This window comes from Phoenix dactylifera, chromosome 5 (genome assembly GCF_009389715.1).
Source record: "Phoenix dactylifera cultivar Barhee BC4 chromosome 5, palm_55x_up_171113_PBpolish2nd_filt_p, whole genome shotgun sequence".
NCBI classification, from domain to species: domain Eukaryota; kingdom Viridiplantae; phylum Streptophyta; class Magnoliopsida; order Arecales; family Arecaceae; genus Phoenix; species Phoenix dactylifera.
This window is the reverse complement of record NC_052396.1, coordinates 6,220,894-6,278,710: the sequence shown is the minus strand read 5'-3', so window position 1 is coordinate 6,278,710 and position 57,817 is coordinate 6,220,894. Positions and strand designations below refer to the sequence as shown.

Genomic DNA, 57,817 nt, shown 5'->3' with positions numbered 1-57,817 from the left:
GACTTAGTTAGTGGTCTTGGGCAGGTTAGACCAGGCTCAATTGATTCAAACAAAGTTCACGCTCTGTCATGCCCGTAGGAACATGTGTCATATTTTGTTCTCTATGGAACTATGTTCAGGTGAGGCTGGGTTGAGAGTCTTCTTGTAAACTTTGATCAGCTTCGCCTTGGTTTCGGCCCAAGAATTAGTGAATGGCCCAACACTTATCCAAAATATGGCCCAGGACAAGGCTGGGCTGGGATCAGCTTCCCCTTGGTTTCGGCCTTTGCGGATTCCTCCTGCAGGCCTTCTTCCAAGAATACCAAATTAGGGTTTAGTGCGAGGTTCGAATCTCCGTTCCTCTTTAACTCCTAGTCTCTTACCCTTTCCCTTCTGCTCCCTCCTCTAGATCGAGCAATTCGAAGAAGACATGCGTCTCACTCTCGAGTTCGGGTTATCTCTCTCTCTCTCTCCTCTCTCTCGCTCTCTCGCTCTCTTTATTCCATGCATATTGTCTGTTTCCTTACTTTGTTATTCCGATCAATTCCAAGCACTATTCTGCTATTCTTGTAAAAATGTCATCTTTTATCCCACTTTCTGATGTAGCGGCGGCCTCGACCTTCTTTGCAACTCTGTAAAGATCCATCACGTCGATGTCGACCCAAAGACAGGAGAAGACAAGGTATATTTCATCAATTCTGTCCAGCTAATCGACCTACAGAGCCTTTTCTTGCCCCTTCTTTAATGCATGATTTTGATGAGTTGATTGGTTGTACAATCCTTTTAATCGCATTACTAGTTATCGATGAGGGACCTACTGTCTTGGATCAAATCCAATTTGATCAAGGAAAGGCCGGAGATGTTCGTGAAAGGAGATTCTGTGTAGGTTTTCGATCCTTTATGTATAAATATCAAGGAAAAGTCTGATTATGATTTGGATAATTGTTTAAAAGTTTGGCTTTTGGCTTCACGGTTTCTTGATGGTGTGATACCTCTGGTTTTTTGTTGAGCAGGAGACCGGGCGTTCTAGTGCTTATAAATGACTGTGACTGGGAACTGTGTGGTAGTCTCGATGCGGTGCTGGAAGAGAAGGATATGGTAGTATTTATATCTACCTTGCATGGTGGGTAGTATCTATTTGAAGAGTGATGTCTATTAGCAATGCTCATGTTAGGCCGAGCTATGATGAGGTTGGAACTTTTCACATCATTATTGTACTGGATCGGAATATTTATTAGAGTTACAAATTTGAGATCATGGTGTTTGTTTATGGTAACAATACTGCTTGTCCATCACAACTTGTTGTTTTCAACCCCAAGCTTGTTACGTGCAAGAGATTGAGCGCATAGATTTCTTATACATTAGTTCTGTGTCCTTCAAACATCATGTTTTTGATATTAGTGTATACACTTTTTTTTTTGGCTCCTAGATAAGGCTAATTGCAGATAGAGCATTTTGTCCTCTGATGAATTATGCCAAGAATGTATGCATTTTTCTTGAAAATGGCCATCATTTCTGTTCACTAATTGTGCTACAACAAAAATGTAGTATATATGCAAAAATTCTCGTGTATGTGCTGAGACATTCTTGTAACATTTCATAAAGATCTATTAGAAGGTGATTCTTCTCATGCTTCTTAGAAAATGCATAATATTCGTAGCTGATTGAGGCAAATATTTTTCCGCTTTCATGGCCTAGATGATCAATACACAAACTTTTCCTTTTCTATCTGAAAAGATATGAAAAATTCTTTATTGATGATCAAACTATCTTAACAAAGCTGATTATTTTCGCTCTATGCGTAGGTATTGTAATCTTTGTTGATTTTCATGATGATTCTAGGTTCTTACTACAAGATTGACTATGCCCTATCAATACTTTTTGGGGAATTGAGATCAGTTGTTGCCTGGAACGTTTGCATGGTGCATTTTGGTCTCACAATCCATGCAGAGCCTGAGTTATGGTTTTTTGCTGCCAAACTGTAAGGTTTTTTTTGTCTATGATTCATTCAGTATGGAACTATGGATTGATACATCTGTTTCTGCAGTACCTTAGTAATGTACCCATGAATTTGGTAAGGAAGTAGGTAGTGAATGGGCCTAGTACACACAGAAATCAGCTTTTAATTATAGTCCATTACCATCACCTGTTTTGGTCCCAGAAAATAAGTGGCATGAATTGCTGATGATGCAGAGGGACACGTAATTCACGAGTATGACTTTGTCAGTTAATCTGGATATGTCTTTGAATAATGATTTATTTCATGCGGCAACCATCCTGAGTCATGAATCTACTACGCCACAAACTAAATAATGTGGAAAATCCTAGTAATATACTAACATGAGATCTCTTTATGCTTTTTTTTCTTTGTGCCGTTTGATGTACATGTAGTTGCTACTATTAGTACTTAATGAAGAAGACTGGATGGTCAAGGGCTGTCAACTATCTGGTTTGAACTGGAGAGAAGCACATCCATGTAATTGGATGTCAGATCATTTCTTTTTTATACTTTTTCATAATGCAAGCCTGAATGCATAAATTGCTAGTTATTCACATAGCCAATGATGGTCATTGATTTCATCCTGGAGCTTTGTTATAGATTCTCATGGTGCTTATGTTGTCCCTGATGCAGGGACCGCGTAACTAGCTTTTTCTTTATAATTGTTTCTTTATTATTAAATTTGAGCAGTGAAAGGCTAAATGGATGATTATGCTTTCTAGAGAAGACATTTGCATATGCAATGTTAGCTTTATCAGCTTATCTTCTGTTTCATGACAATTGACCGGCTGTTTGATTCGATAATCTCATCTATCCAGTTGAAGTTCTAAAGCTGTAAGACTTGCTTGCATGAGTCACTTAAAAATTTGAACTACAACGGGTCTATCATCAAAAACAGAACTTTTAAGGTATATGTTTCTAGGGCTTCTGATGGAGGGTGGTTGGTTGTAAAGGTAATTTACCCTTGATTGCTCTCGAGTATCAGAACTTACGGATTACGAGTACTCCTATGCGTTATCTTGGCGAGCCACAACATTTGGAACGCTTTTAACACCAAATCCCTTTCTGTACGTCAGATATGAATTCCTAAAGAAAGAAGAGCCATTTATTAGAGAAAGAAGAGAGTTCCACGAAGAAGAGAGTCTACATCCTGACGAGAAGAGACAAACAGTGTTTGTAAACATCACCTGCAGGCAACTTCGTCCTCACAGCTTCCCATGCTTTAGTGTGGGTCCTCTATTTTTCCAAATGGGACCTCCGTGGGCGCTCGCTTTGCATGCTCTTAAACTATTCTCTGTCACTACAAATAACCCAGACCCTGTCTCAACAGTATCCGACATTATCGACTTCCAGAGGAGGACAATACAAACTTGGTCTAACATTACCATCCTTTTCTGGCACACCAGCAGGATCGATTTGCATTGAAACTTTAGTCCAACACTAATGATTAGTTTCCAGGGTTTTAGTTTTGCTCTACTAATGAACAGTTTTCAGGGTTTTAATTTTGCTCTACGGAGATGGATCGTGCCTGGATTGGAATTCCCCATTTAAAACAATTATTGATATCTCAATTCATAAAAACCACAAGCCTTAAATGATATGGAATCCACCGTTTGATCATCAGCTCCTCGGTTTGAGATTTGTATAGGTGGATAGATGGTGGAGTTCGGAGCGTTGGTTTCGTGTGAACAAAAGTGAATTTTTTTTTTTAAAAAAAAACCATGCAGAAAATAATCTGGACAGTTTCAGAAATACCACGACAACAAGAGGCCAGCTTTCTTAGAGAACATGGCAGCTGATGAACCACATAAAGCTCAATATATTGGATGCGGATCAGTTAATAAACTTGGTTTATTACTGCACAACCATATACAACAGAGAGCAAGATTCATGGATATATTGTGAGAACTGGAAATAGCATGGATTATCAATATAGAGTGTTGTATGTAAGGAAGGTAGCGACAATGGAGGCTAGACAGATCAAGAGAGAAGGTAGCAAGGTGACATTTAGGAGCTGGTCTTCACCCAAGTAGCCAGCCAATGTGATCGTGCCATCAGCAACCACCCGAGCCAAGGTGCCAGCCTCAGTTGACAGCAATCCACCATTGTAGGTTCCACGGGCAAGCCGGGATGACATTACTCGAGAGAGAAGGGATAGATTGACCCCTGTAATAGACAATCAAACATGCTCGTGAGACAATGGGGCTAAAAGCAAAATACAACAGACAGCAATAAGATTTCATACTTAAAAACTAGTTGTGATTCCAATAATGTTAAAGTGAAGTGCCACGTGAAAGCTAATTTATAATCCAATTTATAATGTTCATGGTGATGCTCGACTAAAGCTCATTAGTTATGCCATATGCAGCATTGACACAAACGGTAAGGAGGAAGCTTTCCATGTGGTCAATGAATGTACCAATTCATTATGGGTGCCTTAGCAGCTGCACAGTATAACAAATACAACTTCCTACGGGACAAACTCTCTAAGAGGCACGGATTCAACAAGTATACCACACAAGCAACGGCTACGAACAATGAGCTTCGTATAAAGAGTGACCGCTTCATAGTTGATGGAGCTCCTAATCCGAATCATGAAGCGCAACAGGTGTAAAAAGTCGCGAGTAGAAACGATCCAAGAGATTCATTACCTGCAAGACCCTAATCGATTCGGGGTCGGTTGTTGTTGCCAATAAAAGAGATCCGTCGTTGCTGCTGGTCTTTCCACCAATGAGCACTTGCTTGAGACCCCTTCACACTACAACCAAAGACCCCGCTTCGCTTGGTAAGAACCGAGACCCTTCGGCAACATGCTGGGGATTCCCAGATCCATGGCTACTTAGGCGAACCCACAATTTCGAACATCGCTCTATTAAAATATCCTGATTTTCTTCTCCTATTGCTACTGCTATTGATACTGGTACCTGACCTTCGAATTATTGCACATTTTCCAGTTTCATGGTATGAGACAGAATAGGGCGCTTTCTTTTATCTCAATGGTGCAAAGTCGAGGGACTACAATCATATGTTGCTAAAATTGAACTAGAATTATTCTTTATGGATCGTATGAGAACTACAGACGTAATAAAAATTATGGCGGACTGTACTTTTCAAAGCAGAAGACCATTTTTTTTCTTGTAAAACAATGAAACGAGGTATATGATAGTTTCTTTACAATAGCATATACCTATATAAAAATAAGAAAGTGGTGTTATTACCTATTTAAAAATTAGAAAATGTATTCGAATGTCTCGCAGGTAAATATGTTGTTCATATTTATCAATAGTTTGAACACAAATTAATCCTATTTACACAGAGCCGTATCTGTAATCTTTGAAAAAATCAACCGAAAATGAACTAACTCGGGCACCATAGAACTATAAGCAAATGAATAGATCAGAGTTCTAATCTTCTGTAACTGTCCGAAAGACAGAAATAGATTTACAAGGCATGCGGTGAGATACATATGTAAATATAGAACAAGAAAACAAACTGAACAAAAAAACAAATAAAATCAGTTAAAACAGCACCTAATGGACTTAAATAAACAAAATTTGAGTTAAATCTGAACTCTGACTCCTGTTTTTCTCGTTTGAATGTTTATGGAATATATTATAAACATATCTGTCTTTATCTTGAAATTCAAAACTTCAATAATACTTTGAGTCGACCAGACCAAGTGAAGAAACAATTCAAATTTTTCGTAGTTGTATTTTTTTATTGTTGCTGGAAATTGGACCCGGCGGCGGCCGTCGGCTGGAGAAGAGGAGCTCCGCTGCCTGGGTGGCGGCGCGTCGGCGGGCGGCGTCCTCCTGGAGACCTGCAAGAAGCCGGTGGTCGGGCTCTCCGGCGCCGGCCCTCCGATGGTTAAGTTAGTCAGGGGTCTGTATGGGGAAAGAAAAAGTGAGACGGAAAGAAACCCCCGCCCCTAAGTGGAGGAATTCCCCTTTTATAGGGAGGATCGGGCTACCTGTGACGTGACAGAGCAAATTGTTGTCGTGCAATTGGTCATTAATGCTTGATCATGTAAGTCAATGCTATCATGGTAGGAGATTAGGCCGGAGTCTGTCATCACGGAGTCGCCATCATTTGTAGGCATGTGGATTTGCCGTGAGAGACTCGATGTCCGTAGGCGACGGAAACCATACGCTTTAATTGTTGAGTAAGCCCAGGGGCCTGCAAGGGCCATGCGTTTTGACTGTTGAGTGAACCGGGTGTCTGCACGACCCTTACACATTAATTGTCTGCACGACCGTGCTGCGGGTGGACGTAATCTCAGTGTGCAACTTAGGCGTCCTTAGGTTGGTAAGACTGAGTATCCCCAAGCCGGAGGAGGTCTACTCGGCTGGCCCCTGCTCGGAGGGGTCTGCTCGGCTGGTCCCTGCTCGGAGGGGTCTGCTCGGTCGGCCCCTGCTCGGCTGGCCCCTGCTTGGAGGGGTTCGCTCGGTTGGCCCCTGCTCGGAGGGGTCCGCTTACTAAAGCGTGGCGACACTTTTCCCCCCAACATTTATAATATAAAAAGATGAAGAGAAAAGTAATAGATACAAAGGGGGTCGTTGTGGACTCAAGCGGGAAGCCCAGCCTGTGTCGTTGTGGACTCGCCTAGGAAACACATATGGGGATAGGATGTTCCACTAAAGATCACACGTCCGTTCCTTCATTTTTCCAAATTAAAGTGAACCGAGCCAGGTTTGCTTTGTTGAATCACGGGCGTGAGCCAAGGCCCTAAACTGAAAGAGAGAGGAAGGGTGAGGACGGGAAGGAGAGGAACGACGTCGCGCGACACCTAGATCAGGGATTTTGACGATCAAGATCGGGTTGCTCGACACTGGAAGACTCGTAATCAGGGGATTGGGCCCTTTTTTGCCGCCATTAATTTGACCGAATTTAAGAAAAACGAAAATTATGATACCAATTTTTCTGTTTCATATGAAATTATGATATGTTGTAGAGTAAAGATCAAGCTACAAGGCTATAATTTTTATTTCCAATATATATTTAACTATTTATAAAATCATTTTAAAATAAATTAATTATTAAAATAATAAAAAAGAATTTTGGAAAAATATAGTACCTCATTATTATTATTATTATTATTATTATTATTATTATTATTATTATTATGCACATGCCGCTTAACTTTTTCATGTTTTGTATAACTTTCGAGTGCATTTAAGAGCACCCAAACATGTACCAAAATATGAACATTTTAAAACTTTATCCTAAAGAAAATGCTATATTTATGTTGGGGTGACATGCCTGGTACCCTATTAGGGGTGTCTAACAAAGCCCTTAAGCAAATTTATTTTTTAGAATTTCTGGTGATTTAATTTAGTTGTTAAAAACAATTATTTAAAAGTTATAGAAAATTATATTAGATGCAAAACTGCAAAAGAAAGTTGAAACATGTGCAGACAAATTAAAGTTAATTTGTATAGCTTATCATGTATTTTAGCAATTATCTAAATAATCATATTAAATTATAATTCTTAATTAAATAATTGATTAAAATTTTAAAAATAATGAATGTAACATTGAGGAAAATCAAGATACATCTACATGTAATTTAGATGCCTCAATCATGCTAACAAGTATATTGAAGATTACTATCAAAAATTTAACAACAAAATCAATAAAGACGAAACAAAAATAAATACAAGTAGATTTACACTATTCTAATCTTAGAGTACACTAAATAGGGTCAATTTATTATAAGATATTATTTTAAGTCTTAATATATTTTAAAATAAATAACATAAGTGAACTTTTAAAAAATAAAAAATAAAAACATAAAAATATAAAAGGGCATCTCAAGAAAGTACAAGAATATCCCATCATCTTGAATGTCAGGGCAGATAAGACGTAGCGCATCCCGTTCTATAGAAAAATTGAGATGGCCCTATCTCATGCAATTTGAACCTTGCATGAGATGGCGTCTAGTATTTGAACTCATCCAAAACAATGAATCCACTCTCAACATCTCTCCAATGGCCTAGAATATTATATATATATATATATTATTTTATATATATATATATATATATATATATATATATATATATATATATATATATATATATATAAAGTATGTTGTTTTCTAATGTCTTCCTATTTGTGTCCCTCTTTTTGCTGTACTGTTACGGGTTTCTAGCAGTAATATAGTGATCAGAGTAATGTCACTTCTTAACTATAAAGATGGAGTACCCTCTGGATTATTTGTATTTTCAAATCATCCAGAACATTTCTACATAACCTACCAATGGTACTGAAATTGAAAAGAACCAAATTAAGCTTGGCTAGTAATTATAAATTACCTTCAAGCACTTCGGCAGAGACGAAAGTGATGAGTGCTGAGCAGACATATTGTGGCACAGAGTACAGTCTTGCGACACGGAAGCTTAGAATTATGCCTACCAACACTACAATTTCAGATGCCAACAGGATTTGCCTACAAAATGTCAACCACAGAGAGAGTAAATAAGTATGATATCCTGTAAATACAGCAAATACAGCAAAACTTAAGCAGTATACTTTATCAGAAAGCAATATTAGAACATTAACCAATAATTCAAGTAACTGGCTACATATGCCTATACAAATAATAAAATACAATAATAAATCATATCACCAATAAAATGGCAAAACAATGTCCCCTTTATTGTTAATCGCACTTAAATGATCGGTATGACATATCATTTATTTACCTGTCCTCAAACATGTTGGTAAGGTAGCTTCCAACAATGGCATTTACTGGAAGAACCGTCAGTCCAAGGATTGCTAGAAAAATGGCCACTGTGCTAGTGGACCAGCTAAAGTATAATGTGGTAATGACACTTGATTCAGAAAGTAAAATCTCCATTGCATATTTAAGCATGAAATAGATCAACAACTGGACCTGTAAAAACGTAAAAAAAATAATTCCTTCAACTTCTTTGTATGAATATTAAAACAACACATGCTGAAAGTACCAAGGTTGTTAGGCATCCTGAAAAATGGCAAAGTATCTTAAAAATTGGACCAACATAATGAAGTGCATGTGAAATTTTTAGATAGTTGGCAGTCTTTTATAATTAAAAATGAAAACAATTATAAGAAATAACTGCAAAACAATATAACCCAAGGCCCAATCTGAGAAATCTGACCATATGGGACTCCAAGAAGATTTATAAGCTCTTAATACTTCTCACTGCTACATCAAGCACCTTCAAATGCCAGCTCCTCCATCATGACCCCCGTGACATGGCACTGTCATTTGAGCTGATCAATGAAGAAAAATAATTGAAAGTCTAGCTAAACATCATATTTCTCTGTTTGAATTTGTTTGATATTCCTTCATGGTTAACTCATAAAAAGAATTTTTACTTCCTACTTTGGCACTTCATCGTGCATTTTCTGGGACACAATAAATTTAAAGCAACCATGTCAAGTGACTTGAAGAAGAACCATCCTCTTATTCCATCGTTGTTGGAGTGTAAGATTCTAGAAAAACACTTACAGTCTCTTCATCAAAGTTTATTGTCACAAATACACCCAAAAAGGGGTTCTGGCACTTGGAGCTATTAACCATCTACCATGCCTGGCACCTGCATCTGTACTTGTCTCCAAGCCTACCCATCAGATGGCACCATTTCTTCATATTATACAAAACCACATTCATCCTCTTAATTGGATCCATATTGATCATAAATCTTTTTTACCTGCCATTCTACTTTGATTCATTGCACCACCCTAGGATAGAATTGATCAATTAGCACAAGCTAAGATCTTTTATGTTTCAAATTTGTCCAATGAACTTAGTATGTATAGTAAGTTCCATGATTTTGACATTGCAAGAGTCTTCCATAGGAAACAATATTGGAAGGCCTAGTGCAGTTTGGCATGTGTAAGTGTGTTAAGAAGGGGCTGGTCTACAACCTCTCACTTATACAAGCTCCAACTAATTGCATCTCTCATGTCATTTATATATTTACATGCCATCAATGTGTTATTAGTTACTGCATCATCTTCTCACTATGTGATTTTCCTAAACCCAGGCTTTGCTGCAGCATAAAGTTTACCAAAACATCATCATATATGTCCAATTGTTACCATGTCTCTTATGACTTCATCAACATGGTTTACACCCCAGATAAGATAAACGTTAAAAAAAATTCATCCAAATGAAACTTGCCAACATCTCACTTAAATAGTCTTCAAGAATTATATCCTCATAGGTTCCCCTTTTAAAGAATCATGAGCTAAAACTCACAAGAAGGATGTGGTTTGGTGAAATACAATATCCTATGAAAGTGGACTTTTTATCTTCACATCCACACCTTGGCCGTTCTAGCTACAATGAAGGATCTCTCCCACATCCTTTCTTCTTACATAGCGGTTGCCTTCAAGCAGCGTCATTCACAATCTTTGCCAATGAACATCCTCCAAACATTAAGTGTACTCTCCAAGCCCAAAGGCATGCTTGGTGTGGTCTCCTTGAATGCAATGCTGAAACAGGATCTGATTGCTTGATGCCTTTGATGTTCTTGGTTTGTTAACATACAAAAATTACTTTACTATGCAAAATTCTGTGCCTATGGCTTCATATATGTTTCAAATCCACCTAGTCCAATCTCTTTTTTTCCCTCCCCGAACAGTTCTCATGTCTCAAGTACCTTCTGTTATTCATCCTACAAAGTTGGTTGCGAACAAGATTTTGTCTAGATGCCTTCAGTCAAGCCCTTCTGTTGTTTTAACTAAGTTTGTTTGGGAATAAGTGGTCTTTAATTGGAGAGTTACTCATAGAAGCCTGCCCATCTTCCTTTGACATAAATAACGTTACTACTTTCAAGACAACTCTATCAACAAGCTCGGTCCACCATGCCAATATGGTATACTTCTTTCTCATAAAGGCTTGCCCCCTACTATCTGGATACGAATTTCCTCTGAGGAACACTTCAGTCCTCGCCTCTGCATCAGACATATTTTGATCAAAGATGTCAGGCACAGATTTAGCTTCGTTTAAATTTCCTCTGAGGAACACTTCAGTCCTCGTTTGGAATTCTTCACAATTTAAATTTCCCTAGCAATATGCACAGGCCATGGAGCAACTGATTATTACAGTTTCCCCTTAACTGACGCATATTATTCAAATTTTTCTTTGTCTGCGTACATGGAACACTTCATTTAAAATCTAAGATAATTGCAATAACACCCAAAACAATGATTACCTATAAGTACTTATACCCAAGAAGATGTAGGTTCTGCAGGAGCCAAATAGGGTCCTTATTCCAATAGACTGCAAATACAGAATCAAGACAATCTTTCTCAACAAAAAAACCACAGTACTCCTAGCAAATTATGGTTGGCATCCATATGGGATGACATGATAATTCGTTCCACCACTATAAAATATTTATGATAGTCTTGCACTTCATTCCTATTTCAAGGGTTGTGCGATTCTTATTCTTAATGTTAGTCCACCGAGAATGTCGCAATTATTAGTCTTCCACTTAATGTTCCTCTTGTGGCATTATGATCCTTTACTTTTTGTAGATTGCCTGATCGATTCTCAATGCATCCATGGTCACTCATCTGAAGTAACATCTCCACGTTAAGTATGAAATAAAGGCTGATTTCTGATGTTTTATCTATATATCAGATCTCAGGATGCCTTGCTTTGCAAGGGTATTTGCATACCTAGAAGCACACCAATACAACTGGTTTATCATGCCTCTTTGACTTCCATGCCATTATTTCTTTTGATAATTCTTCATGAAAACTCCTCTAGGACCCAAATAAATATCATTAGTTGATTGGTGATTTCTGTCTACCTATTTTTGAGGGGAAAAACAACTAGTACTGCAATATTGTACTTGTTATATATACACAAATGCATGTGTGGCATATGTGTCACGTATGTTGTTAAATTATATGTCATGGTATTAAGTGTGAGTACACAGCTGTTGACTTGAAGCACCACCAATCTAGTAATGTTCCGAGCAAAAAGGTCAAACCTTCACTGATGGTGTAAGTAGTCTATATGCTGAAGCAATCGAAGTTGCAGGTCTGCGGGACTCTTCAGAAGCTTCTTCACTGTCATCAAAATCCTGATCTCCATCTTCATCTTGCTTCTCTTTTGAACTTAGGAGCAGAGGTTGCAGAGGACCATTTTCCAGTCTCTCATTATTCATGCATCCTGTTTTGCAAAATTCGGATCAACTTAATAAATATCAAACACTACTAAGGAATTGAATAAATATTGTTTTCTTTCTTTTATCAAAGGCTTGGATGCTTCACTCATATCAATTCATGGTCAGCATTGTCAACTAACTAATATTTGCACACTTAAATTCCAGGTGACACATCTTTTTGACCACTGAGATTATATCAAAACAACTTACCAAATAAATTAAAATCACTCAATAAATGAAACAAGATATGCCCCTTTCCATGGGTAAGCATTCCAACAAAAATATAATGCTTCATCATTTATAAGATTTTAATAAATCAGATGCAATGCCATCTTATGATAATGCTCATGAAAAAGATACAAACTTGTTCATCGACAATGTTTGTCACACGTCCAAATTCCAACTATAAATATTACAGCAAGACATGATGTGAAGAAAAGAAAAAAATATAAAAAGAAAAGCATGAATTGGCTCAAATATAGCAAATGAAGCCACATAAAAGAACAAAGGTCATGCACTAGGAGGGGCAAGAATTGTTGCAAGCAGAAGTACTAATTTTTTAATAATAAAGATCGAGGTAAGCTTCCACCAAGGATAACGAAACTTCATTCCAATCCATCTATGAGAGCTTTCTAACACAATAGTATGCTTCTACTGTTACTTTTCTATTCTCATGCTCATACACACCGCATCCAGGCTTCTGCCTAATTGCAAATAAGAAGCCTCACTAGATACCATATTATACTACCAGTATAATTGCTACATATACTAGCTTCTTAGCTCTCCCTAGGAGACATTATGCTCTACTTATGTTTAGAATTAGAGTGCTGCAGTTGCTTTCAGTGATGCTTAGCATATCCCCCTGTTTCTAATAGAAACCAGCAAATGCTCAAGCAAGTTGACTGACTGAAGCAGTTGATCAAGCACCCCTATCTATCCTTAGCCACAGCTCCTGCCTCCATTACTACCTCAATTACCAGGTCAAGTTGTCAACCATGTCTACTATCATGGTAATTCTGGTTCCACCTGACTTATTGATTTACAAGCATCCCATCAAAATACTTCTATTGTAAATCACATTCACTCACCAAGCTACATTGACAAGTTCATATGAAATTATTATCATTGATACTGCACAATGCTCTTACACACAATTCTGACAGCCAATAATTGCACAATTTCATCTGACCCTTCTTATTATGTGCACATAATTCGTAAAAGTAAACTAAACCCCAGATGTCACTTTTTGGGCTTTTAAATGGACTGTCTTTAGATTCATTGTGACTCCACCTGTATGGGAGTAATTCATATTTCTTCAACCTTTGGCAATACCGAACTGGTCTATAGTCTAGTTCAAGACTTTCCCTCCAACTCGAGCAACAGAATCTCCATTTCACCTTCCGACTTGATTCACAAGACGGATATACTCCTCTTTTTCCTACAAGCACAAAGGTTACTAATCATATTTGCTGATGACTTTTGCTTTGCCATAACTTTTGAATCAAAAGTTACGTATATACTAGAGTTATAGAGAACTTACATCATATTCAGTATCGTATGTTATAAGGTGCTTTGCACTAATACTGGTGGAAAAATACGTCTAATGATGACCACTTCTATTTATTCACAAGGGACCTACCTTAACTCATCTCTTTGTATTTGTTAGAACAATATGTCATGAAGTGCGAACATTGTTGCAGCAACTTACTGTTTTAGCCTCTATTGATATCCATCTTGAGGGAACGCTCATCTAAATACAATGGGGGAAGCTTAGTTATATCTTCAGCTCTCTTCAAACTTCAAAGCCTTCCATGTTCAGAAATTTACCATTTTGTTTTTCCAACATCACCAGCTTGATTTTCAGCAAATCCATTTTCTCCAAACCATTTGAAGTAACCAACTTCTTCCTAATATTTTCTTTTTTGTCACATTATCATGCAATGAAGTAACCATTTGAAGTAACCAAATTCTGCCTAGTAAAAATTATCTTTTTTTTTTTTGTCACATTATCATGCAATGAGGCCTTTCGATGGCCAATCTTGATGCTCCAAATGTGGCATACACTTGGTTTTGTATGAAAAAACTTTGGCAGCAGAAGCAATGATCAAGGATTCAAATATGAAGGATTGACAATGTATCTAACACAGCGGAAAAAGGAAGAATGGGTGATTTGATCAATGAGATTATGCTTTAAAGATCAACACATAAAAAAAAAACTAGAATGAAGAATTTTTCACTTGGTGAAAAAAATTCTCTTGAAAAGAATTTTATTAATATCTTAAAGGCTGCCCCTTCCAATGTATTATGCGCATATTTATAGGACATGACACTCTAACCCTAATTCGAGCATTAAATCTAATACAAAATTATACTCAAAATAGGACTCAATAATAAAAAAATATACTAGAATTATTCTATTACAATATGAAAATCTGGCTAAAATTTGATATTGTCCTTAATAGAAAATTTATAAGAAAATCTGCCAAAAACCTTGGATAATGGAAATAAATTAAATATTTGTTTACCACCATTTTTGCTTGCAAATTTACTGGTTCCTTTAACACTTGGCATGGTCTAGTTGGTCATAGTACATGTTGGTTGCACCCGATGCTACAGCAATTTCAAAGGCTCGTTGGTATGGTATGTGATACTTGATACATGGAATTATGTTTTGATGTGTCTCGATCATCGTTCGTTGTACTGGCCCGAACTAGACAGTACAGGATGTATCGTACTGTATCAGTTCGGTACCGAAATCTGCTATGGATGACGTATCGACACTCGGTATACCGAAAAGACTTCATACCATACGACACCGACCCAGTACTAGTATGGTACCAGTATAGTGTCCAATACTGAAACGGCGAATTTTGGTCTTAGCATACATCTTGGTAAAAATAAACAAAAAAAGGAGGCCATCAAGCATTATGGTGGCATTTGGTGACCCAAATGGGATTGATCCTTAGTTTGAGATAATTTGATTCTCGATGATTTAAGATCACCGTATTTGGTATATTATGTTTTAGTGATTAAGGATTCTCAGGTATCCACGAGCAATCTGTTCGGTATTTTATGAAAATCTAAGATCACTCACCATATTATACCAAAATTTTTCCTAATATATTCTATAAAAAATATTTATTAATCATATAAAATATATTATAATAAGATATTAATATATTTATCTGCATACTAATTATTAATATATTTCATAAAATATATTTATTAGTTCTATAAATTATTAATCTTATAAAGCTATATTAATTTTTATTATAGAATTAATATTTTTATTTATACTTACAATATATTATTTTAATACTAATAATTATTTTAATTAGAAAAATAAAGCAAATAGAAGTAATATATTAAATACTTTCATTGTATAAATATAAGTACACTAATGTATTTCTACTGCAATTTAAAATTGTCATTGAATAGTAATATGACAATAATATGATTAATAACATATTATAATATAATATATATAATATCAATATTATATTATATTATATATAATATTGATATAATATACTAATGGCATATTGATGTATCAATTTTTTTTATTGGATTGAGGGGCATTTTTGTCCTCAACTTTCAGCCCAAGATCACTATCTTGGGGTGATCTTAGATTTTCGACTTCAAGGATGGGCATTCCATCACTGAGCTGGGTGGTGATTTGAGAGATAAGGATGATTTAGGATCACTACCATGTAGAATCACCGTAGTGCAACCAAATACGGTGATCTCATCACCTCCACCCATATCACTCTTGATTTTGGGATGATCACCCCATACCAAATGCCCCCTACATATTCAATGTCTCGATATGGCATGACATAGGCATGGTTCACCTAATAAGGGTGCTTACCAGTCCCTATCATAATGAGCAGTATGAGGCCAATTTGCACAAGATTTCATCCCATGGTCATGACATTCTTAAGAAATTTTCATAAATAAATCTTTTCTCAGAAGTAAAATCTGGATTTTTTTTCGCTCGCTTCTTCTTCTAACTTGAGATCTTGTCACAACTATCAAAAATTTCTGTTTAGATCCACTTTTCTGGACCTTCCATAGTCCATACAGATCTATGATGCTATCCTATCAGGGACTCCTTTAGATTTTATTAAATAAGGCCATGCCATCTCTATAATTTATCTAAGAATTTCAACATGATTATAGAAGACGAAAGCTATTTAAGATTGTAATCTTTCTTTAAGAAATACAAAATATATAGTGCGGTGGTGACAGCCAAATTTAACTTACCAGCATCAGCATCCTGTGGTGCATGGCCCTCCTCAGTGTCATGCACTGGCTCTCTAAATGAAATCCACAACCAAAATAAATACATGAGCCAAACCAGAGCCATAACCCATCCTGGTAAGGTGTTTTGATTGAATGTCAGCAAGTAAATCTTGAAATTTGTTTGAAGCAAGCCAGCAAGGGCAGGACCACAAGCCATTCCAAGAGCACTGGCACTAACAAAACCTGCAGAAGCTTGCAGGCGAATTTTAAGAGGTACACAATCACTAATGTAGCGCCGGTTTACAGCCCTAGCAGAACCTAACCTGCAATTGAGGTGAAGTACAATACAACATAAATTGCTGGATCACATGCAAAAGAAGTCCAAGGAAATCAGTGCATTCATACTCGTAGTTAAAAAATCACAAAGTATATAGTGCATGTGGAATATCAGAATGAAATGCTTTTGTACAGAACAGACATTCGCAAAAGCAGATGCATTGAAATTTCAGTCAATAAATTGCAGGACTTATAATTTGCATTTCCATGTTCACAGAAGAGAGATGAGCAGAGTTGGTGATCTCTGCAATTGGCAGAATATGCTACAGAAGCTGGCAGTGCCTTGTTATTGAGAAGCAAATGTATGCAAAGTGCACTTTCTTTTAATCCAGTTCATAACTATATTAATAATACGTTAATGCCAAATGCATGGTGTGACACATATTTTAGACAGCCAAAGCATTTCAAATCATTTAAACCAAAAAAAAATAAGCATATCTGACATATCATTTGGTAAGAAAAGTTTGAATGTTTTCTTCTAGTTACTTTTAGGCTTTCTCCCAATACTGGTTGAAAAGAGGGGGAAGGCATGTAAGATAAGTAGTTTTCTCTGTTTCCATAGGATACTTGGCAGGGCACGCCAATAGTGACAGGGATGTTCTTATTCCGTGCACTTGCCACTTAGTCTTGTTTGTAATTTTATACAGAGACACACACATATTCTATCTAGTTCTGTACCTTCTGTATCAAGCACCAATGTCTGAGCAAAGAAAAATCTATAGAACCACATGTGAGGCTATGGGAGGAAATAGGTTATATATACTCCTTATCTGGTCATACTTGCTTTCTGTTCTCTCTTTGCAGAAAGAGAGAATTAAAAATGTAAATCAACTATAAGTGAGGGTACATATATCAACTCAAAGTAACAAAAAACTGTATCTACCAGTTGATTGGTTCATAGTACCCATATAATCCTTTCTCTTGATAGGCCACATGAATTGCACAAGCCAGGTTCTAGCTGTGCATGGAATATGATGTTCAAGCTATCTGGGCTACATAGTACGTCAGTCTTAAATATTCCAAGTTAACAATGCATAGGAACATAAAGGACTCATGCAGCTGTGGAAGCAAAAGCATAAGACTACCTAAATAGTTCAGAAAAGAATGGAATTCATATAATATCAATTGTTTCCAAAGAGGAAAATGAGAACTGCCTACCCACATAAGAGGCGACCAATAAGAAGAACAGCAATTGAGTTAAGATCATAAGCCAATGCATACAACATATTTCCCATAAAGAGCATGATGCTGCTAAATACCAGAGGTCTGAAGTATGACTTATTTGACCATGCACTAAAATAGACTGAAGAGAACACTTGTGCAACAGCCATTGACCCAATAATTACACCACAAACTGTTGCCGCAGCTCCAAGGCTCAATGAGTAGTCATCTGCAGTTGGGACAATAATGTATGTGTTGACCATATAAAGGAAAGTGTTTGCCAAGTTCAGGAGAAGAGATATAAAATGGTATCTTTGGTCATCAACATGATCCTCTGCTGCACTAGGTATATCTTCTTGAGCAATAAGTGCGTGCTGCCCTATGAATTGAAGGAAATTTGTTGAACGTGTGAGCCTGTCTACTGATGCATTTATTTGATCTATGACAGGGTCCTGCATTAAATACAAATAGATACTGCTATATTGAGGTCCTTGAAGACAAAATAAAACTATTTATGGGCTAAATAAGAAATATCTAGCTGATAAAACCTTGAGAGGTATAGATGGCTGATCATAAATGGATAAACAGCTTCCTTGATGATCCTCAAGATCTGCAAGGTTACGAGACAAGGCACCTACAACAGCCCCTATTCCCTGTTTATTGAGAAAAAAAAAGCTTTACGAAAGAATTATGTGCCTGATCAGCGAGACAATACTCCCACTTAGTGCAAGAAGTTATGGAGTTGCCGAAAAAGATAGATTAGCACACCAGTAGCAAAATGAAATAAACAAAAGGGAAGATAACACTAAATCATTACATATCTATATTCATGTAAAAATTCAGAACTGGAAATATTACCACATGCTTGAAGACCTGTTGCAACTGAGAAAAAGGATGATTTGCCCGAGTAGTAACATAGTAATCAGTGAATCTATAGCCAAAGCGTTTGTCAAATTTTTTTAATATCTTCCGAATACCGGTAGCATTCATATCGACAAACCAAAGAAGCTTCAGTAGATCTTGTCCTACTTCTCTGTATGCTTCTCGTAGTTGACATATTTGAGACATATCTGGTTGCTCTAAAAGAATTTTACGCTGCTCTCCCAGTTTCTGAAGTCTGCCTGCGAGATGACCTTGTTGTTCCAACAGAAAAAGGACAATCTTTTCAATCTGGAGAAAAACAAACAAGAAAAGAAATGGAAGATATCCTCAAAGTTAACTTTAACTCAATGCTGATAACAGAATATCCATTTTCTATTGATACAGACTTTAGTCCAGATCACATATTAAAAAGTGAAAATATCAATTAAATATATATTTCTAATCATAGAGTTGATTGATTATCTTATGGGAAAGACAGAAAGCAAACCACATAATATTTTTCGCCCACGAATCCTTAAATTTTTCATAGAAATTTCAAGGATTTTAATGGTTATCAAGTACACATGAGTATATTGAGGCCTACAATTACTATCCAAGATGCTGAGAAGTCCGCATGTCCTTTTCTCAGGCAAGACCAGCATTCAGGCAAGCATACATTATTTGAGAGATAATGTTTTCCACATTGTTTATGACAATATTAAAACAAACACCAAATTTTAAACCTGTATCTGTCCTCCAAAACAATGTTAAATTGTGTCATGTATAACAGCTACCATCATCATTTTTTAGGTCATTTATTCCCCTGATATCTACAACTTGAAATCAAAGGAAGGCTGACTTCAGCCTCCCTCAGGAGTTTAGTTGGACTTGGACCAGTACTATTATTGTTCAAAATGGCAACGGAAAGAAGAGCGCACTAAAAAATTTCTCAATTAATTGTTAATACCAACTAAGTAGGCATTCCTGTAGAAAGCAAAGTTGCATCACCCTTTAAATGAACAAAACTCAAGGAAAAGGAAATATAGCTTAGGTATTAATAGAGATCTTTTAGATAGTCCTTACTGATTAAAGCTACAAATAATAGATATCTTATTACCGAACAAAAAGGGCTTTACTATCTAATCAATAGTCTTATTACCAAAACAGATCTTCACAAATATATTCCAGAAAAAGGATAGGGTCACTCAAAATCAATGAATATAGGGGTAAATCAGCAAGCCCTAGAAATCCTAGATCCAAGATGGACCATGGTCCAACATGAATGTTAAAAATGAGGAAGCAAAAAAAAAAAGAACTGGTATTTTCTAGTTGATCTTTTTCAATCTCCTTCTTGATGATGTAAATGCAAACACAAAATATTCTAGACCTCATCAAATCATTAGTTTGGATAAACTATGATAGAATACTTGACGAAAGGATATTAACACTTGACTAAAGTACGGACACATATATAAACACATCTCAGCCCTCCAAAATTACATTTTAAATCTGCGAAAGACAACAGAATCAAGTTAGGGGCTCAAAAGTTATAGCTGTGGTTCGAGATGAAGACATTAAATATTATGGCCTTTAAATCCTAAACTCGAGACCCATTTAGGATCAAGTTACATCAATTTCCTTTTCTTGCATCAATCTTGCTCCTATCTCTATCTCAGAAACTTTATATCTTCTTCAGGTTGTTAATTCTTCAAGATCTTATGGGGAAGACCAATTCTGAAACTTCAAGATCTTCATTATGGTAGCCTTTATACCACTTTTAAATGTATCATTTAAAACCTGTACTCGATCATGATCGCTGGTTAAATGGATCTTAAAAGGATTTATTATTTCATTTATTGATCAGATCATCCACAACTGATTCAACAGTCAGATTGTAGTAAAGGGATCACTATTCATCCAATTTTAAATGATGGCTCCAATGATTGTTCCAGAAATCATCTGGTTTATATTTGGCTTTTGACATGAATCATATTTTAAAGAGTAAGAATAATTCACGGAACCAACAGATCACTTCAGCCAACTCTATTGTGATATCCCAGGTATCGTCTCATTAATCCATGATTAGTCTTCATCTGGCAAGGATTAAAGTGCCATCCATGCTAGTCAACATCACATAGCATAACAGTCTGTTACCGGCACTTGATGCAGCTATGTATCAATGCATGTATGCCAACCCTTGCCAAGCATGGCATGCACATACTGCACCAGAGGCAGGCCAGCACATCACATGGCACTTAAAACCTCACCAACTAGATCTACTTATTTCGCATGTCATTGGATCTTGTAGTAACATTTCATTTCCTCACCATGTTTTATGACAAAATCGACTTCTTATAGCAATTATCTGATCTCTCACACTTTGATCTAGCTTTCACAAGATTAATACTTGAAGTTCATACCAACTTATAGTGTAGATCCAACCATTTTAATAGATAATGAAAGATCAGTCAATCCAGTGATCACAGGACCATGTTTCAGAACTCAATCAAGTTCTTACAGCAATTATCTTATCTCTTGCACTTGATACCACTTTGAATAAGATTAACATTTGATGCTAATCTTATGATAGCAGGAGCAACTTCACATGCCAAAGTTCTCCTAGATCACAAATTGGAGTCTATGTTCCAGCCTTAGTGAGAAAAATGAAATGACAAAAAAAGTAACTAAAATATCATTTATCTTAATCAATCTCCATATAGATGACCCTAAACCTACACTTATGGGCTATAATAACTTCAAATCCTAATATAGACTTAATCTAAACCACTAACCACAAATTAATCTTAAGTTAAAAGGAAAGTGAAAGCCACATCCCCTTCCGCCAGAATACTCGCATGACATAGCTTGGTAAATAAACATATCTGTGTTCACACTTCCAAAAAACGACGTGTCAAGATTCCCCAATTTCAAATATAATAAATATGAGATGCACTTAAAGGCCTCAAGAAATTGATCTTAGATGTTTTGGTTGTAATTAGATCTAGAAATGGTTAAATTTAGATCCATTTACATTTTAAACAACATTCTCGTATAAAACCTTGAAACTGTAGCATCCAGTTATAGTCAAAAATTCCACAGTTGGATCCTGACACTAAAAGAAAGAACCTAGTGTACGCCCAAATGTTCTTATAGTTGGGTCCTGACAGTAACATGCTCAAGAAGCACTTATTTTCCAATGCATGTACAAATGTTTTCATGCGTCTGTATGCATCTCCATATGCATAAATGCATGCCTGTGCATGTGCCCACACGCATGAGAGAGAGAGAGAGAGAGAGAGAGAGAGAGAGAGAGTCCCAATAGAATTTGAGCCTAAAATCTTCTGGTGCAGGAATAAATGTTGGATTCTATGCAGGCATGCCACATATACATGTGCTCTCAATCCACCCATGTTGCTGCACAAGGTATACATATCCTCACCCAGTCACAAATAAATGAGTACACCTTCTATCCACCTCCACTGCCCAACTAATAAGAAAAACATACACACAGAAATTCATAATTTAGAATGTTAGGCCCGTGCAACACTGACACAGATACAAATTCATATTCAGAATGTTATATCCATGATAAGCAAATACAAATGTAATTTCACATACCTGGTCATCTAACATCCTTGAGAACTCTTGAAGAACCTGGCAATTATCTTGTCCACCTGCCTGAGTCTGGTGAACATACTGCTTTACCTTTTTCTTCATTAACTTGTAGTTAATGTAGTATCTAGAAACAGTAAAATAATAAAATGAAACAAACTCATGTTTGACCAACAAAAATATTGAAATAATTGGATTCTGCACAAAAGTGCATTTGCAATTAATCAGTTAACTTTAAACCCAGGATTGCCGAACCGGTACTCGGTGCCGTACCGGTCAGCGCCCAGTTCGGTTCGGTACCGGTTCAAACCAGACGGAATCGTCCGGTTTCGTCCGATTCTATCTAGTACCGGTCGGTGTTACTGTGATTCTGGCTCCGTAGAGGCCGAAACCATTTTCCATAAGCAAACCGACCCGGTCAGAGATCGGGTCGACTCGGTTTGGCCCAAATCGGACGGTATGGCCTGGTTTGGCCCGAATCATGCGGTATGGCCCGAATCCATACTTAAACCATATAAAGTAATTGAAAACAAAGCATCATCCATGCTACAAGAAGAAAAGTACAAAATAATAATTCAAAGAAAATTCATGATAATATATAATAGAACTTCGAAAATGATAGAGTGATGAGGAGTTAATTACAACCACTAAAAATGAATTAAATATTTCCTACATTAACTTTTCTTCATCTAAGGGTCTCTAAAATGGAACATTCAAATATTCTGAACATTTTATTTGCTTTCAGACTGTCTCATAATAAACGATCCAAAATGCAATTGCGTATATATAAGTCCCATACAAACAAAAAAGTGGCAGATAAGCACAGACAAGAATGATGTAATTTGATAGTGCGAAGGATAATGCAATAGGTACTGTTAAACTGCATTTGTGTGTGTCTATATATATATATACATTAATTGAACTAAGATGTTACACTAACGATTTAGCCTACTGCAGGTGATATGTCTGAAGAACCAGACACCAGGCAGCACAGGACATATTGTACCGAACCCATGAAGAACCAATATGATAACCAGGTGGGTACCTGATTCCTAGGCAAAGTAAGGAGAACCAGTCCGTACTACCAGGTGCAAGTATCAATTGGAATTGAGTGGTACAAACTGTCACTTGCTGACTACACACTGATGTTGGACTACCGGCTGATACCGAGTGAAAAGGTTAGCAAATCCTTCCTTCCCATTTTTTTCCTGATATTCTTCATCCAAAACAGGTAGAGAGGAAGATTGTGGGGGGAACTGACTGTAGAAGATCCATTTTCTCCATATCTGATTGCTAAGTGATGCATTCAAAGCCGTGAATCACTTCTACAATGGTATTCTACCATTCTCTCCCCCCCCCCCCCCCCCACCTTGTTATTTGGCTAGAGAATGCTAAAGATATTAAAAGGAAAAAGAAGGTGGTGGTGGGGGGGGGGGGGGTGTGGGTGGGGTGGTGGTGTGTGCTTTGCTAGGAATTATGTCAAAATTTATTCTTTTCACATGGTTTCATTATATGTTGTAGATCTAGGATGGATCTACATGTTGACATTTTTTAAAAAAATATTTTTATTTTTTAAATATGTCAACTTTTGGATTCAAAATAATTTAAAAATAAAATAAAAAAGTTATACTAGAAAACATAGTAGCATGTTAGTGCTGAAGATATGCATGTGTTACCCTTTTTTTTTGGCAGATATTGCACTAATTTCAAGCCTAGAAACTTAAATCTTGAGGTTTTTTTATACGTTCTAGGACCTAGAACCTAAAAAGAATCTGAATAAACAATACTAAAAACCTATGAAACATTAAAAGAAACAAAAAAAAATATTTGTCATTGTAATGGCATCAACCTATAAGATTCAGAGTAAAACTATGGTACTTTGTAGTTGGTTCGCCGTATCGGCCCAAATCAGATAATACGGAATGTACCGTACCATACCAATTCGGTACTAGTATCCGGTACAGATGGCGTACCGACATTCGGTATGATCAAAAAACTCTGTATTGTACCGTACCGACACTGTATAGCGTGGCACTGATACAAGGTCTAGAAACGAGACGGCGAACTTACCAACCTGTACCTGATCGATACGGATTTGAAAATAGTACTTAAAACATTCATATATATAGCATAGCTTTCTCCAGTAATGAATCATATTACAATTACAATTGTTCCAATACTTGTTCCTCAATATTTCATTACATCAACCTCCCCAACCTTGCACTACCAACGCATGCGACATATAATGCAAGATCCCCACCTCCAAAGACATGTCCCCAATGAACATATTCTTGACAACCTTTCTAGAATTACTGAACTAGATAATCACTAGTTTCTGGTGATTTACAGCCGTCAAAAGCATTATAGCATAATCTGGAACCATAGTGTTTTTGGTTTTTAGCATCAAAAGACTTGAAACTAGTTGATTGCTTGTAAAATGTCAAAGGACTAATAGAGTTGAAGATTACATGTCTGATGCTTTCAAGCTGACAGATTTGTAATTGCCCCCTTTCCTTTACATCCTGTTTCTGAAGAGAAACTAACATGATTGTGGAGTCACCTATGCTAGTTAGCAATATTAATGACTCTAGTGAGTCATGAAGCCCACTCCAGGTCCAGAACTACTAATTCTCAGTCTCGAAGTTGTTGTTGTTGTTATTGGCCTAGCACTTAAGTAGCTCTGAAAATGTAGTGTTGAACCTAATGGAATTCAACGCATGCAGTAGTAACATTTAAGTGGCTTTGAAATGTAGTGTTAAACCTAACGGCATTCAATTCATGCAGTAGTAACCACAAAAAAGCGGGAATGAACAAGACCAAAGGGGAAGGAGACAATTGCAGAATTCAACATTAAAAGAAATAAAAATGATACTTGCAGTAAGTGTTGATCAAAATAGACATATAAAACATTAACTATGAGACCTCATAGCCATTTTCCACTTCAAATAAGTCACATGAGAAAATTGCAGGCATGCAGAAACAAGGATAATTATAAAGGACTATGATGAGCCCCCTTTTTTCCTTCGCTTAGCTATAAGCTGGGGGGATAAGAAAGGTAGATTTAGGTCAGCATATTTTTCTGTGCTATCAGGGCAATTATTCTTCCTATGCAACTTAGATTAAAACTAAAAAGTGAACTTATGAAATTTTTTAAGGAAAAAACGTAACAAGGGACATGAGCATACCCCTTCCATTCTTGAATTTGATCTGCCACTAATCTCTTTCCAAAGTTAACCATCTTGATGTCAAATCTTTGAACCTATGCCCAAAAGAATTATGGACACAAGATCAAAGGAAAATCATTGAAATAAATAAACTTTCTGAACTAAAACAGTCTATGAGATATGAGTTACACAATCTTCTTTAATCCACATAAAAACTAAATAAACTAATATCATTGTTTCATTACTCTTTACTTTTTTTAAGAGCACTAACAAATCTTCAAAAAACAAAAAATGAGTGCAACAACAGCTAAAATAAATGCAATTTATCAAATGTAAGAACATTGCTAAAATCTTAACTTTATAGCCTTGAAAAGAAAAGCAAAATGATTTTTTTATGCTGCGATCTGTACTAAAAATTTATGTTATATGATAATCAAACAAGAATATGATGAGGGAAAAAAATAGCAAAGAAGTCGAATTGCTGAACTATGAAGATAAGAGTGTCAGATACTATTGTGCTTATGCCGTTGCTTTTTATAATTCATTATTTCCTTGAAAACATTGTGGAAGAACTAATTGATAAAGTATGATAAAAAGATAAAAAATTCCAGTCCTTAGATAATAATGAAATCAATTTTTTTTATCAAATATCAGCAAAGGCTTAAAAAAAATTGAGATATGAAACTACTCCTATTGTTACTAATAGAATATACTGGCTTTTCTGTATTATGGAAAGAGGTCAAATTACCATGGTTACTCAAACAGAGCATGCCAGCAAGAATTAAGATGTGACAGAGCAAAAAAATTTTAAAATTATTCAAGTAAATTTACTAAATCAATCCTCATCAAGAACCTCAGATACTCTATGGGTCGGTAGTCTTGTAAGGTCTGGTGTGTTGATTATTTTCAGCTGCCCAACCATTTTCTTTCACCACCATTTTCTATACTTACCTGATTCAATGAATACTATTCTCTTCCATGATAAGTCATGCAGTGAGCTTAGAGGACAATTTTTCATAACCATGCTCGTTCCTATAAGTTTAGGGACGGCCAGAGTTCATCTAACAAAAAGGTTTTGGTTCTACATCATAGTCCTATTGTTCTTGAAAATCCAGTTCATTCCAGAAGGGAGAAACTAGTTATTTTTCACTATCATCTTCTTTGTTTATTAAAAACAACTGATTTTCACTTCTGGCTACAGATTTTCACTCCTTACTAGGAGAATGACAATTTCAATATCCTCTCCTCACATCAAATTTTACCTCTTATTGATTTCACTCCGTGCAGTTTTTCATTCAAAGCCAGTTTAAATTCCATTTTTTTTTCCCCAGTTATAGTTTAAACATCTGATAAACCTTAAACAAGTCCACTTTCTCTGAAGACTTTACTTTGGTTGTCACGACGACCATTTATAAGAATGGATTTATTTCATTCCACCTGTTTGATCTATACATAACAAAATATCTAGGTGAGCATATATATTAGAAATGAACAACAATAGGTTACTTGAGTGTTCTCAAAACCAGAAATCTACCATTCCAGTACAAATCTTCCAAGTAGATAATTTTTGTATGCATTTCTCAAGGCGCTAGCTAAATGGAGCATTGGACAGTTTGCTTATTTTGTTTCCCCAGAATCATGGATTAGCTTGCTAGATAGATGCTTCCAAAATGTAAATTTGTCCTCTTCTTGATTTATATGAATGCTTCCTTGAACATTTGTACACTCCTAAGTATGACTATCAACACCATATCTTTCCGATTGGACTTTCATTAATTTTACTGAATAATTCTAGATTCAAAAATTCTATACAAAGATTAATATAATGAATAATGATTGCGGAACCGAGCCGAACCGGCCGGTTCGGCTTGAACCGGACCTATCCGGTCTCCAACGGGGTTAATTCTCCAATAGAAAACGGTTCCAGCCCCTAGGAGGGCGGAACCTGATTGGATGTGGCCGAAACCGGCCGGAAATTGATGGAACCAGACGGTTCCGTCCAGTTCGAACTAGTACCAAATCATACCGGTCACCGACCTGTATGGGTCTCAGTACCGGTTCGACGAACCTTGGTAATGAAGTGGTGGATATGATTGAGTTGATCTTCATGTTATTTCCTAAGCATTATGATCCGGTATCTGCATTAATACTTAATCTGATAGCACTTACGGACAAAAGATATGCATGGCCAGCAAACAATAGGTATGCTGAAATTAAAATAAATGCAAGGCAATTCGGTGAGCAGTCAAGGATTGCTACACTACAGTGATTAGATCAGACATAAATAGGTTGTCCAGTGGATCTCCAATAGAAGCATTTTTCCATGAGATCTGTATGTATTTGAAGTTATGAATGTGATTCTTGATGAGTTGATGAATGGAAATCATAGTCTGCCTTTTTCAAGCAAAAAACACCTTTCTTGTGTAGTAAATGGAGCAGCAGTCTTCCTTCAGGTTATCAATATCCGAACAGTGAGAAGCTCCTTACCCAAACTGTACTACTTCAGATTTGATGTAGAGCAATGACAAAGAGAGAACTGGTTTGTCACATTGATATGGTCACCAGAAGAATGATTTTGTTGTATAGGTATTAGCAAGCAGATATTCTTGATTCAGGTGTCTTTTGATTAATTTATATTGACAAAGAGAATTGGTTGCCCTATTATAATATGTTGCTGTGATAAAGAAAGAGAGGTCCACGGCAAACCCCAATTAGCCTAGAAAACATAAATGAAATTTAAATAATACCAATGGTTGAGGGGGTGATAGATTTCTAGAATGAAGCTTATAACATGATACCAATGTAAGCTGTTTTTCCTTACTTGATGATCAGCCAGAATGGTGAGACCAAATTCAAATCTTTTTCACATGTATAATAGGCCATCTAGATACAAAAAAAATACCAACTATGTCAATTTAATTGACATTTTTTGCACTTTCCATTTAGTTTACTTGAATTGTAGAAAAGATCTGTTACATTATAGGTTTTATCTTTTTCTACTGATCAGCTAGCTAGGTGCTTCTAACCTTGAGTGCTTAAGAACAGTACGAGTGTGTTAAAGCCACTCACAAGTTCTGCACGAAACCAAGTTGATAGTTACTGAAGCCTACTGGCAAGGGGATGACCTTCATTATGATTTTTTACACTTAAACATAAATCACAAACCTTATTAAAATAACTCTTCCGAGCTCTCAGGTTATCATAAGGAAGCAAAGTTTCCTCAACATACAATTAGCTTAAGAAACTTGGGTAAATGATGTGATGACCCTGTGACAAGCATAGTGGACATCTAAGGGAGAAGAAAAAGGCAAACTGACGCAAAGGAGATCTAGAGAGAGTAAAAAAAAACAAAGAAAGAGACACTAATAGTGCTCTGAGGAATGGCATGGAGATGCTGCAAACAGGGAGAGTAAAGAGAATGCAGAATAAGTCAATATAGCATATTCAACTTCAATGAATATTATTTTGATCTTTTTAAGAACTTTCTTGTATGGTAGCACATGCTCCAAGCCAACTTTCATGTTCAAAAACTCACTGCTAGTACCAAATAATTGATTAAAATATAGTAATGGCAGCAGTTCACTCATGTTTTATTTTATGAATAGAAAGATGACTTTTTTTATTCAGAATAAGACCATTAGTTCAAACACTACTAAGAAAAGCTCTCATTACTTTGATCCAGTGAAACTATGCTACTATCCTTCCCCAAAAAATTCCAGATTGTTAGTAGTAAATTCTTTTTCTTTTCTTTCTTGAGCCAAAAGTATGAACAGCTCCATATTCTCCGGAACCCAGTGCCATAGCCAAAAAGAAAACTAGAAGAAAGCAAAATACGGCCCTCGAAAGTGGCATAGCCTTAGGATCCAGGACCTCACTAGCATCACGAAAAACTCTTCTCCCCCAAACTGCTTCTAATTTACCATAAACTACCATCCAATGAATCAAGAAAGCACCAACTAATCCGTTTAATAACCTCTGTTTTCTCTAGCAAACCAAGAACGATACGTGACTTCTTCTTGATTTTTTTTTTTGAGCGAAAACTTCTTCTTGATTCATTTTTCACCCATTCCAATTCACAGACTACTCTAGATTGGCCTACAGAAATCCTAATCTAACAATATCATCACCCATAAAGCGAGAAGAACTTAAGAAAAATTAATTTTTTTTTTCAAGAACTTTCTTGGGGCGCGAAACATTGGCAAAAATAAGAGAAAATTCTTATAGGTAGAAATATCAAGCAAGAAATGGCATTACCAGGAAGCTAACCGAGTCCTCTGTTACAATGCTTCTCAACTCTACTGAAAGATGCTTAGATGATCATCAACAAACCCAGAGGCCGAGACGGCAATGGCTTCTATCACCAAGAAGTGAACTAACCCATAAAAGGGAAAAAATCAAGATTTGGAATTTACATGACCTAAAAGATGCATACTTTATAACGAATAAGAAAGAAAAAAAAAAAAAAAAACAACAACCAGAGTCGTTCGCGAACCCTGTGACCAACTCTCGCAAAGTATGCGACAGGGAAGCGAGCAGAAGAATTTGTGACACGAGCGTAAGAGAAAATATGCGAGCGTTTTTTCACGAGGCCGTACAAGCGAATCGGCAGCTCTCTCCCGATCCGACACGGGAAAGTGGAACCTGTGAGCGCGGGCTGATCGGAGACAGAGCTGCATCCCTATTTAGAGGCCCCCCACGGCGCTTCTCGCAGGAGTTGGCGACCGTGACGTATCGGTCTTGATGCGATTTCGACGCATCGGACGTGACACCAACTTTTCCTTTGATTCTCTTCACTGACTGTCCGTACAAAGATGCCTATGCGAACATGTGATCTGGCGCTCTTTTATAGTTTTTAAGTTGTATAATCTGTACATAACCATCGCTTACCGCACGCGTGGCTTAGTGGACGGTGGAGGCGCGTGGTCGCATATATGTTACAGTACGGGGCTATGGGGAGGACTTCCAGCAGAAAAGGGAAGGCCCGGAACGTATGCGGAATATATTGGAGAATATTCGGTGGGCGCTACAAAGCGTCCTATCTTTCGGCCGGTCGGACCCAGATCTCCGGAGACCGTGAGATCACGCCGGATATTCGCCGCTTGGGTGCGGGAGGGGCCACTATTATCACATGACAAGAACCTGTGATCGAGTTGATGATCATGATCCAGTACACAAGGATGAGGACATCTGCACGTAATGGTATCTTTAGACACTGTTGTTATTTCCTATAATAAAATAAAAAGTTAATGCTGTAACCATGTTTGCTGCATGTAATTATCATATATCCTTGTTTTAAGCAAGGCATTGTGATATCGGCTGCTGGTTGGAGGGCATCTCGATCATTCTATCCCTTTGCCGTAAGAAAATAGGTTTGAGATTGGGTTAGAACTCTGAAATGCACCCATATAAAGAGAGGAAAAGAAAGTAGAGAGAAAAAAAAATTGAAAAAAAAGAAAAAAATAATAAGCAGAAGAAGAAAGAGAAATAAAAAAAATAAAAAAATAGAAAAATAGTAACCAGCCACGTATACTTATCATATATCAAAAGACCCTCCATAATTATTATAAAACCGTTATAAATTAACATTAGCAGTTATTTTACAATTTCGAAAAGGAGAAATTAAAATTTCAATAAAGCTATAATTTTTGCTAAACAATGATTTTTTTTTTTTCAAAAACCTCTATTCATCGTTATGATGCCCCCATTGAATGCTATTTAATAGGCTTTTTGCTTTTGATATAGCAGGTTGTGCTCATGTTAGAACAGCATGAGCTGCCGATGAAAAAAAAAAAAAAAAAAAAAAGGAAAGCGCTATTTAGTAGTCTAGCCAGCTTTTGAGTTAACTTAGTATAATATAATAACTACAAAAATGACCACGACTGTCATAATATAAAAAATATATTTTTTACCGATGATAGGGAATGTGCAGTGAATATATATAAACAATAAAGTTAAAATAAAAATTGTCACCTCTGTAATCATAATAGCCGTTACAATAAAACAACGACGAAATGGTGGTCGTTTAATTTTTTCCATCATCCACCGATGTACGATGCAGCGGAAGGCCTGGGAGAGCGGGGAAGAAGGGAACGGGGCCCGGTGAGGTGCCTGTCCCGTCGGGAATCGGGATGGACGGCCACAACGAAAAGGTGGCGTCTCGAGAGCGAGAGCCATGGAATCATTAGCCGAATATGCTTGTGAGGTCCATAGAAAGAGAGGATTTGACAGCGGACTGCGCGGACCACCACCGTGCGAGTGGGTCCCGCATAATATCATAACTTCTGACGAAGAAAGTTGGCTTGAACAATAAAAGTAAGTGTGGTGCTTATGGACACGTTTGTGATGTCCATGTCTCAACTTAATATGTTAACTCTTATGTCAATTATTTTCTCTGCACTGACACTGATAAATATAAATAAGTTTATGTATGTATGTATGTGTGTATGTATATATATATATAATAGAATTTAAAAGTTGCCATCTAATTTTTGCGGAATCATGCGTGTTCCAAATCTAAAAGCTGGCATTTACTGGGCTTCAGGATGAGAAATAAACATTATGCTGCAAGAGGTGCAAACCTGTAACTAATACGAGTAAAGAAGGCAAGTATGATGGTTAGTAACATGGCAAAGGAAAATGAAAATGGCTTCGTGATTCCCACAAAATGACAAGTTTCATTGGTAAACAAGATGTTTGCTGGTTACACCACTAAAATTTGTCCGTGTTTAAAGAGGATATAACATCTTTGATCCAATCCTTTAAGGTTCAGAAGCTGGGTCAGCATCTTTGAGTTAATTCCACATGTAGACAATGTTCTTATCTGGTGAACCAATTCCTTTGCACCTTGTATTGTTAAATTTTCAAATGGCAACATGTTGCCATGCGTGTTCTTTTCAGAAACAAGCTGTGAAGTGGATAACATCACCAGTCTACTTGGAAACAATGGCCGAAGGCCAGAGGAGGTGGGACTTGGCCTAAACTAACCCAGGGCAGTGGGAGAAGAGAGGAGGAAATGAACATGGGTCCCGGATTGGGTATCGTACGTGTGGGCTCTACCTTGAACAAGGTGGTGGGTCCTTTTCTTTAGAAAATATATGCAATTCACATTTGCGATTTTTTTGAGAATTTTTTTTGATAATGCTAAGCAGCGCACCTTCTGTATGCAGTAAAATCGCTTGGCCCTGATGGATTTCAGCTATCATTTCATATAACTTTTTGGCACATAATCAAGAATGATGTTGTTGTAGCCATATATTAAAGTTGATGCATTTTCCCAAAAAATTTAGAATATATTAAATACATGATTGTTTGTATCTTATCATGTACCTAGACTATACATTTAATTATTAGTCTACCTAGGAAGATGTGGAGACATCTTACGAAAATGTGGAGACACCCTAGAAAGAGGTGGAGATTAATATATGTTCATGAATGGGTTTTCTAGATTCATGTAAAATCCACCTATAAATATCCATTCTTGGTGGTGTCTCTCATCTCAAAAAAAAAAAAAAGCAATCTATTTTACAAGAAAAAAAAACAATCTATTTTACAAGAAACTGGAGAGAAGTGCTCCAAGAAAAAAAATCTTCTCTAGTTTTCTTCTTATTTCTCAAACACTATCCCCACTAAAATACCTTCTAGTTTTCTTACAACTACAATTTTCCGACCCTTAATTCATTCTCTAACACCATAGCAGAAGGATTGGAAATCTCCATATATTATGCTCACTCCTGAAAAAGATAATGCATTGGTGCTTAAAGATTTCAGACTTATTAATCTATGTAATACAATGTATCTGATTATGGAAAAAGTATTGGTTAATAGAATGAAGGATTGTATAGCATTGTTAGTTTTAGAGGAACAAGGAGCCTTTGTCCCAGGCAGTCATATGTCGACTGATAATATTTTGATTGCTCAAGAGATAATGCACTCCCTCGAGATAGTTTCAAAGAGAAACACGCTTATGGTTATTAAAGCAGATATCGAGAGGACGTATGATAGAATCAAATAGAACTATTTGTTCTAAGTACTTGCTCATTTCGGGTTCCATCTTTGATTTATTGCTTGGATAGGTGGGTGTGTTTGTGACCCGATGTTTTCTATATATTCTAGTAAATCGATCACCATCATCGTGGTTTACTCCAAGTCTCCAAGTTTGGGATTGCGTTAAAGTTGCACCCTATCGCCATTTTTGTTTGTTTTATGCCCAGACATGCTGTCAAAAGCTCTTTAGATAGCTGTGACTGGAAGGGACAGCATTGCATTTCAGCCAGGAAGAGATTTTATTCAGCCCAAAATTGAAGTTAGAGTTAAAGCAAGATATTTGTTCTCTACTATCAATCAGAGTTAAAAACGGGACCAAAATTAGTTCATCAAATGATGCCTGGCTTAACAATACCTCTCTCAACAGAAGGCCTATCCCAATGAAAGCAGATATATCCTTGGAGGACTGGTGTGTATCTAACCTTATTACTCAACCGAGGTCATGGAATGTCTAGCTGTTGCATGAAATTTTTGTTGTAGAGGTGGAAAACTCTAGGAATGATCAAATATTCTATCAGATTGCTACGAATCCGGCTTGAATTGCTGAACAAGCTTTCAGATGGGCTCTTGAGTTTATTGAGGCATCCTGATGCACTCAAATCACTAATTTCTGGGATATCTGCAGGTCTAGAAGCTCTCTTTTGAATTCTTCTATGCAGGTTCCCCTCCCCTTGGATTGGTCATGAAATTTAATTTTGATGCATCTCTGAAAGATGGCCTATGTGGTGCTGGATTCGTGATCAGAAATTGTTCGGGTAGGGTTATTCTTGCTAGCTCAAGATGCTTCCCAGCAATATCAGTTCCATGTTCAGAGTTAAAGGCAGCATGGGAAGGTTTAATGGCAACTATTTTAACGTTAAATTGTTCCAAAATTTTTGCTCGAGGGAGACTCTAACGTTGTCATAAATTGGATCAAAGATAACTCCTATGCTAAGGCTTGCAACCCTTTACTCATGGACATTCATCATATTATTCCAAATTTAGAATTCTTCCGGGCTGATCAGTATTTAGGGAGGCAACTTACGCTGTTGATTGGTTGGTAGGATGAAAGACTAATTTTGATCTCCCATTGGGGTCGTTGATTCCTTTAGCTGAATATGGATGAAGCAAAAAAGCATTACCTGGGTTTCTATGTCCAGCAATTGGCACCGCAAGGCTCTTTTCTTAAAAGATTAAAAAAAAAAGAACGTTGGTATTGCATTGTATGACTTCCTCCTTTATCTTGTTCCTTAAATGCTATGGTTTTTAGTATAAGGTCTGAAATTGTCTTAAATGATGTAAGTATTAGGGACAGTTAGTGTGTTCCCTATTTCTTGATTTTCTTACTCTTTAATAACGAGTTAGTTTATTTAAATTTTTCACTTGTTTATAGTTTTATATATATGTGCTTTTATTTTCTCTCTTTTGGAGATAATTTATCGTAGTATGTTCATGATGCCTTCAATAAACTTTTTGTTGACCTCAAACAGGCTCCTATAATATGTGGATAGCTTAGGATATATTGTATTTTAATCTTGATGCCGCTATCTGTTGATTAAATCTTTTATGCACGTACACATATGTTTTTATTCTTTAAAGTGCATGCAGCTTAGGGTTTTTTTTTTTTGGATTTAGACCTGAGAAATAGAACCGTACCATTTAAGACCAACTTCAACCGTACTGGTGACATTTCCGCCACATTATTTTTTGCGTTCCAAACTCCAGTCATATATGACGGTGATGAAACTCCGAAACGTAGATGCTAAACGAAAGTAGAGCTTTAGGGAGAAAGGAGCATGATTGAAGTATTACAAGTTCTCTGAGTGGAAACTACGGGCTCGTTTGGCTCGCAGGAAGTATTTTTCATTTTAGGAATATGATTTCTAAGAAGTAGATTCCCAAGAAAAGGATGTCTAAGAAAATACTTTTGGCATGTTTGGTTGACCATGGAAAAATGACAAATTTCTAAAGTACTTATGTTTGGTTGACAATGCACTTTTCTGAGAAAGTTATGTATAATTCCTATTATACCTTTAATAAAAATTAGGTCTTTAATGCCTCTTTAATGCTGAAGGGTCTTTTTGAGAAAAAAATAAAAATGAAATAATTTCCACCTCATAGGAAAGTAATTTTTCCATGTTTCTCATAGGAAAGACTTTTCCATAAAATGTAGGAATTATATTTCCATTAAAATACAATTTTTCTATCTTTTTCCTTTGAAAATTTCAACCAAATAAGAGGCATCTCATTACTTTCTCGTTGACCACACTTTTTTTCTTATTTTTTTCCGCAAACCAAACGAGCCCTACGCGTTATGTTGTGACAACTCCAAATCATGATGCTAAATAAAAGTGGAGCTTTCGAGAGAAATAAGAGCATGATTCTTTTAATATTGCAAGATCTCTGAGTGGAAACTTCATGCTTGGCATTGCCAACAGTTCCAAGGCATTATTAGGGTTTCACACTTCCACTTCTTAACAACGTCACCTTCAAAAGTGTGGGTTCCCCATATTATCTTGTTCTTCCAAGATGCCGTTACCACTCACGTTAAAAAGCGAGAGAGAGAGAGAGAGAGAGAGAGAGAGAGATTGGAACCGCATTTAAATGATGGGAAGTTCGTGTACAATCTGAAGGTAATTTGTCTCCCCTTTTCTTAAAGATATACTGAAGTCCCACAGTTCGATGTAATTTCTGTTATCAGTTTGAGAAGGAATCTCTGACAAGGTAAGAATAGTTTTTAGAAAACATCAGATATATCATGGAGGACTTTCTCAAAAATAAGGCTTGCATTATTTGTCTCGGGGAAAGAAAAAGATGATAGGATATGATTTTGTTACACACGAAAGCAAAATAGTTAAAAAATCATGATCAGATCGACAGTTACATGTGTTAAATCACGGACTGTTTGGGGGATGCAGACAAACTATATCAAAGAAGTTTTTTTGAATAAACTCTATTGAATTATCTTGGATTATGTAGGGTTGTCGATTTATTTAATTGAATAGTGTAGGATTTTTCTTTTTTTATTGTTTGATTGCATCTCTGTAGGATGCTAGAGTACAAATTTGTCCTAGGGGGAAAAAGATGAGTTGAATCACCTATTTAGCTTTTAAATAAAGATATTAAAGAGTAACATAGGTAAATATATGTGAGGAATAGATTCCCAAATTTTAAAAATAATGTTGTACTTGTACAAAAACATGTTATTATTTTTAGAAGTGATTCGAGCCAGGCTACTGATTTCTTGGAGGTCTTTCTAGTGCCTTTTTTGTTTTTAAGATAAAAACTGCATTGAAGCCCTTCCACCGATCAATATGATGATCAGAAGTTTGGATGTTCCATCCTTAGTTGCATCAAAGATTTGTACATGGTGCTTAAAAAATGGCCTAGTTGAATAATAACACCTTACAACTACAACCTTGGATCTTCCTCTCTTCTGGCATGGATAGTCTCCTAGTAATCTTGATGGATATGCTTCTTTTGCCTTTCTAAAATTTTTAACTTTCAATATCATCAAATCTCCTGCTCCATGATAACCATTTTGGCTAAAGCCTATAAAGCATGTCTAATTCTAGCTTTATGAGCCCAGCATTAGCAACCATGGTATCCTACTGAACCTTTTACAAATCTGTAGACTAATGCTGGAGGCACCTCCACACTTCCATTCTTAAAAAAAACATTTGCGGCCTGGAAGAGTAAAATGCATAATTCCTATAAAATTTCCATCTGATGCATTGATGTCTATCTGTATCTCTCATATTCTGCAATTATCGAAATCCAAAAGCTAAAAAAAAAATCAAGAAGCCAATTAATGTCTTGTAATTTAATCTCGTGTCGTGTCTCTGTATTACCATTCTATCCTTATAATTTAATATTTGTACCATTTCGCATCAAACAAAAATTAATTTATCATCATCAGCAACCATGTTTGTCAATTAGCTCAGAATAATATCAGCATTTTATCCAATATGGTCCAATGAATCATTTCCTCTTAGAGCCCCATGTCAACTTGTAAGGAACAGAATGCTGCCATGGTGACAACATTTTCTACACTAAGCCATTGTGACAACATCATCAAGAAAAATTTAAAACTCTTCCCCTTTTCAAGAAAAATCACACTCTGACAAGTGTTTCCCAAGCGTTATCATCGTACAATGGCTTCAAAAAATTATGAGGAATAGGGACAGAATGCTGCCATGATGACAACATTTTCTACAGTAGCCATGGTGGCAAATCATCAAGGAAAATTTAAAACTCTTGCCCTTTTTAAGAAAAATCACACTCTGACAAGTGTTTCCCAAGCGTTATCATCGTACAATGGCTTCAAACAATTATGAGGAATAGGAGTAGTCAGACAACAAGTATTTTTAAAAGAATTTGAGAGGCATGCCACTCGTAAGACCTTGCTCCACTAAATAAAGCATTCCCTTGGGAAGCTACCCTGTAGCCCGTCGACGCGCGGTGATCAACTATGCGCCTCCCGGCAGCATAAGCACTCAAAAGACATCCGCTGTGAGGTCCACAGCCATCCCACCAAGATGGCAGCATAGCTGAAACAGAATGTCCGCTTTCAGTAGTGGCCTAGATTCAAAATACACAGATGTTGATTAAATTCAGAGATTGGATGCTCTATATCTGGATACTGCTAGTGGGAGTACTACTGGTCCGCTGGTATCAAGGTAGCGTTGGGATGACGTACTCACATATGGGTGTTGATCCCAATTGGAGAAGTTCACAGGTCGGAAAGGGTACGTAAAAATTTACAGCCTGTATTAAACATTCCCTAGTGGAAGGAGGAACTAGTGGGGGCTGCTACACGGGTGAGGTTTCCTCTCTCCCCTCCTACTCTGTACCCAAAAAAAAAAAAAAAGTCCGCAGCCACACATAACCCACATATTGGTCTAAAAAAATTTTCAGACTTGATACGAAACATTTTGGCCATTATAAAAAAGAGTTGGACAGAGTTCAAAAACGAGATCAGCTGCATTGAGAAGCCGAATCATTGTTCAAAATTTTGCAGCCCATAATTTAGTTGAATATTTTTTTTTTTTTGAAATTGAATATCTATTCGAGATCTACAATTTTGGCTAATCATACTAAAATTTTATCGTTTAGGGCCCAAAATTAACTGATCAAACCGAAAGTTTCTTTTTGGATAAGACTTTAACTAAGCATAGCTCTCTATCCGAAAAGAATAAGACGGAGTAACAAAAAATAGAGTTGATGTAAAAGTCGAGATCTACCATCTTAAGAATTTTAGGTTTTCTAGAATATTTCTAAATTTTAGCCTTTTTCAAAATATTTATATTAATTATATTTATTTTAGAATACCTTGTCCTATTCGAACTAGATAAGAAATCCAATCCAAATTGTGGCAGGGGACTTTGCTAGTATTATAAATAAAGGCTATGTACCTCAGTTTAGGATGTAAATGATCAATGAAAGAAAAGAGGACTTAAGTCCTACTTTCTTAATTTTTCTTCATTTTTTTTTGGGATTTGAGTTGAAAAGATCGAAAAAAAAAATTTCTTCCCGATTAGATCATGTATCATGTCTCCCAGCCCCTCAATCATACTAACAGTTCCATAAAAGTTAAAGCGTGCGATTGGGAGGGATGTCAACAGGAATTAATACCAAATATTTTATCCATCTCCTAACCGAATGGGATAGTTTTAATCTAAATTAAAATAGGAATGGTTTCGGTGATGGCTTTAAGAATTAAAAAACTATCCAATTTTGGTTTCTATTATGATTTCGATGATTGACTAATTGAAAACAAAATGCGAAACCAAACCTACACCAAACCCAAACCAAAATCGAAACCTATATTTGATATTTAATACCCTTAATACAATCCAAAATATTATAATATAAATTTAGTTAGATGATAAATTATATTATAAAAATTATAGATGAATTTTTTAATTTGGGTATTTATATGTGAGAATTTTGAAATAAATAAAAAAAGATTAGATGGTTTCTATTTTTTATTTTAGTAACTGTTCAATTTTAATTTCGATTTTAGGAGGTGCAGCCGATTTCGATTCCGAATTTGGTGTTTTCAAATCTGCTGGTTGGCATTCCTAGGTTGAGGATGCAAGGCACTCGGAGGGGCGGAAAAAAAGGCCCAAAGGGTGTTTGGGGCCCATGAGAGTGGGGCCCACGCTCGAATGGAGATAATGTTGCATGCGGAAATCCGTGCACGTCCCATGCTGCAAAGTTTTCTTGGTTCGCTGTGCTCTGCGGTCTCTGGGATGTAGGCCATGTTATGAATTTGATAACAGAGTAAAGGGCAGGAGCGTGCGAGGGAGGCAAGGATTCATTCAAGGCTTTTGATTTCTAATATAGCCATGCTTTGTTTGGGAGCACTAGTTAATTGAGGAGGCTTAGCTGCCTCTGTTTGGATAAAATAATGAATTGGCTGCTGACCAGTAAAATTTCTAATTTTATTTTTTATTTTTTATTTTTATTATTTATTTATTTTTTTTGGTGAAAACGGCTCTATTGGAATGCATAAGATGCACTGGTGATCCACTAGCTTGCGTCCCATATAGAAAAGCTTTTATGCTTTCTTCTGCCCTCCAAACCTATGTACCAGTAAGCCATGCTCTAAATTATGGTACTAGTAAGCCTTTATGGTTTATTAGGGACACACCCTTGTATGCACTACGTGGCCATACATAGAGCTGAAATCAGATCAGATACGCATTGGATACTAACGTATCCATATCCATAGTTATTTTATTTGATGAATATAGATACAAATACGGAGATTAGTCGGATCCAAAAATTCATACATATATTTGTTTTAAATAGATACAGATACAAATCAGATATCGAAAGTAAAAAATATAAATTGCATAATTAAATTTTATGACCATATAATCAAAAATATTATTATATGGATGATAAATCAAGATATTAATGTGGCCGTTTATTTTCTTAAAAGTTCATGATTGTCATATAAAATTAAATAAAATTATAAATAAAATCGAATATTCGAATACAAATCAAATAGTTGTGTATCCATATCCATATCTATTTTTTTGACGAATATAGCATGGATATGGATATTAGTCAGATACTCCAATTTGTATCTATATTCGGATATATTCAGAAACCAAAATAGATTCGGACGGATATTATTCGATCTATTTTCATCCCTAGTCATGCACCACAACCAATCACTATAAGATGCATTCCTTTGGATCCCATTCATCATGCGCTAGTCTGGTGATTGGCCCACATAAATGCATCTTTGTAATTGGCATAGTGCACGGCCATATTGGTGCATGCAGTGCATGATATAATTTCTTCTAAACATGACGATAATATGGAGAGTCAAATAAGTCTGTCAATTAGTATTATAATAATAGAGATAAACAGAGAGGATATCCATGGTCCTTCAAAAGAGCAATAATTAATAACTGGTGGCTCGGCAACTTTTTCTGGGGCAATCAATGTTGCGTGGTGATGTATCATATGCTTACCAACAATTATCTAGATAGAATTTGATATTACACGAGCCCACTCAAGGGTCGTAGGTCCCATGCTATAATTAGTAGATGGAGATTTGACACATCACTCCCACGTTCCTAAAGGGAGACAATTGAGCCATTAACTTTCTAAATAACACAACCAATTCTATGAGCACCCAAATACATACTTCATGTGGCCCTTGTTCTAGTTGTCATTTAATGATCAAGGCTTACCGATCAAAAATTTCCTTTTGATCTCCCGTTTACAATGGCAATTTTATCTTTTAGTTGCTAACCTATTTACAACACAATTATGTAAAACAAATACAAATATGTTTGTAAAATTGACATAGCAAGAAAGTATAAATGTGTATAATTATATGTGAGGACTAAAAAGTAAATGAAATATCGTCAAGGACCGACCATTAAAATGCAGTCACACCAATTCGCCAGAAAGGAGAGCTCTGCTTCATCTCTGCAACGGTCTGTGAATCGTATTAAAGGTCTTTGGTCATATTCCTAGGATGAACGAGAGCCACCTATTTTCGAAATGGTTGATATAGTGGCCATCCAAGATTGTATAGCTCTCTATTGTGCAAAACGTGCACCGTATAATTTTAGTATAAATAAGATAAATAATGGACTCTCAGCGCCATATACTTGGTTGTCATCATCCTTTGCCAAAACTATTGCTGTCCGGCACAAAAGGCAAAGAAGCTTGCAGCTACAATTTGCGATCGCATGCTCGGGTTTGGGAGATCGTTGGGTACTCCCAACCGGTCGGCCCACGCGGCTTATCGTACGGTCAACCAGGCCAGGGATCCCAATTGACATGGCCCATCACGCGGCCCACGCGGCCCACTCCTGCATTTTAAGTGGGCTTGGTGCAGTTTAAGCGGCCATCCGAGTCAAAACCATCACACTGGATTTGCCTATCCTAGCACTTCGTATGGTGCTCTCGCACGCATATATACATGGCATAAGCACAAACAGGATACCTATCATCTAAGCAATGGTTAGACACATGTTTAGAGATTGTCCCTTGAAGCTTGCATTAAACTTTTTCCTTTCGGTTTTATCGAGTTGTGATTAAAGAGAAGATCGTTTGCTGATTGAAGAGAGGATTCATTTTTTTTTTTATTTTTTTGTATTATTTGAACCAACTTGATCCAGCCTTATTTTGGCCTGAGCTCGCATTTAGCACATGAGATTGGGTTTCATAGAGCTTAGAGCAGGTGTATGGCAATCCATGTTGAGCCCTAGATCACTTGTGGTCCAACCCAACCTGCCTGGTATTCATCCGACCTATCTAGTAGAACTTTAAAGAAAGTCCTCTTCCAAACTTTTTGAACAAAAAAAATGAATATTTAGTATTTTCCTCTGTACACTCTTTTATCTCATCTATTTCACCAGTAAACTCAAACTCCTGAGTTGGAGGCATGAGACTCGAGTCATCCATGTGGGTTTCACCATGTTCTCTTTCTCCCTTAAATGTTTTCATATGCACTTCACATGTCGAAATTTAGCTTTTGATTTAATTATTTCATTTCAGACTTGACCACGTCTTGACGTCTTGAGTCAATTTGTTCTACAAGCTATATATCGTGTATGGTCGGTCCGCATTCCCCTTTGAGGTCTAGGATTCAAATTCTAATGGCAATCCCACTTTATTTCTCTCAAAAAATCTCAATTTATTTAATACTATCGTGATCCATCTCACAAAACAATTCCCGCACAAGAGCACTGGACCCAACAGCATATGGCTCATAGTTTAAATATTCCCTGGTCTAGTGTGGACGAAGCTCATTTGGAACAAGAGAATCCTCTATTCATGTAACTCTATCTTTGATGCAAACAAGTTAGTTGGAACTACAGAATCCTCTCTTTTTGCAAGTTTTTTTTTTTTTTTAATCTAACTACTTTATAGAGCGCTTGAATAAATACATCCAGTCGTATATGTACCATTGATATATCCTGAAGATAAATTGATAAAGTAAGAAGTATTTCACAATGTAGATCCACTATGATCGGCCACATGAGAAGCCACCCAATCAATCACCTAGTTAGCATCTCTGAAAACATACTGAATTGCACATAAGGCAATACTTGATTTAAGTCTCCAAATATCGATTACCAATGGATAAATAGACCCTTGATGTTGGGTTCATCCAAAAAATCTGGAGATATCTTCTGTTGAGTTGCCTTCCAATATAATATTCTCTACCTTTATAACAGTAATGGCATAGACCATGCCCTCCCATGCCAACTCTTATTTGAGTCAATAGGACAGTTTCATCCATGAGGAAAGAACCATCAGTTGCAACAAGAGCTACCTTGGATTCCCGATTAACAAATCTTCCTGCACCAAATTAACTCATGTTCCTCGCATTACCATCGAAGTTGAGGCATAGGGGTTCTCATGTGAGGTATACCACATAGAACCTGCAAAAGAAGAATCTCAGATTTTCCTAATACCCATCAATCCCTCCGATGTCTTAGGCCCTGTTTGGGGGAGCTTTTGGAGAGCCAAAAAGCACTTTCTGGCCCTCCAAAAGTACTTTTGGGGAAAAAAGTGTGTTTGGTAAAATTTCCAAGAAGCTGTTTCAGCTTTTGCGGGAAGCTGAAAACAGCTTTTTGGCAGAAGCTCCAATTTGGAGCTTTTGGGAGGAAGCTGTTTCAGCTTTTTCGGAAAGCTCTATTTTTGACAAAAATGCCCCCATTAAAATCTAATAATTACATAGCTTGCCCCTTTATAAACCTAAAAAATCTGGTTGAGCCAAGAACCCTAGCCGTCAGAGTTCTTTCCGTAAGAGAAGGTATTTTTTTTTTTAATTTTTGTATGCATTCCTTGAACAACATTTTAGAATAAAAAAAATTTAATCCTTCTCTTCTCTGCACCTTTCAAAATCAATGTGTTGTTTTTTTTTTTTTTTTAATCATCACCTCGCGGCCCGTCCTCCTCGATCATGGACCACGAAGAACCACCCCTGGACCACGGCATCGCGGTCCAGGCTGTAGCCGCGACACCGTGGACCGCAGCATTGCGGTCCACGATGCCTCCTCTCTCGCGGTCCACGGGTGAGACAGAGGGAGGATCTCTCTCTGTTACAGAGAGATCCTCGGTCCATGCTCAAGCCGCGACACCGTGGACCGCACCACCACGGTCCACGGTGCCTCCCCTTACAGAGAGAGAGGATCTCTCTCTGTTACAGAGAGAGAGGATCTCTCTCTATAACACAGAGAGATCCTCTCTCTGTACGCTTAATGATCTCGCGGTCCACGGTGGACCGCGAGATCCTCCCTCTGTTGCAGGGAGGGAGTTCTGGTGGACGGCGAGCTCTTTTCCCTCTCTGTTACAGAGGGAGAGAGAGAGAGAACAGAGAGAGAAATCTCTGTTACAGAGAGAGATTTCCCTCTATGGTTCGGGTGGACCAAATTTTTCCTCTCTCTTCGGGTGGACCAAGTTTTTCCTCTCTCTGTTACAGAGAGAAAGATAAATTTGTATTTAGAATTTTAATGGAGTTTGGTAATATTATTGTTGCCTTCTAACTTATGATTGGATCATTTTCTGTCAGGTACTATCACCTAGTGGCTCAGAAATTTGCAATCTCCATTGCACTTTGAAGCTTTAAGAAGTAAGAATACTCCTTTTATTCTTAATTAGCCAAAATATTTTATGCTTATACTTTTGACTTAAAGTCCAAATTACTACTTACATTGTCATTCTTCAACAAAATTCACTGCTAGTGATTCCAAGAATGGACATTTGATGAATATTGAAGCATGTTTTAATTAAAAGATCTTACACCTTATTGTCATTTTAGTGGTGCATACTATTGTTACTAATACTTCCAATATTGCCAAGAAGATATTGGGTACTCAACATCGTATTTGGCTAATATTGGGAACTTGACAATGTAATATGTTTTGGCCTGAGCGTAGTTAGTGCAAGCAACAAAGTGCAGTTAGGCACAGGTTTATAGTGCAGTTAGGCACAGGTTTTCTAATTTAGTGAAATAGTTTACTGATGCCATCCCTCTCATTCATCTCGATCGTAATTATGAGACATGCCCCCTGGACCTTATTAATCTGACAAATAATGTGCATACAACGTAACCATTACATGATTCAAACTTTAGTCTTCATGATCCGAGCATTGGGAATTTCCAAACAATCTCACAATTTTTTTAAGAGAAATCTCGGTGCGCTATTACTTTTATTCCTTCAGAAATAATCAATTTTCATATTTATTACAGAATTATATGAGCATGTTCTGAGAGCTAAAAGGAAAGAACCTGTAGGTGCTAATGGATTTACAATATAAAATCGAGATACTGGAGATAAATAAGGTAATAAATGTTCCTATTAATCTGATCTTATTTCCAATAGAAAGAGAGTCCTACAAGATCTGGAAGTTGAAATTTAAAAAGAAAGGAGATCATGGTACGTAGGCAAAATTTTCCTGAGATCATGGAAAAAATGCTGCTACCTAGTTAGGAATGGGAAGAGTAAGTTTATACATGGTAATGGCAATTTCTTTATTTAGTATCATAATAGCCATCCATCAAATCCTTGATTCTATCAAATAATTGACATTCATTAGACATAGAGTTCTATTAAGAAGACTAGCTTGACCAAAAATGGTCAAGAACATAGACGAAACCAGTAAAGCCTGAGATCCATTTAAGAACTGTGCAAGCTGGTGAAAATGCTTATAGTTCTATCAAATAATTGCCTCTTATTGCATGCCTTGTCTAATATCTCATTGTTTTTCTAATATGCTTTACAAGGTGTTTTATTCATATGGATGAAATCATGACTTATGATTGACAAAATGTTTCATGTCTTTGTTGTTGCATTGTAAGAAGAACAAATGTCTAAGAAGAGCCAACATACCCTTGCTGGTCCATCAACCCAAGATGAGAAGAAGAGGAAGGCCATTTGGAATGAAAAATTGATAGAGGAGTTTATCGATATATGTATTGGTGAAGTTGAAGCTGGTAATCGCCCAGGAACACATTTCAATAGGTTAGGGTGGGCCAATATAATTAAGAAATTCAATGAGAAGACTGGAAATCAATATGACTACAAAAAATTTAAAAATAAGTGGGATAACCTGAAAGCAAATTGGAGCATTTGGATGAAATTGGTGGGAAAGGAAACAGGACTTGGATGGGATCCTGTTAGAAATACAATAGATGCACCAGATGCATGGTGGGAAAAAAAATTGCAGGTACACGTGCCACTAGTTTAATATTTGTAAGATTTTTTATACTAACCTATAAACTACTATTGACAACTATATATTGTTAACTTGCAGGAGATTCCTGATGCAGCTAAGTTTCGAGAACGTGGTCTACAACATGCCATAAAATTGGATAGGTTATTTAGAGGTACTAGTGCCACTGGGGAGGGGGCCTGGGCACCAGCTTTACTGGTGCAGGAGGATGTTGAGGACACAATTGAAGTATATGAGAGGTTGGATGGGGTTAATAATGATACATTTGAGGGCTTAGGTGACTCAGATGAGGACCATCATATGATTGAGTATAAAATTGATGATGTTCCCACTGATAATTTTAATGTTAACCTTACTCTTGCATCTGATGCTATCCAAGAGAGAGGAAAGAAAAGAGTTAGCTCTACTTTGCATGATAAGAAATGCAAGAAGGTTGGGGGTGCTGCACAACTATCTCAGCAATTGAGTCGTCTTATTGATGCAGTGGAGAAGAAAAGTACAGTGCCATCCAAGATGATTGATAAACCTGGACGTAGTATCGATGAGGTGATGGACGTAGTGCATATGATGCCTGAGATGGTAGCACAACCTGAACTGCTTTTGATTGCTGCTGAGGTGCTCCTTAAAAGAGAACATCGAGAGATGTTTATGGCACTCCGAGATACCAATCTTCGAATTGAATGGCTCAAGCGAATGTCAAACTTACATAAGTAGTTGTTGACGTACTATTATGGCAATATGTTTTGTAGTTTTAATTATGAACTTCTATTATAGAATGATGATGGACTATATGTATTTGTGGTATCTCTTGGATAATGTATCGTGGATGCTATTGATTTTATGGATATTATAGATGTTATGATTTTGTGATATTATATGTATTTGCATTATATGTTTATATATCATTTGTTTTATTTGCTACAGATGTTTTATTTTTTGCATAATATGTTTTCTACAGGTATGGGCAGCATTGACAATAGTTCTGAGGAGAATTATTCCAGTGAAGATGAGATAGTTGATGATGATAATCATAATATTCTACTAACTGCAACTGTTGGTATGGTTACTGAATATTACACAAAATATATTGAAAAGGAGCCTTGTAGGACCTCTTATCAAACCGGATACAAGTTTGTATCAGAAATTTTACATGGCAATCCATATAGATGCCAACAACAATTTCGAATGGAAAAACATGTATTTATTAATCTGTGCATGGAATTGAAAATCAAATATAGTTTAAAGGCTTCTAGATATATTCCTGTTGAGGAGCTGGTGTCTATGTTTTTGATGATTCTAGGACATGGGTTTGGGAATAGGATGGTTCAAGAAAGATTTCAACATTCCGGAGAAACAGTTAGTAGATATTTCACCCATGTTTTAAATGCTGTTTTAAGGATGTCCAAGGATATTATTAGCCCGCTGGATAAAGAGTTCAAAAATATTCCAAGTAAAATCCGCGATGATCATCGTTGGTGGCCTTATTTTAAGGACTGCATTGGAGCAATTGATGGCACCCATATACCAGTGAAAATTTCTCCATCCAAACAAGTACCATATATTGGCCGAAAAGGGATTCCTACACAAAATGTTATGGCTTGTTGTGATTTTGATATGCGTTTCACTTTTGTTTGTGCTGGATGGGAAGGTACTGCTCATGATACTCGTATTTTTTTAGATGCTATACACAGAAAAGAGCTCCAATTTCCACACCCACCTAGAGGTATGCATTTTAATTAAATATATTATAATATAGACGTATGCATATTAATTAAATATATTATGATCGCAAGTATACTTTTTTAACTTTCATTAAATATATTAAAATACTAACTCATATATATATATATATATATATGCAGGTAAATATTATTTGGTGGATGCAGGATATCCTCACATGTTGGGATATATGGGGCCTTACAAAGGGGAGAGGTATCATTTACCAGATTTTCGACGTGGAAGTCAACCAAAGGGTATGCATGAAATCTTTAATCATGCACATTCCTCCCTGAGATGCACTATTGAGAGGACATTCGGATGCTGGAAAAGTAGATGGAGAATGTTGAGTACCATGCCCAACTTTTCTTATCATAAACAAGTCCAAATTGTGGTGGCTTCCATGGCTATTCATAATTTTATTAGAAATCATGCAATCAAAGATTTGGAGTTTCAGCCTTATGATGATAATGAGGATCTACTCCCTTCTGATTGTTTAGAGATTAATGAACCACAGGAAGAACTGAGTGCAGAGCAAAGCCAAATATTGGGTAACCGTGAGATGGATATTCTGCGTGATCATATTGCTTCTCAACTTATAGCTCGTTGACTTCTGAGTGCAGTGCAATTCCACATGTTGTTTTATTTTGTATTTGACCAAACATGAATGTTCGTTGTATTTTTGTTGCTACTACGTCAACAATGTAAAAAAGTATGAACAAGGTAAAGTTAGAGAGGATGGATATTAACTATGTGCAATCCTTGATTAACTATGTGCTAAGATATATGTATACCATGCTAGATTAATTGTGTCCAATCCTTAATTGTGTGTTAGAAAGGCTAAACTGTGTGCCAGGCTATATGAAGTATATTCCAAGCCTTATTAAAGTATGCACGTAGAATATGCTAAATAATTTTTCATCTATGTGATTCTCGTCTAAACATCTAGTAATCATTTAATCAATTTTATCACCTAACTAGAAAAATTGTTAGAGAGATACCATAATACGTTATCACCTACTATAAATATAATATTATAATACGTTATATCATAATACATTAATATATTATGTTAAATAATTTAATATTATGTTATATTATGAAAAATTAATTTATACTAATAATTATAATATTTTATACCTTTATTATTGTATTATACTATAAATATTATATTATATTATATTACATTATAATACATTAATATGTTATTTTAAATAATTTAATATTATGTTATATTATGAAAAATTAATTTATACTAATAATTATAATATTTTATACCTTTATTATTGTATTATACTATAAATATTATATTATATTACATTACATTATAATACATTAATATGTTATTTTAAATAATTTAATATTATGTTATATTATGAAAAATTAATTTATACTAATAATTATAATATTTTATACCTTTATTATTGTATTATACTATAAATATTATATTATATTACATTACATTATAATACATTAATATGTTATTTTAAATAATTTAATATTATGTTATATTATGAGAAATTAATTTATACTAATAATTATAATATTTTATACCTTTATTATTGTATTATACTATAAATATTATATTATATTACATTACATTATAATACATTAATATATTATTTTAAATAATTTAATATTATGTTATATTATGGAAAATTAATTAATACTAATAATTATAATATTTTATACCTTTATTATTGTATTATACTATAAATATTATATTATATTACATTACATTATAATACATTAATATATTATTTTAAATAATTTAATATTATGTTATATTATGGAAAATTAATTAATACTAATAATTATAATATTTTATACCTTTATTATTGTATTATACTATAAATATTATATTATATTATCTTACATTACATTATAATACATTAATATGTTATTTTAAATAATTTAATATTATGTTATATTATGAGAAATTAATTTATACTAATAATTATAATATTTTATACTTTTATTATTGTATTATACTATAAATATAATATATATTACATTATATCATAATACATTAATATGTTATGTTAAATAATTTAATATTATGTTATATTACCAAATATTAATTTACTCTAATAATTATATTACTATTATGCTATATTAACATAACATTATTTTATATTACAATAATATTATACTATATCGTATATTTATGTATTAATTTTTGTTATGTTTTATTATGTTCTGTTGTATAATACTATGCAATGTCCTTTATGGTAATTTTGTCATACAAAAGTACTTTCTCAGTTAGTTTACCAAACACAAAACAAAGTACCACAGCACTTTACGAATGTAGTTACCAAACAGCAAACAGCTTTTTATAACAGCTCTACTTCAGACAGCTCTACTTCCAACAGCTCTACTGCCAACAGCTCCCCCAAACAGGGCCTTAGCCTGCATAAAGTCCAAGGCATGGTGGAAAGTTCTCAATACAACAACTCCAGAGCTTTTATCGGCATTCCAAAAGAATCTCTTGTCCGTAGCTATCCAAATTCCTCTCGTTAGCATCCCTCTGAGACTGGGACCTTCGACAGACTAGATAAAATTCTCCAAATTCCAAAGGTGGATGGTTAGTGATAAGTAGTTGAATGCATGACCCAAAGGTGGATAGTTAGTGACTCTAGGATACTGGAAAAGCACATGGTCAATGGATTTCTTCTATTTCCCCACGCGGATCATAGCAAGGTGATATAGGAAAACCTCTACAATGAAGAGTTATTCTACATGATAGTCAATCCCAAACCAACTTCCAGATAAAGGGCAATTCCAGGATGAACACTTGTTTTCTACACCCATGCTACATCTCTTTGCCGCTCTAAAGAACCTTTAAGAACTCTATAAAATTTGATGGGAGGTAAAATGGATCGTCCTACTCCAGGAACCACCCAAACCCCGCCGAGCGAACCGACCTCGGCCAGAAACCAAGAAGACCTCCGCCAGAGACCGAGCTGACCTCGGCCAAAGACCGAGCCGACTTCACCAAGTACATGCCACGACCTCCAAGCCTGTCCGACTTCGGCCTGAGGCCGAGCCGACCTCAGTCCCGCCATCTCCAAATCCTCATCAAAGATCCCGCGGATCCTCAGAACAAGACTGGAGAAATATCTTCTAAATCCTCATCGAAGGCCCCACAGATCCTCAGAGCAAATCTAGAATGATGTTTCCCGGATCCTCCACCGGCAGGACTAGTCTCCGTGATTCACGCCGCCTCCAACTAATGGCCAGCTGATCACAGCTCAACCAAAAGGCTACAAGTAACAACCAAAACCCTCATCCTATAAAAAGGGGTAGGAAAAGGCCCTCGCTAAGCAAGAAAAAAAATAAGAGAAGCTATTCTAAACCCCTAACTTAGCCATCGGAGGGCGATCCCGGCCAAAGCTTCATGCAGGTACATCGGAACGCAGGAGGTGGCACTCCTCCCCCCCCCCCCCCCCCCCCCCATCAACTGATTTCTCAAGGAGAAAACCATAGAGAATACATGGGTACTAAGCTTGCCTCCAAAACGCCGTTCAACAAATCTTCTATCCCACATCCTTTCTCCAACCACCATTAGGTCCGGACCACCTTGCCTTCCAGCACCTCACGTAAGGACAACATACTAATAGAATTGTAGATATCCGTGGGTCATTGATTACATTAATGGATCTTCCATCTTCAATCATCCATCTAAATTTACAGTCAAGCATAGCACATAAGAGCACATTATTTTCCAAATAAAACAGCTATTATGGTAATGATTACCTATAATAACTTAGTCTGCCCTCCCTTTACTTAGCTCTCTTCAATCTGCTCCAAAAATTTTGAGGCTCTAACAAAAAAGTTTACAACTTGCTTTATCATTGCATCTCATCTCGCTGCTAATGGATAGATACCAAGACCATCAGCCTGTACTGGTTGCCATATGGTGTACCATGAAGTAGATAGACCCATCTAGATTGGTTAGAGGAGCTCCACAAGAAATTTTGCACCATCTATTCAACTTTATTGATGACTCCTTAGGGATGATTGTGTTTGCCATGAGATAGCCAGGTATAGTGCTCAACACTTACCTGATGCGAGTCATTCTCTTTGACAGAAACAAATCAGTTGGTAGAAAACTCGAAGGTTGGCCTCCGCGCGTGCTGAGAATATAACCCACTTTCGGGTGGGTTGAGACCTAACAGCGAAATGATGTGGGGTTGGCGAATTGAATCCGTGCAACCACGGCCACATGTAGGAGCGAATGACCCTGGTGCCTTTCTGGCCTTCGTTAAGGTGGTATTTCTCAAGGTGGCGTCTCTGCCTCCTTTTTACCCCAAGGTGGTATTTCTCAATCTCTCTTTGGTTCTTTGGACTAGAATCAAAGACAGACTAATTCCAACTAGATCGTGACATGAGCTTGAGATTTGATAGGGAATTAAGCATGATTGAAATGATTGGGAAGGTTGATGTTGGGACACCTCCATGATCTTGACACCTGCTAAGGGAATATTGACTTGCGACATTATTAGTCACATTCTTCAATAATTATAGACAGAAAGTAAAGTATTCAGAATCGATTAAGTGTCTTAACCAACTACAGTCCTCCTCCGCTCGACCCTTAAGAAAAAAAAAAGATTGCCATAAATATGCATAGAAACTGTAGATTGGTTGCATAAAATGAATACGTACCTTCTTACTTATAAAATTCTCATCCCTACTCTTTAGCATGATCATGTTATCGAGATTGCCCATTTTGCTTCTCATTATCACCAAATGGGGAGGCCTACAGGGTTAGCAGTTATGAAAATCTTTTGAAGCTTTGAAGATTTCACTAGCCTATCAATTCTAACATATTGAGGGTACATTCTAGAATGTTTTTTTTTTCCTTTAACACGGAGAGAGTGGTAGAGGAGTATGATCGAGCGAATAACCAATATGGGACTAAATACGTCCGTACAAGTCTTCACATACTCTCCGTTTAAACTCTAACATCGTCGTCAGACTAAGGGTTCAAATCATGGATCCGTATTGCAGTATTCCCTAGTTCACATAGATTATAAGCCAGGTCCGCTCTGATATCATTTTTAACAACTCAGGATCTCACCGAAAATATTTAGCCGAAAGATATTATTTGAGTTCCTTGATCTTATATAAGTACCTAAGATATACCCAGCGAATAACTAATGTGAAGCTAAACACATGCCCAGATGAGTCCTCACTATATAAGAAGTAAGAAAATCTAACCAAGAGAAAACAAGGAGATTAGAAAGGAGAGAAGGTTGTCTATTAAACAATAGCCATACGTTCACCTATAAGCCCTACGCCAAATAAAAGCCCACGGATCCCAACAAGGGTTGCCGTATGGTGCTTGGGCCAACAAAGAAAACCAACCATAGCTCCGTGCCTCATGATATGTGCACCCTTTGTATAATAATACTTCTTAGTGTTCACTCTAAAGTCTAAAATGACGAAGAAAGAGAAGAGAAGCAAGTGAAATTAGATGGAAAGTATATATACATTCCAAAACAACCTTGATTGCTCGGTCATAGCCGTCCATCAAATGATCTTTTCTTTTGAATAAAACATGTCTTCTCCTGAATAAAAAGTACTTGAAGGTACAACATTCTTCTATATCTTTTTCCAATGGGAGCGGGCCTGTTTATATATCTCTCTTCTTGATTCTATAGTGTAAAATACTGAGAACAATTTTTAAATTTATTGGCTAATGAGTACTTTTTTTATACGAAATACACCATCACCCCCTTTGCAAAAAAAAAAAATTACTGAGGGAATGAGAGAGTGAATATTTAACTTGGGAGTGCAATCATTTCAAACAGACAATATTTTGAACAAGGTCAATGGGATCGTAGACATTGATCGTTAAAAAACTCCGTCCTACTATCAAATATATGCGTCATGCACAAGGAATGATGTTGGGAGAGCAGAATTTTCATCAAAAAATTGACGATGCATGCAAAAGTCCATAGCACCAACAAATAGGTCAACCAATTCAGCCATTATGTAGGATCCCTCTAACAATGTTATCCAAATTCCAACTCCTGGCTTAGAGCCTTGGAGGCATAGCATGTAATCTATTTTGGCTCCATGGCATGCAGTTTGACATTAGAACTCTTTTAGTTCACAGAAAAAGGAGAGGAAAATGTGTAGTCAATGTAAAATTAGAGAGTACCTCTAGTTGGAGTTTTTAAAGGAGAAATATAGAAAAGTAGTATTTTTAGACAGAAATAAATCCACTATCTATTTACATCAAACAATACATAGAGTAACTCTCGATATGATAGTAAAAACAAGTCGGACAGGAAATGGTGTTTCCAGTGGCAGATAGGTGAGTAATAGGTAAGAGCCTGCCATAAAGATTTTCTTTTTTCTTTTTCCCCTGAAGTAGTAGACAAGGATTCATCCGCCAGGGTAACTGCATTCCTCGCCACAATAGCAGGAGACAATAAACGACCTTGAAGAATCGGTTCATTCCCGGACTTTCCAAATTCCCCAAAGAAAACAACCACCAACTGAGCAAAGATAAATAAATAGATGAAGGAGAATATTTCTGCTCGTTGGCCAGGAAGAACGACAAATGGGCTGGGCTCTGCAACATTCACTGACTTTAGGCTCACGTATCACTACCAATTAGCAATTAAGCCCATATCATATGCATAGGCCGAGGAGAGGTAGTAGACATAGACGAATGGGTAGTAGCATGATCATGATCTTTCTAGTTGTGTGTGGTCTTGCCTGCCGAATGTGGCTCCACTGTGGGGGTGAAAGGCAAATTTGATTCATGGAGGAAGCACAGAATGTGCAAGCCTAATTGTTCTTGATTTTTTTTTATATGATTTGTAAAAGAAATTAATTAAGAATTATTAAGTTCTTTTTGAATTATTCATGAATTAACTAGACTAATTGAAGAAATCTTTATAAATTACAAATTTTGATGCGCTCTTTTTTCTGCTTGTGGTGACGGTTTGCTATAGAATATTATTAGGACCTCTTCTACGATTGTTTTATTAGTGTATACAACTAACCCAACATCTTTTTATCTTTTCTTATGCTTAATATTTTATTTTTTTGTGCTCTTCTTTTTTTTTTTTTGGATATTCTATCAAAATCTTTACTTCTTTTTTTTTTTTGTGTATGTTTTGAGTTTACAAGCTCTAAAAAGCTAAAAAAAAATCTTTTTCTAAAGTAGAGAAAAAAATCCTCCAAGGCACCATATACGTACAGGGTGCGGAGGCCGAGCTTCTATTAGTTGAACTAATTTAATTATTGTATAACATCAATTTGAGTCCAAATTGGTTCACACTTTTATACATCATTTTTAAAAATCTAAAAAAAAAAGGAGTCTTCTAGAGATCAGATATATTAGAAGCTAAAATTTATGAGAAAAACTTAGAACTTTATGATCTTCAATTTTTTTAGCAAAATTTTTGTATTATTTTTGTTTCTAAATATAAATCAAGAAACTATATAAATATAATATAATTATATATTTTTTATTTCATTATTCTTTCCTCCTGCGCAACGCCCTTCTATCTTTTCCTTGAGCAGTCAGAACTCGTGATAAACTACGTACCTAACCTTGTACAAACAATTAAACCTGAAATGCCTCATATTTCATTGTCGGTTGCTTCCATGGGCATGACGCAAGCCCATCGCCCATCTGCGGCTCCTGTGAACCATTCCATGGAATAACGACAAAGCTTTCTCATCGCGACCCTCTCGGTGGGAAGTTTAAAAAAAACAAATCGCACCTCACGAGCCACATATAGCAGCAAGCCAAGACGCTTTTGTTGACATTATTTCATCAAATCTTTGAAACCACTCCACTCACTCTACATGGTTGCACCCCGCTGCCGAGTATTCATCACTCGAGTAACTTTGTTAATTGTTGATGCCCTCGTGTTTAAGTTCTGCCATTTTCATCTGACTAAAAATTTAAATTCATTCAAATCTAATCATAAGTATCATGATCGACCTATGATCAGGCTTTATAAATTTGTGTTGCAGTATCTCCTAGCCTATATAGGTTATAAGCCAAGTTTGTTGTGATACCATTTGTCAAAACCTATGATCTTACCCAAAATTCCTAGTTAGGAGATATTTTTTAAGTTTCTTAGTTTTATACAAATATTCAAGATCTTTTCAACGAGTAATCGGTATGGGACTAAACATACATCCGTACAGATACTCACATATCACCCCTATAGTAATAGTGCCACTGCATCTGATGCATGGTAACTAAGTAGCAGACAATATATGTTGAGATGGGTCGGGTGCAGCTGGAAGAAATAATTGACTCTAGAGGGTGGTGACGGTGGGTGACAAAGCATCGCCTAACCTAACCAAAACGCATTCTAAGTTCATAGGCATCTCTCTGGATTGGACACTTGTCAAGTGGGAATTTCGTCTTTAAATGATAAAAAATGATTGCAGAAAGGGTATAGGATTCCAGTTATCCAATATTTACCTTTGTGATTTTCTTATAGAAGGATGGATGACTTCAGAGCCTCTTAGCAGACGAACTACTAGGCCACTAGATTTGAAATTTGACAGCCGAGCATTAGCTTTGTCCATTCCTATCTTATTATAAATCCTATCCTAGAATTATCTTTCCATTAGAATCTCCAAAAGTCGTCACCCTTTTAACTCTTGAACAAGTAAGAAGGAAAAATCTTAGCATAATCCCAATGAGCAAGTGGAGGGTTTTACTGATTAGGACTTCATCAGCTTTTGGTAATATGACAGGCAAATGAAAGTAGAATCGGCCATCATCAGCCTACCATTTACATTTGCTATTAGCATCATTTTTCATCTACTATCTTGTTGGCTGCAGCTGTAGTTGTACAGTCTGATCAGCCATGCATAAGAGCCACTTGGACTGGACCTTGGTCCAAGTTTTGGGAAAAAGTTCCGGTCGCCATCTTGTTGTAGTTTAAAACAAGCCGAAACCAACAGGCACGCCATTCCAAACCCGACTAATTGGCATCACAGGCCGAAGAACAGGCCTAGCCCATGCCCCATAAGCTGTCTCTCTCTCCCTCTCTCCTTCTTTCTTTCTTTCTTTTCTTTTTCTTTTTTTGCTAAGACGAATATTTCATACAATACGAGTACAATACTTTTAATAAAATTAGAAAACAAAAGGTCATGGAGTGCCCGAGGCAGCGCCTCCTCTCTGGCCCATATGATGCCTCTGAAATGGCTGGCTATGTAGGCAACCACCCAATTCGCATGCCTCTCTAAATACATGCTTAGCCTGTAAGGCTATCCCATCCCTCACCATTTCATCTCTTTCAAATGTGATTTACACACTACAACTAGTTTATTACCAATGATTAATATATTCTCAATTTGATGGCTTAAATTAACCATTACTTGAGAAGATGCCTTCCACGAGCCTATCAATACATATGCGTGGATATCATCCAGTCCCCAGTTTCTTTTTCTACTTAGTGCAAATTTGGGCAAGAGAAATTTAGATTTTCTCCTCATTTTTCAAATTAGAGCTCCCAAAACTGCTTTCTTCTATAATTCCATCATATACCCAATTAGAGAACCAGATCGGATAAGAATTTTTTATTTTATAATTAGTTCTAAGTCTTTCTTCTCGCAAAAAAAAAAAGTTATAAATGTTCAAGATGTATATGCTAAGAAGAGATTTTGGGCTTTGAGCCTTGGACCTGATGATGACAATGTCAGGATGGTCCCACTGTATTCATCAAGAAACAAATCAATAAATTTTAATCTCTCAAGCAAGATGAATTAAACTTCTCTTCAAACTTATAATTCTTTAGGCTTCAAGCCATCCATATGATCCTAATTAGCACTCTATCCTCAACTTGTGGACT

At 36.3% G+C, this 57,817-nt stretch overlaps 4 protein-coding genes across 8 annotated transcripts; 3 read left to right on the top strand and 1 right to left on the bottom strand.

Moving 5' to 3' along the window:
• Window positions 1–276: 276 nt before the first annotated feature.
• On the top strand, window positions 277–1,277 carry LOC120110829 (ubiquitin-related modifier 1 homolog). 2 transcript variants are annotated; one of them, XM_039126649.1, is made up of 4 exons: window positions 277–432; window positions 586–661; window positions 779–861; window positions 993–1,274. In XM_039126649.1, the coding sequence occupies exons 1-4, from the start codon at window positions 410–412 to the stop codon at window positions 1,108–1,110; spliced, it is 300 nt and encodes a 99-aa protein (XP_038982577.1). In that variant the 5' UTR covers window positions 277–409; the 3' UTR covers window positions 1,111–1,274. The 2 variants fall into 2 exon arrangements, with proteins under 2 accessions (XP_038982577.1, XP_038982578.1); XM_039126650.1 differs by having other exon boundaries at window positions 286–426; window positions 993–1,277.
• Window positions 1,278–3,777: 2,500 nt separating this feature from the next.
• On the bottom strand, window positions 3,778–30,199 carry LOC103711120 (SPX domain-containing membrane protein OsI_17046-like). Of its 3 annotated transcripts, XM_039126646.1 has the most exons (12): window positions 29,999–30,199; window positions 29,778–29,895; window positions 25,545–25,618; window positions 22,366–22,486; window positions 18,745–19,056; window positions 18,435–18,539; window positions 17,884–18,338; window positions 16,411–16,712; window positions 11,971–12,152; window positions 8,683–8,873; window positions 8,293–8,426; window positions 3,778–4,144 (listed from the first exon to the last, which is right to left on the bottom strand). In XM_039126646.1, exons 3-12 carry the CDS (start codon window positions 25,595–25,597, stop codon window positions 3,906–3,908), a joined length of 2,094 nt encoding a protein of 697 aa, XP_038982574.1. In that variant the 5' UTR covers window positions 25,598–25,618; window positions 29,778–29,895; window positions 29,999–30,199; the 3' UTR covers window positions 3,778–3,905. The 3 variants fall into 3 exon arrangements, with proteins under 3 accessions (XP_038982574.1, XP_038982575.1, XP_038982576.1); XM_039126647.1 differs by lacking the exon at window positions 22,366–22,486; XM_039126648.1 differs by lacking the exon at window positions 29,999–30,199 and having other exon boundaries at window positions 18,745–19,019; window positions 29,778–29,990.
• Window positions 30,200–44,527: 14,328 nt separating this feature from the next.
• On the top strand, window positions 44,528–47,132 carry LOC120110828 (L10-interacting MYB domain-containing protein-like). 2 transcript variants are annotated; one of them, XM_039126645.1, is made up of 3 exons: window positions 44,528–44,658; window positions 45,892–46,256; window positions 46,344–47,132. In XM_039126645.1, exons 2-3 carry the CDS (start codon window positions 45,897–45,899, stop codon window positions 46,974–46,976), a joined length of 993 nt encoding a protein of 330 aa, XP_038982573.1. In that variant the 5' UTR covers window positions 44,528–44,658; window positions 45,892–45,896; the 3' UTR covers window positions 46,977–47,132. The 2 variants fall into 2 exon arrangements, with proteins under 2 accessions (XP_038982573.1, XP_038982572.1); XM_039126644.1 differs by having other exon boundaries at window positions 45,889–46,256.
• A 90-nt stretch (window positions 47,133–47,222) lies between these two features.
• LOC120110926 (protein ALP1-like) lies at window positions 47,223–48,748 on the top strand. The gene is made up of 2 exons (XM_039126971.1): window positions 47,223–47,985; window positions 48,125–48,748. The coding sequence occupies exons 1-2, from the start codon at window positions 47,223–47,225 to the stop codon at window positions 48,586–48,588; spliced, it is 1,227 nt and encodes a 408-aa protein (XP_038982899.1). The 3' UTR covers window positions 48,589–48,748.
• The last annotated feature ends 9,069 nt before the right edge of the window (window positions 48,749–57,817 follow it).

Excerpts from the sequence above, each read along its gene's own strand:
- LOC120110829 (XM_039126649.1), top strand. The coding sequence starts at position 410 with ATGCGTCTCACTCTCGAGTTCGG. Across the intron at positions 662-778 it reads CAAAGACAGGAGAAGACAAG|TTATCGATGAGGGACCTACT; the intron begins GTATATTTCATC and ends TCGCATTACTAG. Across the intron at positions 862-992 it reads TTCGTGAAAGGAGATTCTGT|GAGACCGGGCGTTCTAGTGC; the intron begins GTAGGTTTTCGA and ends TTTGTTGAGCAG.
- LOC103711120 (XM_039126646.1), bottom strand. The coding sequence starts at position 25,597 with ATGGTTAACTTTGGAAAGAGATTAGTGGCAGATCAAATTCAAGAATGG. Across the intron at positions 19,057-22,365 it reads CAAGGATGTTAGATGACCAG|ATTGAAAAGATTGTCCTTTT; the intron begins GTATGTGAAATT and ends GTTTTTCTCCAG. Across the intron at positions 8,427-8,682 it reads ACCAACATGTTTGAGGACAG|GCAAATCCTGTTGGCATCTG; the intron begins GTAAATAAATGA and ends GACATTTTGTAG.
- LOC120110828 (XM_039126645.1), top strand. The coding sequence starts at position 45,897 with ATGTCTAAGAAGAGCCAACATACCCTTGCTGGTCCATCAACCCAAGAT. Across the intron at positions 46,257-46,343 it reads GGTGGGAAAAAAAATTGCAG|GAGATTCCTGATGCAGCTAA; the intron begins GTACACGTGCCA and ends GTTAACTTGCAG.
- LOC120110926 (XM_039126971.1), top strand. The coding sequence starts at position 47,223 with ATGGGCAGCATTGACAATAGTTCTGAGGAGAATTATTCCAGTGAAGAT. Across the intron at positions 47,986-48,124 it reads ATTTCCACACCCACCTAGAG|GTAAATATTATTTGGTGGAT; the intron begins GTATGCATTTTA and ends ATATATATGCAG.